The sequence below is a fragment of the Hemicordylus capensis genome, chromosome 4 (genome assembly GCF_027244095.1).
Source record: "Hemicordylus capensis ecotype Gifberg chromosome 4, rHemCap1.1.pri, whole genome shotgun sequence".
Lineage (NCBI taxonomy): Eukaryota > Metazoa > Chordata > Lepidosauria > Squamata > Cordylidae > Hemicordylus > Hemicordylus capensis.
In genome coordinates, this window is record NC_069660.1 from 178,339,705 (window position 1) to 178,400,652 (window position 60,948).

The following is a 60,948-nucleotide window of genomic DNA, read 5'->3' on the forward strand; positions in this document are numbered from 1 at the left end:
ATTCAGACCCCATCAGCATATATGTGAAGTTGGGGTTTTTTGCCCCAATATGCATTATTTTACACTTGCGAACACTGAACCGTATTTGTCATTTTGTTGCCCCCTCCCCTGTTGTGGATTTCACAGAATAAAAACAATAAAAACAATTCCACAGTGTAACGCAATTAAACAGTTTAAAATTAGTTTTAATAAAACGACTGAGAAAACAGGTGTGTCTTAAGGGTCTTTTACAAAGCAATTAATTCTCTTGGGCCTTAATGTGCTGCCACCATTATATTTAAAGAGACCACATAAAGTAGCACTTGTCATTGGATGGTCAAGACAGCACCTCATCCAGTTTACATCACATCTTAAATTACACACTGTTTACTTGCCCAAAATAACATACACAAAAGGCCATAGCAGCCAGGATTGCAAACCAACAGTGTGGGTGATAAAAACAACTCTAGAACAGAGCAAGAGGTTTTTATTTTCCTGCCTCCAGTCTGGTCTGTTCTAGTTATCTACTCTCCTCCTCCTCCTCCCTTGGGAGACACAACAGTCTTTTGTAAATCTGCTGCAGCTTTACCTAATGAAAAACTCCCACAAAAAGGAGGCTCAAAGTCCCAAACCACTGCATTCACTTGAGACCAATAGAGCCAGTTTAACAAAGGCTAAATTTGTCCCACCTTTTGTTCTTACCTTTTATCACCCTTTCTTTGACCTGTAAACAGAGAAGTTTAGCAGCTGATACTCTCAATAGAGATGATGGGAATTCAGCTTGATCTGCTTAATTTCTAGGGGATGGGGCCGCTCTAGAAAGAGCACCTGCATGCTTGGATGCAGAAGGTTCCAAGTTCCCTCCCTGGCATCTCCAAGACAGGGTTGAGAGAAACTCCTGCCTGCCATCTTGGAGAAGCTGCTGCCAGTTTGTGTAGACAATACTGAGCTAGGTGGATCAATGGTCTGACTCGGTAGAAGGCAGCTCCCTATGTTCCTGTGCCCTCTCTATCAATCCTTGCAGGTCCTCTGTCATTTTCCTACCTCTCCTTGATCTTCCTCCTTAGAAGGAGCTCTCCTCTCTTGCAGCCTCACCCGATTTCACCAACAGGTTATAATCCCAGTGCAGTCTTTATCAGGGTTTCCAGTCTAAAACTCAATTCATTACCCACGTTAACTTCCAGCATATGGTTTTTCACCACCAAGATTGCCAAGAGATAGAAGAGCTCCCCTTGTGTCAACAGTCAGTCACAAATGAGGACCCACAACAAAACATTGCAGCATCTGCAGCTCCTAATACTGTTCCAAGTAGGTTCAGGCCAGCTTGGAATAGTAGACTTGCAGCACTGCTTGGAGCTGGGGGAGGGGAGAGCTTTCAGGAGGAAGAAAGGGAAAGGTTTTGTTTTCTTTCCCACCCTTCTGAAACCATGGCACTTTCCAGATTACATGCTACAACGGGAGTAAAAAGTTTCAGCTTGGCAGGATTGTATTGAAAATGACCCCCAGAATCTCAGTGTTCCCTCTCACAGGGATTTCCAGATGTTGTAGACTACAACTCCCATAATCCCCAAGAAAAAGCCTTTGCAGCTGGGGATTCTGGGAGTTGTAATCAACAACATTTGGGAATCCCTGTTAGAGGAAACACTGGTCTCAAACTCCTACAACTGGAAAATACAGCTACTGTTTTGTAATGTACAGGCAACATTGTATCACTATAACACAAAGATAAAATCCAAAAGAAGGCATCGGAAATATGAAGGGCACCTTGCTGTCTTCGCAGGGACTGCGGTGTCACAACAAAGGAATTATGGAAGCACACTTAGCAGATCTGAGTGACCCTGTTGTAGGGTTTAATCTGGAAAGCGCCCTTCTCTTGCTGCCAGCCTCAAACCAGTAGTCTATGCAGGGGGGAGGGAATTTCTGGAGAGTGAGTAGGAGAAAAGGTTCCTTTCCCCTTTCCTGCCTCATAACTGTATATTTTCCTGTATAGTGCTGTGAGAGTGGTTGCTTTTCCTATCCTCATTTCCCATGCCTTACCCACAGGATACATACTATAAGCTGTTGAAGGCTTGCAAAAACCAATTTCCTCTATCTCCCCCAAACCCAACCTTTTTATTGTTATTAACTGACAACACTCAACATTCGACGGTCCTGGATGGAAACTCAAAGATCCTTGTAAGTACATTTTGGGTTTGTGAAAGTTCCTCTCTCGTTTAATTTATAAATTAATATACTGTTGCCTGTTTAGGGAGTCCACCTGAGTGTGCACCATGATCTTTGTTTTGGGTGGGCTCATTTTGCTTCAGAACAAATTGGTCTGGAATCAACTGCTCAGTATTGGAAGAAGTGATGGCTGACAATGGCTGTTGGTTTTTACCAGAAGTTCAGATTGTGTGCAACTCTAGTCTTTTTCTATCTCTATAGGTTCTTCTGCTTCTCTTTACCTGTTTTGGCTACTTTTTCCACATTGTTCCCAGCCTTTTGCTTCTACACTGGTATTCTAATGCTGCAGAGGCATTGTATTCCTGTAGTCAGTTAGCAGTGGAATTAAGCAGTGGAGATTTCACACAACACTTGCTATAGTGTTGTGCCACATTCTTTTTCTCTGTGACCAATATGTTTTCATAACGTTTACTCAGGGGTGTATCTAGGGTGGGGCAGGCAGGGCACGTGCCCCGGGGCACCACTTTTTAAAATTAAAAAAATAATTAGAAATTGTCACCAAAAACAAAATGGCCACCACACATGCTCAAATGGCCTCTGTGAGGCCCTAGGCCATGCCAGGCCTCACACAGGCAATTTGAGCATGCGTGGTGGCCATTTTGTTTTCAGCAGCCATTTAAAAAATTATTTTTTAAAAATGGCCACCACACATGCTCAAATGGTCCCTGCGAGGCTCTAGAGGCCAGCAGGGGGAGGGGGAACTTTTACCGACCCCCCCCCCCCACAGCCTTTAGGAAGCCCCCCAAAGGGGCTACAGGTATTTTTTAAAAAATTAATATAATATGTCACTGTACACATGTTTAGCTTGGCATGATGTACAGAGAATCAGGGTTTGTGAATACTGAGCTGAACCTTATGAGCTAGGATTGTATTCATTTGCTTCTTGTGATAAGTGAGTTAAATGTGATGTCTTAATAACATGGCTGTTAATGGTGAGTTTGTCTTTGAATCAGTGTGAAATCCATAGTATTAAGGCCCACTGGGAGTTTCTTGCTCTCTTTCTCTCATTTTAACTGTCTTTCTGAAATACTAGAATACTAGTGGGCCCGGGCACAGAGCATCTGTGCCTCTAGTGTGGCCGGGCCCGCCGCCTTACCTCCGCGGCGGCCGGGCCCGAGGGTGCCGCCGCCGCGGCCGCCGGGCCCGAGGGTGCCGCCGCCGCGGCCGCCGGGCCCGAGGGTGCCGCCGCCGCGGCCGCCGGGCCCGAGGGTGCCGCCGCCGCCGGGCCCGAGGGTGCCGCCGCCGCCGGGCCCGAGGGTGCTGCTGCCGCCGCCGGGCCCGAGGGTGCTGCTGCCGCCACCGGGCCCATCGCCGTGGCCGGGCCCAGGAGTGCCGCCGCCACCGGGCCCAGCCAGGCCCGCCGCCTCGACTCCGCGGCCATGGCCGCCGCCGTTCTCCTGGGTGCGCCAGGACCAATCAGGTGCCCCCGCAGCCCAGCCAATCAGCTGGGCTGCCGGGACGCATTTCTCCTGGCCACACCCAGGAGAAATATATATATAGATATTCCAAGCAGTGACACAGTTTACTCTGCATATCCTTTAATTATTTACAGAGTATCTGGGAAAAGTCAAAATCTCCATTTATTTTTAAAACTTATGCAATAGTGATGATACAATGCATAATAGAGAATTAGACAGGCACTTCTGTTTAGTTTTCCAAGTACACCTCCACATAGTATTTGGGTATTTCATGAGCCCCAGAATACTGAAATTTGTAGTTTTCCAGCATTTTTTGGTCTGGCTACGTCCACTGCTAAATAGTTTTTGAAATATTGAAAGATTAGTATGCTTGACTTGTATTTTTCATCTGATATTATGGTAAAGTTATCTGAAAGATGGGTGTCAGATGTTTGGACAGGGGGCGCAATTTCAGTGCTTGCCCTAGGCGCTATTTTCCCTAGATACGCCTCTGCGTTTACCCATGTTCTGCCCGATAACAATTTCTTCTCCTGATTTGGCTGTTTCTATAATTCCAGTTTCTCATCCAGAAAAGGCAAGGAATCAGTGTTGACTCCTGGCGACCACAGAGTCATGTGGTTTTCTTGGCAGAATACAGGAGTGGTTTACCATTGCCTTCTCCTGTGCAGTATGAGATGATGAGGCTCTTCTCACAATCAGAGGAGGGTTAGCCTCGGGAGGGTTAGTGGGGAGAGCGGGCTTAGCCCGCTCTTCCCGCACACGAGCAGGCAGTCTGCTCTTGGAGACCAAAGCGGCCACCCTCACGACTGCCAGCTCTGTTACGGAGCCGGTGAGGGCTGGGAGGATCGGGGGCCACGTGGCCCCCGGAAGCTCCAGCATGCCCTGCACGAGCGCGCAGGGCATACTGGAGAGACTCCCGAGCTGGGAGGCTGCTTTCCAGCCTCCTGGTCGGGGGTCTACTTGTGAATTGCCTTAGCGCAGAGCCACGCCACAGCAACTCACAATCGGAAAGCCCGGGTTAGTGGAGCACTTGTTCCGCTAACCTGGGCTTAGGGGAGGACTACTTAAGTGGGTGACCTGCTTTGACTCAACAGGGCTCAGCTGCAAGCACCCTTAGCTCTCTTTTCACTGATCGTAAGAATAGCTTGGATGCCTTTCAGCACCTTCCTAGATCGCTGCTGCCTGACATAGGAGTTTCCCATATTCTGGTAAACACACCAGCGGGGATTTGAACCAACAGCCTCCTGCTCTCTAGGCAGTTTGCTTCCCCGCTTTGCCATTAGGTGGTGGCCTCATCTAGAAGGAAGGCACATATTCCACAGAATAAGAACACCTGGGCACACAAGGTGTGCTGGGATTTCTGCAAGGCCCCTGCCCCTAGCCTTCCTCTCAAAAGCCCAACCTCCAATGGTTGGAATTTTCCTTTAAAAACACACCACCAAAGCCTCATCAAGAACAAATCATTCAGCTACACCTTATATATTGTTTGACTTGCAACCTCATCTACATTACAGGGTGGTTGTGAGATAACATGGGACAACTCCACACTATCCTGAGATCCTTGGACGATGGGTGGGATACAAATGTGTTATACATTCAGTGAGAACAGCCCTGCTGGATCAGGCCCAAGGCCTATCTAGTCCAGCATCCTGTTTCCCACAGTGGCCCACCAGATGCCTCCAAGAAGCACACAGGCAAGAGGTGAATTCGAATAGAGAAAAGGGACACACTGGAAGTGTATGAGCTACACAGAATTAAACTGAATTACAAGAACATGGTTGAAAATGTTGTCTGGCAATCTACTAATAACCAACCCTCAAATTTCTAGCTCTGAGTAATCAAAGCCAAGACTGAGCCCTTTAATGTAATAGGATATTGAGGTTGTTTTTTTTAAGGGAGGTTTTTATTTGCTAGGCACTTTCCAGACTAGCTGCTCAAGAGCAACAAAATGCCTCCATTCAAGCAAGTCGCATTGAAAATGTAAAGCAGGGAGAGCAGTCTCTCAGCAACTAACAACCGAAAAAACAGCAACTTCCTTACGCCGGATATACGACGTCCTAGCTCTTTATCGCAGCAATTGAATTCGAGACAAGGCATTGGCAATGTGAACAGCACCCTGCTGTCTGCGTAGGGACTGCGGATGCAACTCAGGAAGTATGGAAGCACACTTCCAAGATACGATGTGACCCCATTGCAAGATTTAATCTGGAAAGCACCCTAGTGAAACCTGAGAGCAAAAACAAAAACAAAAAGCCCCTTGCCCAAGTCTCAGAAGCAGCTTATGCAGTTTTTCATGCTGTGTATGAAAGGTCCATTGCAGGAGGAGAAATGAGAAAGCTTTGTTGAATCCAAGCCTATGAACCCAGTCCAATGGTACACAGGAAGAGCTGTAGGCTGTTGCATGTACTCCCCACTAGCCGGAGGTCCCATCCCTAAGTATATATACACTAAGTTTACAGTGTTGGCTGGATTAGGACACACATTCAGGGTCAGAGGCTGAGTAAAGCCCCTTCTTTCCCCTTGAACTCTGAAAAACCAAATGATTGGTACTATTACATAGGGCTATGTACCCACTGCTGCTAGATGGGGTTTTTGAGTAGCTGGAACCATGTGCATTGTACCTATTTGTGTGTGTGGCTCCAAATCTGCATGGACATTTGTGTCTATAGCTCTAGCGGGACACACACCCACATACCTTCAAGTTCATGTCTGTAATCACAATAAGTAATTTTTTTAAAAGCTCAAATTCCAACTATTTCAGCAGCCTACATGCTACAACCACCACCACCTCAGGGTTGTACGTTGCTCACATCTGTGGTAGGATAAAAACAACAATGAAATGTACCAGAACACGGCCTGGGTATCTGAAAGACAGCAAAAATGGTGCCGACACTTGATAGGCCATTTTGATAGTCTATTCAAAATTGAATTTGCTTGGTATACTGTATGCAAATAGATTGAAAAACTGGTTGCTGTTGTGAGATTTATAGCCATGACTGAGTGGCTGCAACATCATGGAATGTTCACAAACATTCCAATAAGGATGGTTGTTGGAATGTTGAGAAATAGTGCAGCATCTGTAACATAAATGAAAAGAATTAGCTGAAAGAAAAACTGCCTCAAGGCCAAAGAGGAGATATTGAGGCTATTCACACGATGGGACCGCTAGCCCAATTTTGCTCCATCGTGTGAACCAGCGGGCTCGGCTGCGAGCCCGGTGGTTCCTGGGTGGGTATCCTGCCTAAGTACCCCTCCCCTAAAACCAGGTTTGCCGAGCAAGCACTCCGCAAACCTGTTTTTAAAGATCGTGAGTAGCCACGGCGCGGCTCCGCGCCGTGGTTACTCATGGGGGTCTCCCCAGTATGCCCTGTGCACCCGCACAGGGCATACTGGAGCTTCTGGGGGCCACGCAGCCCCCGAGCTCCCCAGCCCCCGCCCCCTCATGTGGGCGGCCCATCCAGCCGCCCAGGGCTCCCTCCCGCTCACCCTTCTAAACCGGGTCTCACTGATTGTGAGACCCAGCTCAAAATTTATTTGATATGATGCTGGGGAAGAGAAAGCAAACATGTCCTGATTCTGAGGAAGGTAGGAGAGGTCAGGAAGAAACAGAGATGCATTTCATATTAGTTTGAAATAATAAACTAAATCTCCAATTGCATGTCTGTAGCTGAAGCATATTTCAATTTCCATCACTCTCAGGGAAAAAAGAAAAGAAAGAGGAAAAGCGGCTTTTGGTTGGAGAAGATTCCTGTCAGCACCATGCTGTTTTATTCACAAGGGTATCTCATAAAAAAGAATAATCATCACTGCATGCTAACATAATTAGGATCCTGAGCACCCGAATTGCATTTGCGTAGTTAAGGGACTTGGAGACCTACAAGTAGGAAGCAATATTTTCTGGCCTGGAAATCTGAAATGTTATCATTAGAAGCACTTCTGAAAGAAGCATCAGGCTTTGTGCTCTCATTGGAAAAACATTAATCACAAACCACTAAGGTAGTTATTCTAAATAAAATGAGAGAGAGAGGACTCTGTGACTTTTTCCTGTAAAAGACAGGAAAGTGGAGGAAACTCCTGCTACTAACAGTGGCTTGAAGATAATAAGAGAGGTCATCCACACAGTCAAAAACTGCGTTCTACTGGGGTTTGGGAGCTGTGTGCGCTCCCAATTTTCGGTAGTGTGGAAGCAAGGTAAGAAGAAAACCTGGGTAGAAGTGATTGTGTGGTCGGAGGAAAACCTAGGTAGCCTTTTCTCCTATCTTGCTTCCACACAACCACTCCTACCCAGATTTCCCTCTTACCTTGCTTCCACACAACCAAAAATTGGGAGTGCACACAGCTCCCAAACCCAGGTAGAACACAGGTTTTGATTGCGCGAATGACTCCAGAGGCTAAGCTCTCTTCTTCCCCCACAAAGTGACCACCACTGAGGGGAGAAACTTGGGCTCAGAGAGTCTAACTCCTTCCCCCTGCGATTGTTTCAGAGGAGAAGGGAGCATTATTAGTAACCCTGAAGCAAGGGATTTGTGGTGCTCGCTTCCCTCTGTCAATACAATTAAGCTACCATCCCTGCTCAGGGCTAGTACTTTCGTGCGTGCTCCCCTGTGGCAGCCATGGCTGAAGCAGATTGTTCAGTGGCAGGAGAAGATGGGGGTTATAATCTTCCAATCTTTTCCTGCAAGGACAGGAAGTCTTTATGGTACAGAGTCCTTCCTACCCTGCCCTCCAGTCCCATTTAGGCTCCCAGCACATTGGCATGCGAGGGACCCACGTTACTACAAATATATAAATGATCTGCACACATACACAAAAAGATTTGATTCAAAAAAGTAAATATCTAACTCAAATTGCCAGGAAAGCAGAATGGTTCCTTTCCTTTCTGAAAGGAAAGGAAACCTAATGCAAGAGTGCCCCCTCTCTGCAGCATGGCAGCTCAACAGGAACAAAACACAAGACAACTAGATGCTTCAAAATATAGTAGTATATAAAAGGTAAAGTGTGCCGTCGAGTCGGGGTTGACTCCTGGTGACCACAGAGCCATGTGGTTGTCTTCGGCAGAATACAGGAGGGGTTCACCATTGCCATCTCCTGCGCAGTATGTGCTGATGCCTTTCAGCATCTTCCTATATCATTGCTGCCCAATATAGGGGTTTCCCATAGTCTGGGAAGCATACCAGTGGGGATTCAAACCGGCAACCTCTGGCTTGCTAGTCAAGCAATTTCCCGGCTGTGCCATTAGGGGGACACATATATCAAAACAAAAGACTACCTACACACACAACCAGCATAATTCAGAATTTTGCAGTCAAGGCAGAACATAAGCTTTTTGTTTGTTTAAAGAATTGCCATATTCTATAAAGGAAAATGAAATCACTTCCATGATACCTCATTATTTTGATTGTAAATAGCACAAGGAAGATCTCTTTTATATGTAGCACAATCACAGTGCAATTAAGGCCTATATATTTCTTTTAGGATAAAAAAAGTATTTGGTTTAAAGAAGAGAGTGAAGACACTTATGAATATACTCATACACCAAAATTGCTTAAGGTACCCATTTTAGCTTCTATACCATTCACACGTTATGTTCAGTTCTCGTACAAGTGTACAGTGAACCCCAGGTACAGATCTGCAAACAAGTACAGCAATTAGGAACATAGGAAGCTGCCATATACTGAGTCAGACCATTGGTCTATCTAGCTCAGTATTGTCTTCACAGACTGGCAGCAGCTTCTCCAAGGTTGCAAGCAGGAATCTCTCTCAGCCCTATCTTGAAGAAGCCAGAGAGGAAACTTGAAACCTTCTGCTCTTCCCAGAGCGGCTCCATCCCCTGAAGGGAATATCTTACAGTGCTTACACATCAAGTTTCCCATTCATATGCAACCAGGGCAGACCCTGCTTAGCTAAGGGGACAAGTCATGCTTGCTACCACAAGACTAGCTCTCCTCCATTCACAGGTTATGTTGAACACAGGTACAGAAGTACACTTCCTATCTGTACCATGCAATTGAAGAACCTGTATCCAGGTTCGCTTTTAAAATGAGCACAGGTACAGTCATTCACACAAACATGTGTATGAGTGTATATACATTTGTACGTTCATATAGCATACTGTCTGAATCAGGCTATTATGTGAACAGAAACACATTCTGGCATCTTACATATAGCACCCCCTTCACAACTGCGTCCCCATGCATCTACACACTCCTGTGGTCTTTCAGCTTGAGTCATCTTCCTTTATAAGGTGGAGGTAACACTGAAACTCAGCAGTGCACTGATATGCTGCTTTCCCTATGCACTTTCATTTGGGTTTGGTAGAATGTCATAAAGTAGTACTGACCAGCTGAGGGATGTGAACAAGTTTTGATAGATGATGTAGAGAGGTGCACAAGACTTGGAGTAGATGGACATTGGCCAAGTAATCTGTATTTTCATGAACACACTAGCCCCAAGGGAAAAGAAGATAAAAGCCTTGGATTTTTAAACATGTGTAGGATTGGGCTTCACCACAGATTGGCTCCATTTACAACAAATTAGTTCAGAATTTACAAGGAGAGCAGAGGACACCTGATGTGCCAATCATGCTTCACTTTCGGTTTAACAATCATAGAGGTGTGTGCTGCAGCTTAAGATAAATCTTTGTATTGTAATTTGTATTGCTTGATATTTTCGAATACTATTGTTGTATCTCTCCTTTATCTACTTTTTATTTTGAAAATTAAAATTCTATTTAAAAAAAAGATAAATCTTTGTAAGAAGCTGTTTATGAAAATTAAAAATTTAGATTTTAAAAGTATGTTTTAAACTTTATGCACACCACTGATTCTTCTCTAGTGTTACCCCTAATGTGCAGACCAAATGAAAGTGTGGGTGCACACAGGTTAAGATGTAAGTGAACACAATATGTAAGACTGTAGAATGCGTTTTTCCTTGTCATGTAAGTAGTAAAGACAGACACATGCCTTAAATAATCATTACCAATTTTAGAGGGGTATAGTTTAAGCATCTTAACTCTTCTCTTATACTTTAGGATTCTAAAATAACCAATTTAATTTCATTCTTTCTTGAAAAGAAAATTCACTGAACTGCATGATCCCTTTCTCTGAATGGGGTAGTGTGCAAAAAATTAATTTGGCAGTTCTGTGGTGGTCTGGTGCTGGAGAAGACTTTTGAGGATACCATGGTCAGCCAGGAAAACAAATACATGGATCATAGAAAAATCAATCCAGAATTTTCACTTGAGGCACAAATGACCAGGCTCAAACTATCATACTTTGGACACATTACGTGAAGACCCAGCTCCTTTGAGAAATCCAAAATTCTGGGGAAAGTTGAAGGAAAGAGAAGAGGATGACCAGCAGCAAGGTGGATGGACTTGACTATGACAGCAGTGAATGCAGTGTACCACTGGGAGACCTTAAAGGCCAAGATGAAGACAGATCATCCTGGAGAGAATCTATCTATGTGGTCGCTAAGAGTCGACACTGACTTGACAGCACTTGATCAATCGATCAGTCAACCAATGGTGTTTTATACAGGTAGTGTGGTTTAAAGCACTGAATGCGCCTCACATATTTTACTTCAGCAATCCTTACATCATCCTTTGTTATCCCTACTTTCATTGTTATCTCGGTATATTCAATGGTTAAAGACATGTACTAGGGAAACAATGTCCATTTTTGTCCCCATATTGTCCTGGCTGATACTATATCTAAAAGAGAATGACTCACAACTTTGCAATGTCTCCACTATTGACTGCAAATCAAATATTATACAGATATAAAAACTAAAAGCAGAAACAATCACTCAAGAAAGTGAAGCCAAGCCAGAAAGCCCCATACCCACCCCACCTTCCTCCTCCTCACACAGACACTCTCCTCCTTCCTGTCCAGGGGCTTAGCTGCAATTGAACAAGGGTGGGTGGGGGTTACAAGTGACCCTAGGTGTTGGAGGTTGTTAATTTTTACCCCCAGCAGAGAATCAGCAGAGCATTAAGGAAGGCACCCACTCCAGTTACAGAGTACTTGCAGAGTTTAGGTGTTGCAGCTATTTAGAGAAGACACATGGAGATTCTTGTAGAATAAATACTAAGTATTTATTGGAGAAGTACACATTTGGACAGGAAGGACCTAACCCTAATCTAAAGAAATACATAATAAATAGGCAGGGAGAGAGAGAGAGATGTTTCCATCTGCTCTCTAAGAGGAAAGGAAAGGATTCTGACTCAGCACAGGAAATACCTGTAGAGTCGTGTCAGGGGTCATAGAGTAGAAACTGGTAGAACAGTTAGGGAGACCCTTACTCACTATCTCTATACCCAATGCCCCTAGTGGTCATTAGGATAGTTGGTGCAAATCGTTGATGCACTGGAAGTCCATCTCCAGCACTAGGCCCCTGAGGGGCCCCTGAGGGAGGCCCGCCCTCCAGCAACTGGGTGACAGACACTCTGCTCTCCCCACTCACGTCTCTGAAGAAGGGAGTGAGCAGGATCCCATCTTCATGTTTTGTCACAGGGCCCACTCCAACCTTGCTGCTCCTGCCCTCCCAATGACAATTTCTTTTCCTTACCTTCTGTAAGGCTGCTTGGTCTTTAGCAGCTGTTTTACTCTGGGGATAAAGTTCCAACCTGGAAAATTCTATCTGCCAGACATATGTTGCCTTCCTTCTTCCTTTCCTCAAAAACTCTGACATTAATACTTGCCAGTAGTTCACTTCCCATTTTAAAAAAATTGGGATTTGAAACCTCAGCTTTGGGAATGAAAAATAGTACACTGGCTTTAGGAGGGAAATGCACACTCTGATTAAAAGTACAAAAAACCTTATGCATCAAGGAATGCTATAAAGCTCAAAATGAAGATAAGAAAGTATTCCTAATATTATCAAAAGTTCAATGGGGCTTATGCCCAGGTCAGTATGCAGACCTAGGATTTAAGCCCCATAAAATTCAGTGAGAATTGCTTCAGAAAATATTAGGAATACCTCTCTATCTTAAATTGAGTTTCATTAGGTGCAAAATTCAACTCTTTTTTTTAGCTTGGCTGTTTTTATCAGGGTGGGTAAATATCAATGACTTTTTAAAAAGTTTTAAAAATCTGTTTTATTTAAATTGGATGTTGGATTAAAAAATACAATTTGTAATAAAATGAACCTAAGTCAAATATATCATAATGGATAGTAACTTCTAATTATATTATATAAAGATGCATGTTAGCAGCAATATATGGAGATGAGAAATAACAGACCTGATCAGTCCTACTCTGCAGGTGGTGTGCACACATATTCAAGCCCTTACCACTCTCTCTCAAGTGCAAAAACAAAAGGCCCACTCACACATTATGTTCAACACTGGTCCGAGTGTACAGGTACAGAGCTGTACACATGTACAGTCATTCAGATGTTATACTGAACACAGGTGCAGTACACTTTCTATCTGTACCAATGAGCAGAGCTACAGTCATTCACACAAATATGTGTATGAGTGTACCTACATCTGCACACTAGTACAGAATAATGTTTGAATTGGGCTAAAGGAGGTTAATGAATAGAAGAATTAAGTAGATCTGAGGAAGAGTTTGGATATAAACGCAAGGGAGAGGAATAGAAGGCCCATTCACACATTAAGGGGCTGGCCTTGGGTAGCTGGGCCTTCAGTAGTGGGACTGAGGGCAGTAACATTCTTTTGAAAGACTTGTGGCTGGTTTTGGGGGCTGCCTCTCTGTTAGTTTGGCTGAAGGATATGTCTTCGCTTATTAGGGAGTTGAGAGGTGGGGTGTGTGATTCCTCAGCAGGGGGTGGCTATTCCAGTGGTGGTAGCACACAGAAGAAAGCGCATTGGCGGGTCAGCAAGCCATATAGAGGAAAGGAAAACAGGAACTTAATAGCTGTCTCCATTTCCAGCTCCCCTGTCAGCTCTTTGACCTTGAGGAACAGTGCCAACTACCGACAGAGCCTCACCTTGCTCATTTGCAAGGCCAGGTACTATCCATGATTTGACTGTGGATGAGGGAGCTGATCTGGCGTGCATTACAGAGACCTGGTTGGGAGAGGCTTGTGGCCCGGTTTGGTTCCAGCTTCTCCCTACAGGACACTGTGCTGCAGAGCAGGTGAGAAGACATGGGCAGGGAGGTGGAGTGGCTGTGGTTTATAAGACCAACATATCCCTTACCAGGATCCCTGCAAGTCTTGGGACCAGGGATAGATTGGGACTTCTGTTGGTGTACTGATCACCCCTCTACCCAACAGATTCCCTAACGGAGCTGTCAGATTTGGTTGCAGGGTTGGCACTGGAGACGCCCAGGTTGATGGTGGAGGGTGACTTCAATGTTCACTTTGAGACTGAATTGTCAGGAGCAGCTCAGGAATTCATAGCGGCCATGTCAACTATGGGCCTTTCCCAAGTGGTTTCAGGTCTGACACGTGTTGCTGGCCACACACTTGATTTGGGTTTTTGCTCTGATCAGGGTGGTGTTGCGTGGGTGAGGACTCCTATGATTTCCCCATTGTCATGGATGGACCACCACCTGGTGAAGCTTCAATTTGCCACAGCTAGTCACCTCTGCAAGGGTGAAGGGCCTACTAGGATGGTCCGCCTGAGGAGACTATTGGATCCATAGGATTCCAAGCAACTTTGGAGAGTTTTGATGTTGGTTCTGCCCAGATTTTATTGACACCCTGGTGGAAAACTGGAATAATGAGCTCACTAGAGTGATAGACTCAATAGCTCCTAAGCATCCTCTCCAAACCACTTCTAACTTAGCTCCATGGTATACAGAAGAATGATGGAAGCTGAAGCAGCTAGACAGACGACTAGAGAGCAAAAGATGTTACTTGGAGACTGCTGTTCCATGAAGCAAGAGCTTTTGTATGGTGTCTCTCAGGGCTCCATCTTGTCTCCAATTTACTTTTTAACATCTACATGAAACCTCTGGGGAAATCATCAGGGGATTTGGTGCAGGGTGTTATCAGTATGCTGACGACACCCAAAGCTATTTCTCCATGTCAGCTTTATCAGGCAGTTTGGGTGCCCTTGGGAACCAACCCTCTCTCTGATACTTCAGGTGAAGGTGGTAGCCAGGATGCTTTCCTTCAGCTTTGGCTGATTCGCCAACTGCAGCCTTTCCTGGAAGTGAGTGACCTTAAGATAATGGTACACATGCTGATAACCTCCAAGCTTGACTACTGCAATGCACTCTACTTGGGACTGCCTTTATATGTAGTCCAGAAACTGCAATCGATGCAGATTGCTGCTGCTAGAATGGTCTCTGGGACGTCCCAGAGACCATATCACTCCTGTTTTAAAAGAACTACACTGGCTACCAATACATTTCTGGGCTTAATACAAAGTGCTGCTTATTACTTATAAAGCCCTTAATGGCTTGGGCTCATGGTATTTAAGGCCTTCTTCGATATGAACCCTGCTGGCTATTAAGATCTTTAGGGGAAGTTTGTCTTAGGGTGCTGCAAGCTCATTTGGAGATGACTCAAAGGAGAGCCTTCTCTGTAGTGGCCCAAGAGCTGTGGAATGGATTTCCTGCTGAGATTAGAGCTGCTCCAGCCCTGTTGGCTTTTAGGAAATAAAATAACTAAAGACATCTCTTCAGCCAAGCTTTTTAATTTGACATTTTTATGTTTTGTTAATTTCTTGGTTTGTTTTATTGCTGTAAACTGCCTAGAGACTTTGGTAGCAGGTAGTATGCAATATGTTAAATAAATAATGTTCAACACTCGTACAAATTCACATTATGCTGAATGCAGGTACAGAAGTATACTTCCTATCTGTACCATGCATTAAATAATAAATTTAATGCATAAGTAATTTCAGCCAAGTCAAGAAACTTAAAATATTAATTGGTACAATTCAGTCATCTTCTCCTTTGTCTCATTTGTTTGTAATCTGGAAAAGAGAGACACAGGCTTTCCTGCATTTTCAGTTTGCAAATTATTTCTCAATTCAGAATGAATTAGTCCTAAAGTAGAAAAATATTTCTACAACTGCAGAAGAGGCAACTGCTGTTAAAAGCTGGATTATTGCATCCAAATGTTAAGTGACTTGAAGCTCACTGGTGTGACTTCCTTTAAAACTTCAGCAAACACATTGTTGAACTGGCCATCCTTAGCCCTGAAATTTACACGGAGAATAAGTTTCCTCAGGATTGCATATGTTCTGCTCACTTTTGTTTCACTTTCCAGCCCAATTCAGACACTATGCTTACGAATGTACAGATGTCTATACATTGGTATGTTTGAGGGAATGACTGTAGCGGAGTTAATTTTAAAAGCAAACCTGGATACAGGCCCTTGGATACATTTTCTCGACTTGGCTGAAATTGCTTATTTAATGTTTATTTTTTTAAAAAACTACACTTATAACTAAAATAGTTCACAATTCAAAAATACATGCTTGTTTTGTTAAAATATTTTAGTTTGTTGACAAATAGTAACAAGAATAAACCAGCTTACTGGTGGGAGCCAGCGTGGTATAGTGGTTAGAGTGCTGGACTAACACCGGGGAGACCCGAGTTCAAATCCCCATTCAGCCATACTTGCTGGGTGACTCTCAGCTTAACCTACTTCACAGGGTTGTTGTGAGGAGAAACTTGAGCATGTAGTACACCACCCTGGGCTCCTTGGAGGAAGAGTGGGATATAAAATAATAATAATAGTACAATTTAAACACCTGTTTGGTGGTGATGGTTGTTTTCCTAGCACATGACAAAAATATCCTTCCAGTATTGATCATTTACAGTTGGAGCTGGTTCACCTCCTAATGGACTTCACAAGTATTTATCTGCTTTGTTACTACAACCTAAAATAACCAAATAGTCATCTAATTTTCTTATTAAAATCAATCTGAAAAAATTCAGAATAATTGTTTCATAATGTAGTGTGTACCCACCTTCTAAAAATGAAACCTACATCTATCTCTGAGTAGTGATGAATATGTATTAAGGCTATATATCAGACAAGAATGCTCTTTTACTAGAAAATGATTAAATAGAATCCTCCTGAATAGTGATTTAAATAGTGATTTAAATTTTTAAATTGACTCTTCCTGAGTGATTTAAATCAAATCCATCCTGATTTTTACTCCTACAATAATCATGAATGACAATTTACAAAACTGGAGGGATTTTTTGTTGTTGTTGTTGGGCACAATAATGGATAGAAATAAGGAATCCCTACTGTTCCCTACTATATTAATTGCTATAACTCATATACTCTGAGAACAGATTTTTCCTGAAATTTGAACAGATTAGATTTCTCAGCAGGTAGATTCTCTGTGCCAAATACTGATTCAATAGGCAAACCATTTTGATTTTATAACTAATAGAATGTTCAGGCTACAGAAATAGAACATCAAAAAATCCTTGACAACCCAGCAACTATTGTGGGAAATCTAACATCAGAAAAAGTGTGTCTGCAGAAGTCAATTCACTATTCAGGTATAGTCCACAGCACAGCTTAATAGGTCCGGGGGTAGGGAGAAATTTAGCATGCACTCCAAAGCATCTTCCCAGTGGTAAGATCTCATGCCACTGTGGTGTCTGAATCCAAGAACCATGTGAGCAAGTCCAATTGCATGGAGGAAGAGTAACCCAACCGTTACCCTCCCTCCTAAGCAACACAGTTTCCCCCCCCATAACATTACATTAGTTAAGGGTAGCCGCTAGTTCCTGTTTAAAAAAAAAGACAAAATTTGTTCCCTAACCTTTTAATGATCTCTTGCTGGCTGTTTTCAGTAACTATCTCAAAGTGGATGCTCAGATAGTATAGTACAGAGAGTTCCTGAGAACTATAGTATAGAAAGTTCTTGATAACTCTGCTGTTTCATCTGGATCTCTCAGCGGCGTTCAATTCCATTGACCATGGTATCCTTCTGGACCGCCTGGGGGAGTTGGGGATAGGGGGCACTGCCTTGCAGTGCTTCCGCTCCTATCTCTCGGGTAGATTCCAGATGGTGGAGCTTGGTGACAGTTGTTCCTCAAAACGGGAGCTCTTATATGGAGTCCCTCAGGGCTCCATTCTGTCACCCATTCTTTTTAACATCTACATGAAACCTCTGGGTGAGGTCATCAGGAGGTTTGGTGCTGGATGTTATCAGTATGCTGATGACACCCAAATCTACTTCTCCTTTTCATCTTCAGGAAATGGCACTCATTCTCTAAATGCCTGCCTACAGGCAGTAATGGGCTGGATGAGGGAGAACAAATTGAAGCTGAATCCAAGCAAGACAGAGGTGCTCATTGTGGGGGCTCAGAATCCGAGGGATGAGTTAGATCTTCCTGTGCTGGATGGGGTTACCACCACCCCACCCCACCCAGAAGGAGCAGGTGTGCAGCTTGGGAGTACTCCTGGACCCAGGCCTCACTCTGGTATCTCAGATGGAGGCCATGGCCAGGAGTGCTTTCTATCAGCTTCAGCTGATTCGACAGCTGCACCCATTCCTTGAAGAGGATGACCTCAAAACAGTGGTGCACCAGCTGGTAACCTCCCGGCTTGACTATTGCAATGCGCTCTACATGGGGCTGCCTTTGTACGTAGTCCAGAAACTTCAGTTAGTTCAGAACGTGGCAGCCCTGGTTTTCAGGGCTTTAATTGTTCTTATTGTTTAATTGTTTAAGATGTTTTAAATGTTAATTGGTGTTTATATTTATATTTCTGTTTTAATTGTTGTTGGTTTTAATGGTTTCTGTTTTAACTGTAAACCACCCTGAGCCTTTTCGGAAGGGCAGTATAAAAATCGAATGAATAAATAAACTAATAATATTGATACAGCTACTTAATTCTCATCTAGAAATGTTTCTCCCACACCAATAATGAATCTGAGGGCTGACGAAAGAAATCACGTCTTCACAAAGCACACCATTAACATAGAATTTGCTTCCAAACTTGAAGAATTCTGAAGAATAGAATAGCATTTACTTCCAAAAATTGTTGTAACAACTACAATTCCCTCTGAGAAGCCCACAACAAGGGGAGAGGCCATGCCCTCTCTCCTGCTGTTGCTCCCCTACAACTGGTATTTAGAGGCCTCTTGCCTCTGAGGCTAGAGGTGGCCTATAATCATCAGACTAGCATTTTATTTTATTACATTTATATCTCACTCTTCCTCCAAGGAGCCCAGAGTGGTGTACATGGTTATATTTATCCTCACAACAACCCTGTGAGGTAGGTTAGGCTGAGAGATATGTGACTGGCCCTGAGTCACCCAGTGAGTTTCATGGCTGAATGGGGATTTGAACATGGGATTTCTTGGTCCTAGTCCAACACTCTAACCACTACACCACACTGGTAACCATTGATAGATCTGTCCTCCATGAATTTGTCTAAGCCCTTCTAAAGCCATCTAAGCTAGTGGCCATCACCACATCCTGTGGCAGAATAAGAGCCACCTACTAGTATTCACACATCTTTGAATCTGATGCCAAGAACAGAGAATGGCCGTCACCTTTAGATGCTGTTTTGAGCTTTCCAGAGTCATCTGGCTGGCCACTCTTGGAAACAAAGTTAGACTATACAGGCCTTTTGTCTGAACCAGTAAGGCAGTTAAGTTCTTGGGCACTTTTCATTTTTATAAACTAGAACTGTGATAATGCAATCGAGGTGGAAGATCACAATGGATTAACTACACACACAACTGGTCTTGAAAGTTTATTAAAAATCAAACAATACAAAACTTCACATAAAAATATGTATTTTAGCTTCCCACATTGTTATACACACAAAAAGAATCTGAACATGATATTTTAATCAGCTAACCACTGTGGCACAGAACATAACCAGAGTGGTAGCCAGTGCAATTTATTGGTTCACCATGACTGAAGTGGAACATGATATCTGCTTCTCTTAAGCTTATCTTGTTTTTAAAACGGAGACTATTTAGGACACTGAGGTTTCCATAATGTAGGTTCATATGGAATATTGCTAGCATGTGAGAGTAAGTACAGGTCTTTATCAGCCCTTGAATACTGGTTTATTCAAGTTTAGATCCCTTATTGTACCAACATCTATTAAAAACCTCCACAAGGTTAAAAAATGGTCAAAGCAAAGATAAAGATTCAATAGCAAGTACGGCCGAGTTTCTAGCCATTCAAAATCCAACCGCCTTTTACTTGCTTATCAATTGTAAAACTTGTCATTCACTTAGGAAAAAAAAGTGTTGCATCTACCAGGACCAGAATCCAAAGACGGGAGCAGCACAGTACCGATTTTCCTTTTTAATCACAGCTGCACACAGTGCATTAGGTGCTGCTATAAACAGCCCTCCAAATTTCAGGCAAAGTTTTTTTTTGGGGGGGGGGGGGCATAAGGAGCGCAGTGGGAAGGGAGGACAAAAAAGCCCTTATGTGGTGGGGGACAGTACATAAAACCTTCTGGATCCTAGCCCTGTTGTACAAGCATTATTCTAAGAATGTCTTACAGCTTATGACTAGGAAGAGTACTGAATGTATATTTGTTTATCTATGACTATAGACTGCCCCACTGTCACATTGTGCATTTTGCAAAGCCTCTGTCATACATATTTGCCTGATGCAGGGGTTTTATACTTGCAAGTCTATCACATCTTTCCCAAGGTACAATAAGTCACACACTTCATACCTGTCTTTCTGCAATATCAAAATAGCAGCTTACATCCAGTACTAATATTCATTCATAATAGGTAAATTATTTTAAAAGTTTTATTTATGGTTAAACTCTGGATCAAGGTTAATTGCAGACAAAATGTGCTACTCTACTTTGGAATGTTGCTCTCTCTCTTCTCTCACTCACCACCCAAAGGCCTTACATTAATTTTGACATATCTCTTTAATAAATGCCACACCAAGTTTCAAGGCATACCTGCAGATATTAAAGCTTACAGTTAGTAGAATTATCCCCTCTTGAAACAAAACAGTTTTAAGAACATTTGTTTCTGTATATCGTTAAGATGTCTTGGTAGCAGGATTCTTTCAAAGTTCCTTCTTCATGCAGAACGATTAACAGTGCTCTGGAGATGTAAGAACTGTTATATTAAAAAACATGAAAAGATGCAGTGGTCTGCTTCGAAAACCTAGGCTTAGGCATTAATTTTTTTTAACAGATTGCCATGGTGACACACACTTGCATAGTACACCTGTATGCATCTTAAAAGCAACATGTGGGGTGGGGTGCACATTGGGCTGTGCTCTTTCATAAGACAAGAGATACTTAAAAAGCACAGAGAAGCCAAAAGGTACATTTCAGGTATTTGCTCTTAACAGAACTAATGCACACTGTTATACAGATTCCTTAATGGAATCAATACAATTCCTTTCTCCACATTCCTTAAGTTGGATATGTTATTCAGCAACAATGCTTAGACCCAACCAAGCAGAAGGTAAATAATTAAAACTGATTAATCAGCATTTATAATTTAAAGTTTGAGACTTATCCATCTTTACTCTAACACAGGGCTGTACAACTTTGGCCCTCTAGCTGGTTTTTTGGACTACAACTCTCATCTCAAGCCACAGTGGCCAACAGCAAGGGATTATGGAGTTGCAGACCAACATCTGCAGGAGGGCTAAAGTTGTGAAGTCCTGCTCTAAGAGATCTAAATAAATACACTGAGGGTCCAAATCCAGTGGGGTGGTCTCCTGAGCAATCCCCTGGTGAAACAAATGGAAGCTTTTCAAGAGCACTGGATTATGCCCTAACCCACTGGGTAGAGCAAGGTTGCAAAGCTGCCAGACTAGTGAGCCAAACAGAAGGGTCAAAATGATTTGGAGTGCAATACTACTTATAAAAAAGTAAACCAAATTAGCAGTTCCATTGCAAATTAAGAAGCCTCCAATATTATCAACATGATGAGTTGAATGCTTTGCTCAAACAACTCACCAGCAGCATGAAACCAACTTAGAAAATGCAACTTGGGAAAGGATCTGTAAAAATAAGACACACCCCTCTTCCCTTAAATATAACGTACATGACAATAATGATTAAATTAGAACATTCTGAGCTATTGCACAAAAGTTATGTTGGATATGAGTAAGGCAAAAAAAGTTGAACCAAGAAATGGGAAAGCAGTGAGCAAAGTCACAAAGATTTGCTATTATAAAAAGTAAAGTCAATACCATCTATTACTTTTCTGGCAAAACAAAAAACAAAAACAACCCACAAAGAACAAATGCAGCTACAGCAGAAATGCCACAGCGTTTATGGTCCTCACAGTACTCCCTCCAGAGCTGCTTCGGCACTATAGTGATCATGGATAGGCAGAAGACAAACTTCCACATTTAATAAGGCTTCACAGATAAGCACAATTATTTCTTTTAAGATGGACTCCACCACCACACAAAGAAACATGCAAAGATTGGATGCAGATATTTGGCAACATCCACAAACTGATGCACTCAGTGCTGGTCTCAAGTTCCCTCAAACTAGTGTCACACACTCTCCATTAGTGTAAGACAGACAGCCCAAAGTTGGCCATTATCTGCTAAGGCTAATAGGCAAACTGTCTCTATGCTTCTTTCTTCTCCAGATATTACGGTTATATTGGTGATGCCCTCTGTTGCCAACCGGCTGCCTCATGGCTCCATTAGTGGCAGAATTGTATCCGTTGCCTTGATTATGATTGTGAGCTCCTTTCAGAGTATATTTCATTCCATTGTGCGGCTGGAAATATAGCAAGTGTTCCAGGTTACTGTCAGCAAAACTATACATTTACCAAAGCCTTTCACTACTTTTACTTCCTAACAATTCATCAAGGGCAGATTCATATAGTGACTTTCCAAAGCATGTACTCAGAGCGAAAGAGAGACACTCTGCATTCACATATTGATATACAGTTACAAATTGCTTCAAGATAATTCACTTCAAAATGATTTTCTAATTCAGTGTAGTATACACATAATCCGAGTGGTCAACTGCACGACAGTGATCACTATCCAGTTATTGGACGACTTCCATCATATAACACATACCTGATTATTAGTTGCCATAATCAAGGTTCTTGCAGGCACAGACTGAGTTTTACCACTTTGTATAGGCAACGCTGGTGGTAAACCAGCCGTAAGCTGAGATGGTGCTTGCAGATTGAAGTGGTACACATTAGGAGTCGTGCAAGGTGGAGTATCCGAATCCTTGTGACACAGAAAAGGGGGAATGGAAGGGTTGTTTTTTTTTAAAAGGAAGGAAACAGGCTCGTGCCTCATTTCATGCACGCGTACGTACACACACAAACACCCCATGAATGCTAACATCACTGTAGCTCTGGAAAATCAACTATACCATTGTTGGGTGTCTGCCTCTTAAGATATCCCTGTGTTAATATCTCAAGATCTGAAGTCTTGAGATCAAGGTAGCTTTTGTAATACAGGCAAATGTTCCCTGAAGCAGCCCCCAAATTAATCAAGTAGACAAATAATGTGTCTTTCCTCCAGGACATGACACCATATGTCGCCCTGCAGGGACTACATACATATTCTGCAGACAATTCTTAGTAGCTGGTAAGACTGCAGAAGAAACTTACAATTTGTGGTGCATAGTGTTTTTCAACAGTTTTTGTATATTATGACCATGCTTATTCTGAATTTGAGTGATGCCATCTTGTTTTTACCACATCTGCTCAGACCCATGGGTGTACCCAATGTACTTGGCAACTGTACTTGAAGCTGTGGGGCGTAGATTACTCAGGATGCTAGGGGCATCCTCTCTTCTGCAACCAACTCTACTGGTTGAAGAAATAGGCCACTATCAGCCTAGTAGAGTGAGTTGCAAATTACAAGGAGAGATCCAAAGAGTCTAATTTGCAGTGTCCAAGGAGACAGCGGGGTACAGGATTAGCACCAAGTTCTAGGGGCCAGATGCATATCCACAATTAAGTTCCCAAAGTCAAGATGAGAGTGAATGTCCCTTTTATTTTATTTTTTTAAGGGAGAAGCACAATGCAAAAACTGAATCTTTAGCAGCAACTTTAATAATGGGAGTGAAGGCATTTGCCAGGGTGAAGGGGCAAAGGGGCAAAGGGAAGCTAGTAGTTTATGAGCCTCAAGGCTGGCTGAAAAAATGAAAGTGTAAAGCAGGCCTGTTCAACTTAGTCCCTCCAGCTGTTTTTGAACTACAACTCCCATAATCCCCACTCACAGTGGCCAATAGCCAGGGATTATGGAAACGGTAGGCCAACATCTGCACGAGGGTCACTGTTGAGCAGACCTGGAGTGAAGTCTCATAGAGGGTAGGGAAAACAGAAAGATCATGTTAAAAACAACTTGATACCTTTCCCAATACCTGATGTCTTGAGAATGATACCAAGGAGGCAGATTTCATAGGAGAGATCCAAAGAGTCTAATTTGCCATGTCCAAGGAGACAGGATTAGCACCAAGTTCTAGGGGCCAGATGCATATCCACAATTAAGTTCCCAAAGTCAAGGTGAGAGAGGCACCAGCACAATGCTTATAGCTGTTTGGGCTGATGCAAACTTGAACAAGCCAGGTTCCAACAGTAGGAAGAAAGCACAAGCACAGTGCTCCAAACACCAGGTGATTTGGCTTAGAGCAAAATCCAAGGCAGTGCAGGGTGCCCACAAGGAAGCCCACCTAAGGAGACACTCAGGACAGTGATTCAGGCTAGGAAGAAGGTAGTGGGTTCTCTCAGGAGAAAGGATGCAACCTTTGGCTTTACATGAACCTTGAGGGGGTAGGGGCTGAGTGTAATTCTAGGCATTCAGCTGGGCAGAACTGTGGGGCCGTAAAAGGCAGCCTTGCCACCAGGAACTCACATCTGGAATCACACATATGTAACAGCAGAAACTATTTATAGGTTTTTCCTTATGGAGTTGCATGGGCAAGGTTGCCATTTAGGTGGAGATGTCAGCACAAAAGGGTCCCAGTGTGCCAAATCTAATTAAGTAACTCTTAAGTTCCTTTGATGTTAGAAAGAAAGTAGGTGTTGGCAAATACACACAATTGATGGTAAAAAACAAGTAATTAAATACAATTACTATAGTTCAGGGGGAACTGAACTGTGCCAGCTAGCCCTATCCCATGTGCTGCCTATTCATTCCCCCAGGTTTAGACATGGGAAACTTGCTCCATGTGAATTTGAATCCTGGAATGCTCAGGATTCAAAATCACATGGAGGAAGCATCTCCAGATTCTGTGCTCAGACAAGCGCTGAACTTGGAAATGCCTGGAGGCATGGCTAGCTAGTGTAGTCCTTTTCCTACTAACCTACTTTACAGGGTAGTTCTGAGGAGAAACTGAAGTATGTAGTACACCGCTCTGGGCTCCTTGGAGGAAGAGCGGGTTATAAAATGTAAATAAATAAATAAATAATTTTTCATTCTCTACCTAGGTACACTATTATCCAGTTTCAGAATGTTAGAACAAGACTAGAGACCAGAGAAACAATGGTTTCATAATTGTAGTTATACAGAAGCAATGGTTGTCCTGTTGGAGAAATTTGCGCAAAAATCTACTAACGTAGACAAGTTTATTACTTGTCTTTTTCATGAATAGCACAATTGTTCCACTTTTTACTGTAGCAGTTTGTCTTGCAACAGTCTGCCAGCACAAAATGGTGGCTTAGGGAGGCAGAATCAGTCACAAAATGGCAGTTTGTACCAAAATTTACACCAACAGACTAAGGGACTTGAACATCACTACTCCTAAATTATGGGAGAATTTTCCTGTAGGACAGAAGATAGGCTGCTTTGTGGGAGAGGAAACTGGAAAGAAATGAACGGGAGGGAAAGTAAAAATCGCCATTTAAAAAAGAGAGAGAGAGAGAGAGAGAGAGAGAGAGAGAGAGAGAGAGATTACAAAATGGCACTGAAAAGCCCCCCACTCAACCAGCCAATCAGATTTGCTGTACTGGCTGGTAGGGAAGGAGGACCAAAAAAAGCCCAAAGCCTGGAGACCTACTTCAGATAAGCCCAGGAGCTACCAATGGCTGCTGGGGTACCTAATGCCCATCCCTGATTTAATGAATGCCCCCTTAATGGTTTTTTTTTGGGGGGGGTGACATTGAGGGTAAATATTTCAATTCTGGTGCAGGACATATTTTTTTATTCCTTTTAGCCATTATACCTTACTCAGATATATCATTCTTTATTTAACTTACACAGCATGCAGACACAAATTCAGTAGATTCGTCAAATCATCAATTATATCTGACATACTGGCATTAATCTCTTCATTGCTGGAAAGTCTCAGACCTTTAATTAGAAAAGGCCTTTATTTTGAGAACTGCCAATAATTCAGTACTTCTGGAGGAATACAGTGGAATCACAACCTAGCAAAGCTTGCATCTGTAGAAGGTATGGTGTGACGGCTTCATTTTTCATTGTTGATGTTCCAATATAAGTAACCACACTAGTTGCATTAATGTCTCCCATCAAAAGAGTCAAGTTGCAACTCAAATAAAATGTCAGCAGAAGGAAAGTGTCGGTATAATTGCAAGTAACATTGATTAAGGCAATATCCTCTCTATCACCAACTTATGACAACTGCTGGACATAATTACATCTGCTTCTTCATAAGTAATCTTGAGATGTTCCCTTTACAAGAGGATTGCCATGCCAACCTTTTTCATGATCAAATTCTGCTAATATAATTTTGTGTAGTGGGCACTACTACTTTGCAATCAATCCGAAGTTGTTTGCAAATGCATCATATAAGCTGGCTTTTGTTTTCAAGACTAAAATGGATTAAATACAACTTTCTGTAAACACAAGTTCAGTTAGTACAACTTTCTGAGAAATTAGAAAGGTTTTCACTGCTAGCATTTACTGGCTTTTATCTGCTGAGTGATTTCTCCTGATGACACTCTTAATACTGTACTTGCAGTATATGCCAAATACTTAACTTTCAGACAGGATTCTAAGTTACAAATCCACAATGTAATTTATATCACACCTTTTGATGGCCTACAGATGGTCCTATGAGCTTCATATCCATCAATGATCGTAACTTTGCAAGTTTGGTAGTTTGAGCTGAATTTTCAACTGTAAGTTCTTTTAAAATTACAACTTTATCTTTGCAATTCTCATAACACCATCATCAAATAATGATGTTAGTATCAGTGCCAACTTATGCTTTAAAATGTTCTTGAGCATAACATTAAAAATGTTACTCTTAAAAATGTTCCATTTCACACATTGCTAGAGAACTTAATCCTGAACTACATTATCTGGGAATTAAAGTACATTACAATCCCAGTTTTAACACATTTCTAACCCCTGCTAACTTGGCAAAGAGGTACCTCTTAACGTGGTGATTCTCTTTATTTAGCAGGGAGAGAGTAACTAGCCCTATCCACCCCCAGTGCAGTACCTCCAGTGACTGTTGCTGGTGTCTATCTTATATTTCTTTTTAGATTGTGAGCCCTTTGAGGACAGGGTTCCATCTTATTTGTTTGTTATTTCTCTGTGTAAACCGCCCTGAGCCATTTTTGGAAGGGCAGCACAGAAATCGAATAAATAATAAATTGTGACTCTTCTAGTTAGAAACTCATTGCAGTCTCCATGTTTGCCGATTTAATCATCTTGCATTTGTTTTGCAAAAATTCCAGTGCAAATATTTATCTTGTGTGTTACATTTTAGGCCATTTTTCGACCAAGCCCCAAAGCAGAATAGAACAGCATATAACAGAACAGCAACCACAGCAAAGTGATTATCCTGAAAACTCTTAGCTTCGTATGCCCAGCAGAACACACACATCTTAATAAAACAATTAGTCCATTTGTCCTGTTTTGGCAGGCACAGTCTTGAATATATCAGTTTCTTCAAGGCTGACAAGGTGGCATCATTCACATCTGAACTTAGCATAGCTGAAATATATTAAAGTCATTCCAATCATTATGCACCACACTTTGCTAGGGTAGAACCAAAATCTGATTTTGGCTACTGGGCTATCCTTAGAAATAGGAAATGAATCACAAGAATGCTCCAGGGAACACATTTTTTTCCAGTACTGAGTTTTGGGAAACTGACAAGAGGAATGACACATGAAGCAGCAGAGTATTTGTCCTCATTACTTATAAACAATTATTTTACTTTTCTAGGAAATTAGGGTTTTAAAGCCTTAAACATTTTAGAAATCATCAATATAAATGAAAAAAGTTCAGTTTTAATTAGTTTCAATTACATCAGTGTTACAGAAATATTACAGTTTTGTAATCTTTACTTTAAGAACAAAGCTAGAGACAAATGAGTAGAAAGTAGCTTGGAAGGGGGGGAAAGGACTTACAATATCACTTCCAGAAAGAGAAGACACAGAAGACGCAGATGAACCCGATGACAACTGCTGCGTACCAGTAAACGTCAAAGCCAGAGACTGGTTATATAGTGATTCACCATCTCTGTTCTGGGTTACACTGCATGCAGATATTGGTTCTCTCTCTTTCATTTGCATATCTGTTAGTATAAACATTTAGCAGTTAGCTTTGTGTGCAAATACACCAATTTTCAAACCCCTTGCTAAAAGGCCAAATAGGGGAATAGTATAGGTATAGGAATGGTATAGGCACTTGAGGAAGAGTTGGCCCAAGAGCAATGGGAATGGCTTTGGGGGTTAGAGTTTGGATGGATTGATGCATCAGGGTTCGTCGTATTATGTTTTGCTGTTCGTGTTTGGATCAATATTGTTTAGTGCTGTAAATTTGTTTTAATAAAGAAAAAAGAAAAAGTGGGGGAAGTCTTTGGAGAAATAACAGAGAGCTGGTCTTGTGGTAGCAAGCATGAATTGTTCCCTTTGCTAATCAGGGTGTACCCTGGTTTGCATTTGAATGGGAGACTACATGTGAGCACTGGAAAATATTTCCCTAAGGGGATGGGGCTGCTCTAGAAAGAGCACCTGTATGCTTGCATGCAGAAGATTGCAAGTTCCCTCCCTGGCATCTCCAAGATACGGCTGAGAGAGACTCCTGACTATAACCCTGGATAAGCCGCTGCCAGTCTGTGTAGGCAATACTAAGCTAGATAGACCAATGGTCCAACTCAGTCAGCTTCCTATGTTCCTAACAGGTTGATGAATATATCATTGAGGGAGAGCTTCTTAAAGGTCCAGTTTCATTTGATTCCAATTAGATTAAAACATATTTAAAATTTGAATCAAATCAATGCTTGGTGTACATTAGAAGGCACAGATATATACCATATGATGTGGAAATGCCCATTAATAAAAGGTGTTTGGAGTGAGGTCCAACAGAAAATAACAGAAATAACTGGATATATACTCCCAAAGATCCAGGAATAATATATTACTTGGTTATACAAAATAAGTTCTTACAGTGGATTTATAACCGATACTGGCTTTACTGGCATTGGCTATAGTGTATATAGCCACAAAATAGAAATCACACAGGGCCCCATACTTCCAGAACTGGTTTGTGAAGGTCTGGCATACTGCCTTGATGATAAAATTAAATTATTAAAAAGCATTGGAAGAAAGGGGGCAAGACAGATTTCTGGCAAGATGGAGCCTACTTAGAGACTACTGGAATAGTATTATACAGGATGATGATTCCACGCTTGTGAGTTTCTCCTTTCTTTAGAGAGTATTATAAAAAAAGATATTAAAAGTACAAATTTTAAATAATGTCCTAATGTTAATAATGTAATAATTGTGATTGGTAACATTTGTGTGTTTTTTCTTTGTAACTTGTAATTTTGTTTTGAGTACCAACGTGATATTTTCTAATTTAAAAACCTAGTTTTCCTCAGTTCTAAGTGAACACTACACATTTCCCATATTTCTACTATTTGACTTAATCGAATCATGTGTCACATCTCAATTCAGAGATCACATCAAACCATGTTTAAGGTAGCTTAACTATGGTTTAATGTCTGAACCAACAAAACCAGAGTTTGGAACTACCTGGCAAATCAAAAACAGATACCATAGCTCAATATAATGTCTGAACTGACAAACCATAGTTATCACTGCTAAGCCTTTGGATACCATTGCACTCAGATGTTTGTTCTGAGCAGAGGGGAAAAGACATACAAGCAGTTCTTGATCATGGTTCAGTGCAATTTCTGAAGAGAGACAGTGTTTAAAAAAAGAATTCATTGTAATAAAAATGTGTTCGAAATCATCAGCTCCTTTACTCACCAAGATCAAGTGACAAATTAGCTTTGTTCCCCCATTTCTTTTTAATCCAAGCTCTGTAGTCAATCACTTCCTGTGTCACTTTGATTATTCTTCCTAAAGTACTGGAATAAATGTTGACTTATGTAAGAAATCTAAGCACAAACACTGAAGTAATTCCCCCCCAGATCAACCTACAGTGATTTATAGAAAGGAGACTACAATTCAAAGAGTCTTTAGGTAAGCAGAAAGGCCTGTACATGCTCAAAAATCCTTTTCAACAGCTACTACCTGTTCCCCTCCACTATGCTACATTACAAGCTCCACAGGGATTGATTGCTGTTTTTTGTAACATGGAATGGAGAAGCTGCTCTACAAACAATGGGATGGGGACAAAAATGACAGCTTCATCGGAAACATTAAGCTAGTAATGTAGTTCTTACAGATAACATACTACACTTTGACAACATCAGTTATGAGATCAATCAAGATGACTGTAGCGGATTTAAGCCTTTGTCTCAGAGCAAGCTCACGTGAAGGAAAGAAATGCTGAATCATCCCTGCTGAGCTGCACGACTAGGCTTCTCTTAAAACTCTTCTGTAATTTTGGTAGGTTCAAAAATGGCTGTCGCCGCCACCCCTCTTTATTACAGAGCTTGAACCGGCTTGGGGTGGCACTCCCAGGGAAAACTCTCTTTCTTTTGCTAACGGAAAAATACAAAAATCTTCCATGTGTATGCCTGCATGTGGTAAGAAAACTGATAGCTGTGGGCCACCTGAGATGTGTTTGCACCAGAGTAAAAACTTCTTTCAGCCCCACCTTTCTCCTGAGTTAAAAACCCACTCAGAGAGGCTCATAAAAGAACAGAACAAAAAAGAAAAACAGTTTTATTCAAATGCTACAGACTGCTTCCATCTGATGCTTTTTCAGCTTTTAGTTACAGGTAAAAATATTCAGTAGGTTACAAGAATACTTCAAAAAGCACCCTGAATGATGTTGGGGCGGCACACTTTAAAAGTCATGGTTACCCAACTGCAAAGAACAAGAATGTAGGAAAATGCAAAAGCACACTTAAAAGCTTACAGCACAGTTAAGCAATCATAGAACAGTATCAGAGATATACAAAGCACACATACACAAAGAAACCAAAAGTCTAATGCAAAATCTGACTAAGCCAACTGTTCCCTAGACTAATTTCCCGAAACCAAAGACCTGGCTTCCTTTTCTTGATCTCACCAAACTCTGGTTGAGGATTCAAGCTTCCTGCCCTCTTGACTTCCCAGGACCTTCCCAGAGGCATTTTCCCACAACCAATCTTCATGGCCACGTCATCCTCTGCACCCCAGCCAGCTTCTATCTAACAAAGAACTCTTTCTTCCTGCCAATGGCTCTCTAGGCCTCACCAACCCTGGTGTGCTGACTGGCTGAGCCCTGGAGTTCATCAGCATGTCTGTCAGGACAGGGTTCACTTCCAGTTAACTCTTTTGGGTAGGGGTGGCTGATCACAACAATGATCAACAGAGCAAAAAAGTTGGGTTTCCCTCCTAAATTTTCTATGCAATTAACAGACATATTAATAGGTTACCTTTCAGAATCTCTATTAGGATATGATCTTGCAAGTGGTGACACTGCATGGCTCAGAACAATGTAGGCATAATCAAAAACTTGCTTTACTTGCATGGCACCGTAACAACTTCTTCCAACATCATTTCCTGTAATAGTAAAATTTAAATAAAATATTCATCTGCACCCATTTATCACTTTGGCCAAATGTTGACAATACATTCAACATGTTGCCTTTACATTTAACTCTTAGTCCCTGAAGCATGTGACACTTATTTCAGGAGATACTTAATCCTTGCACACAAGCCACTGTGCACAATCCACTCCACAACACATTTACCCATGTTTCCCTGAAAATAAGACAGTGTCTTATAGTAATTTTAGCCCCCCAAAATGCACTAGGGCATATCAGCGGTACATCAGAAATTACTGCTAGGTCTTACTTTCGGGGTGGGTCTTACTTTCGGGGAAACAGGGTATGTTTGACAGACTATGCTGGAGACCAACACAGACACACTAACCTTAACTGCACATTATGTTCACCACACACATAAACTGTATACACATACATATCTGTACCCATAGACAGTTATTTACACATCATGTCCAATACACTGCAATACACTTATCTGTACCCTGCAATTGAGGCTGTACCCAGATTCATTTTTAAAATGAATACACTTTCACTCACACAAACATGTACATGTGTACAGGCAGCTTTATGAATGAGCAATATAATATCTGATTAAAGGTAGGGTAAAGGTAAAGTGTGCAGTCAAGTCAATTTTGATTCCTGGCAACCACAGATCCCTGTGGTTTTCTTTGGTAGAATACAGGAGGAGTTTACCATTGCCTCCTCCAGCACAGTATGAGATAATGCCTTTAAGCATCTTCCTATATCGCTGTTGCCCGATATAGTATCAGTGGGGATTCAAACTGGCAACCTTCTGCTTGTTAGTCAAGCATTTCCCTGCTGCGCCACTTAAGGTTAAGGGTAGTGTTGCATCTTAAAGAAGGGATCTTGAACACATGCATTATTTTCTGTTTTCCAGACCTTTCTTTTTTCCATTCATCTGCTTGACTTTGTACCTAAAAACAGTTCCCAACCACATAGCTTTTGGTTCTGTCTTCCTCAAGTGATCACAGAAACTCAGTGGCTAGTATACAGGTTAGTAATGCTCTACATCTCTCATTTCCACTTGAATCAATCAACACATGATGACCATTAGTTCAGGATGCAGACTGAGAACAAGGCTTCACTCTCTGTATGCAGTTACAATTAACTATATTCCTTTATGTAAAACTGCATTTAAGTTGTGCCTTGGCTCCTGGAAATTTGGAGCTTCTTTCTTGTCTACAAGATTTAACATTCTGCTGCTCTCGTGGACAGGGCACCAGTTTTGTCCAGAGCATGGATCACAAACTGATCCTAAGCTGAAATCAATGCATTGCTTCTTGCCTCATCTACCTGGGATCCTGTGGAAACTGGTTACTTGAGAAACCCCCTCTTCATTCTTGTGAAGTGCTTCTAGACCCCAAACATGTTATGCTTAGGTCTGAAGGTCTACAAACAATAGAGTTAGGCAATAGGGCATAAAATTGATTAACTCAGACTATTTATGAATATTCATATGGCCAAATACAAAGGTAAACATAGGATTTCTAGTCCCAGACATTTTTGTAGTGTATTTTTGTCCCACTAATGTATATTTAGCAGTCCAGCTTAACACACAGCACTGCATAGCATCCTATTAATTCCTAGGTGTTACATGATGCCCACAGAAGATACAGGGGAGAAGAGACTACCACATAAAAATCTTGATTATATAAAGACAGCATAAACTGAGGGAAGTTAAGTGGCTATGTCTGGATAACTATATAAAAAATTGTTTCAAGCCCTTTGACATGCTTCACTACATACTTTTGAGTTCCACATTAAACCTATGTTCTTAGCAGAAAAATAATAAGTTACTTGTGTTATCTCACCAGGCAAGAGAGGATCTTCAATACACAACATAGATGGTCGATATCCATTAGTCATGGCTTTCATGATTTCCTCTTTGGCAATATAGGCACCTCCGTTCTTTATTCTTATACCAGTTTTTAAGTAATTAAAATTTCTTCCATAGAGTTCAAAAAATTCTATTAGAAGCATTCCAAGGTTTTCATCTGATCTTCTAGCATCAATTCTTGGGTGTAACTGCAAAAACAAACACACAAAAAACCAAGGTCTTCTTTTGGGGACAAAATTTATATTCTATCAGCTTCCTAATGAACTGTTAAAAATAGAACTGGGCCAAAATCACCATCAATTAAAAAAAAACTTCATCTTAATGCCTTTTAAAGACCACTTCTTACATTATGAAAATGGCAGCAGCCACTATAATGCAGTGTAGAATGCTTTCATGTACCTTTTATAAAAAATTATGTTTCACTGCTTAAATTTGACCCGGGCTCCATTTCCCATTCCTTTAAGAAAGAAAAACCTTCTAGCATGGAGGGAGAAAAGATGGGGCAAATAGATATATTATGCTGTGTTTACATGGTAGAATTTCTGAAATCAAGACAGACAGCATTCACCCTCCACTGTCAGAGAAGAATTTATAAAAATATAACTTGTTTAAATTAGAGGTTTAACTGTCAATGTATGTCATGACTAGGAGACTAGTCAGTGCAAAAGTACCTTGGCCCTTAGCACACCTGACATAGTGGCTATATCACCATGGCCACTTTTCCATATGGCCTTTTGTTTATATATACAACAGGGCTCTTGCAGGAGTAGACAATAAATAGGAGAACTGTATCCAATACAAAAGCTTTGAAGCAAAAGAATCATGCATGGGTAAAATGAACAGGAGTAGTTTCTCAGTTCTCAGTTTTTGCAAAGAATTCTCCATAGTTAACACGGATAAGTGACTTACCTGTAGGAAGCTAATTGCCATTAAAATAAGACTGTAAGAGCTAATTCCACCAGTAAAAACTTCATTCAAATCCCTTTGAAGGAGGAACTGTTTTAACACTAAAATCAAGTAAGGCAGCAACGAGTATTTCTGCAAATAAAAAGAGTTTGTTTCCCATAAGACCATTCCTGGAAGTAAGACATCCTGCTCAAGATTATTTACAATGAAGTACAAAGAATTTTATACCAAAATAGAAGTTAGAGGAATTAACCTTTACACATATTCTTGAACACACAATATCTATCAGGATACTGGTTGTATAAATGAGGAATAATCTTCTACATATTTATTACCTATGCGCATGTGGAGGAATTTCACATGTGGAAATATAATGAATGGCTATTAATACCAAAAATACAATCATTCACAGATACAGATACTAGGGAAAAAAAGTTACACCAGTTAAAGTTATGTAAAGCAATAGACTTTGGATGTTTATCATTTATTCCATCTTAATAATGGAGGGTCAAAAAGTCATGGAAGACCATTGTGATTGTGCTCACAGCAAGAATAATCTTTTCCTAATGCTGCCATTTTGTGGGACAAGCTGCTATGAGTCTATACAAGTTTATTCAATCCAAGTTTCCTGGGCCCAGTCAAATGCCTGGAGTGAACAGATGTGGGCCTTACTGGAGAATTTCTTTGAAGTCTAGATGTACTGGAATCTTCAGCTGAACCACCAATAGTTGTTTTTTGTCATTTGTGTATATCAAGATGTTGCCCTCTTGTGGCTGAAACAACAGAATACACAATACTACTTGTATTCAATTCAGCGCTTTCTTAAGAGGGGAGAGGAGAGATAGTCTTGTGTTAGCAGGCATGACTTTTTGCCTTAGCTAAGCAGGGTCTGCCCTGGTTGGATATGAATGGGAGACTTGCTGTGTAAGCACTGTAAGATATTCCTCTCAGGGGATGGAGCTGCTCTGGGAAGAGCATCTAGGTTCTAAGTTCCCTCCCTGACATCTCCAAGATAGGGCTGAGAGAGATTCCTGCCTGCAACCTTGGAGAAGCCGCTGCCAGTCTGTGTAGACAATACTGATCAATGGTCTGACTCAGTATATGGCAGCTTCCTATGTTCCGATTTAAATCACAGAACCAGGGACATATTTAATCAGGTTGAAACTGATTAAATCAGCAATAATGATATGATATCATCCAAACAATCCAAACATAAGGTAATAAGGACAGAAAGGTACTGACTTATCTATAGTATGGCATGAATAAAGGATCAACATGCCATAGAAACTGTAAAAGCAGAAATATATGACATTTGCATAATGGTCTCCTACTAAGTGTGGGAAAGCCACTTCTTTCTACTAAGTAGGGCATCTAAGCCAATTAACCCATGTCACTAGATATTGACGCATTTACTAGATGCATCAACATCTGTGAAATAGTTATTAAGCTACTGATGGTCTTATACCCAACTCATGAACTAGCACTGATAATGTTAGCTTGAAGATAACTGTTCTATCTACAGTGTCATGTCCTAAAAAGTGTTGTGCTTCTGACGGTTTCAACAAAATTAAAAAACCCAAAACCACTATCATGAAGTTCCCCAGAGAGTCTTTGATAAGTCATAGCCTAACCTGCCTCAGGGTTCTATGAGAACATTGACTAATCCATGTAATGCTGCCCTGAACGTCTTGGGGAAATAAGATGGACTACATGCATTCCCGTCTGATGAGGAAAGAGGAAGTTTTCCGTTTGGGTGGGATTAAAACCAAACACCCAAGGATAGAAGGATCTGCATGGCAAAGGCTAATCCTTGGAAAGTTGAATGGAAGAAAAAGGCAGCAGACACTCCTGAGCCAGGATAGCTAAACGAAAGGTGCAGAGTAGGCAGAAGTGAGGGAATGTGAAGGAAGGGATAGGTCAGGAAGGTAGGCCTGGAGAAGTGCTAGAAAAATGTAAGAAGCCCACAGAAGTGAGACTAGAGCAAGATACAAAGGACCTAAGCACAGGAAAGGCTGACAAAGAGGCAGCCGTGAGGGTGGTTCCGAGGCTGAAAAGCTGAGCTAGAGCTCCACAGGGGTAGAATTATTGAATTTACAGTTAGGTTCCCTTCTGGTCAGAAGGCAAGGAAGGGTCAACTTCTCCAGCAAAAGAATAGGGCCAAAAACAGAGATAATCCCAACATATGTTTCAGAGAGGATGACCTGTATATGTTTACTCTCCCATAGGTATGGACAGCAGTTCTCAGTGGCATTCTCCTGCTCAGGTGGTCCAGATCCACCCACCAGTGCAAAGCTATACATAGTCCTATGAGGCTCAAGATAAAAGATCTGTTTGAGAAAGATTTGAATTAGTACAGAAGGAAACCCACCAAAGTGGTTGAGAATGAAATTTGGCCAAAGAAACTAAGCTGATATAGGCTATCATTGTATCCTGCAACTGGGCTAGGCACATGAGAAGTCCAGACTTTCTGGAAGGATCTCCTATATCAAAGAAGTATCCCGCTTCTTCTCTCAAGTGAAAAGAAAATTGTCTTTGTGGCAGTGTCTAGCATGACCCCCCAGTATTAGGGCCAATGGAATGGATAAAGAGAGCTTTTGCTTCAATTGATAATGAAACCACAATGCTCTAAACAAATCATATCCCTCTTGTGTATAGCTGCAAACATGGACTTCATGAGTAGGTTTGTCTAGGCAGGGAGAGCTATGTATGCCCTTTGCTTTGAAACGTGCTATCATCTCAGTCATATGCCTCTCAGATTAAAGCCAAAGTTTTGTTTTTCCTACAAATATGAGTAGTTGAAATAGGCTGAATAGCAATGAACTCGTCTATAGCTTCAAATCAGAAGAAATTGTTTTATACAAGGTGGAGTATAATTTATCAATATCTACTACCTAGTGCTCAAAATGACATTGAACATGCACCTATGTTTAGCTATAATGGTATCTTCTGCCAGCTACATTCTACTATTGCAAGTCTACAAGGTCATAATCAAAAACTGTGTTCTACCCAGGTTTGGGAGCTGTGTGCGCTCCCAGTTTTCGGTTGTGCGGAAGCAAGGTGGGAAGAAAAGCTACCCGGGTTTTCCTCCTACCTTGCTTCCACACAATCATTCCTACCCAGGTTTTCCTCTTACCTTGCTTCTGCACAACTGAAAACTGGGAGCACACACCGCTCCCAAACCTGGTTAGAACACAGTTTTTGATTGTGTGGAAAACCTCTACATTTGCAAAACATTGGAAAGTTCAGGCTACATCAATTTTTTAAATTATGCAACAGTACCTTCATGTAGTCTTTGATAAGACGAGCTGCCTTCACACCAGTTTCCACATTAAAACTAATGTCAACTTTCACTTCTGTTTCCTGGTCAGTTAGCTTTATTATTGGTACCTGCAAAAATAATCAAACCAGTCACTCAAACTACCCAACAAATCAGACATTTTTCAGTAGTTGATCAATCAGCTCATCCAGTCACTAATTCACCCATTTGCTTCCGATACTAAAGATATCCAAGCACAACTCATTAGGGCAATTTAAACATTGCATGTACGCACAAATGATATATAGTGAGCAAATTTCACATTGATCTAGAGGTACCTTATAAGTAACCGTTTGGAGATGGCTGTCCATTCCCTGCTCCATTCATATTGTATTGCTCATTCCTTCCCTTTTCATGCCAATGCTGCTGCCCTCATTTCTTCCTAGCTCAACTGCCTATTTTGTCAAACTGATAGCAATTATACACACATTTGCAGCCTCTTAACACTATGCTGTACTGATCATAGCACAAGAATATGACAGTTGCGTATGCAACCCAAAATGTCATTCTTTTGACCGCTGGTAGCACTATCAAAGTAGAAAATGAGAGTCACAAGTAGCCTCAGTCTCTGTTGCACAGTTTTGAAGATAGCCCAGTGCTATCCTCAGTGCACAGGCAAGTTCAGCACATCCTGTAACACTGATCTCTGCGCCCCCCATTCTCTCTAATTTCCACGTGCTCACACTCCTCGTGCTCCACATCTTGGAATAAGTCTCTGCCTCTGGGCCAAAGATCAAAGTCTTCCTCCTCGAGATCAGCCTTGGGGTAGAGATCTGGCTCTAGGAGCTCATAATCAAAAGGGATTCCCAATGCTGATTCCTGCGACAGCTCCAGTTCGGGAGACGGGTGTTTAGGAGTTCCCGCGGCCTTTAGGAACTGCTGATTATTCTTTTTGGCAGGCTCTGTGCCCAATGCATCAGGAGAAGCCTTACTCTTGGGCTGAGTAACTGTGGGATTAGCCGCAGTCGCAGTGGAAGCGAAAGCAATGCTATGCAGTAATGGCAGCTGGCACAGTTCCATCCTGGAGATCAAAGAGGGAGCCAATTGGGGAATCTCATAGAATGGTTTCAGAGGCTGCTGAGGCCGAGGGCATTGGCTGGAATGGCAAGTCTGATGCCATTTCAAGGGAAGCTGTAATGACTACCCAGTATTGGTTATCCCCACAGGTGCACAGGGTTGAGCAAGCAGTACTCTTTCCCAAAGTAAACATCAGAGGTGCGAAGCCTAATTACTACGGACTTGGCAAGTAAAGCCTTGACACATGAAGCAGCCTCTACTCTATGTCCTTTTCCCAAACATGATAGGCACTTAAGAGTGTCTGTCTGAGGTGGGTACTTTGGCTGTGCAAGAAAAGCAGAATTTAAACTAGACCTCACCACTGTTCCCTCTAAGGCATGCATATGTGCGCGAGCTCCCAAGTTTTTGGATGTCCGCTTAGTTCATTCTAGATCCCACTCAGGTTGAATCAGGAAGGCCCCATTCTGAATGCACATGCACACACACTGCCTTGATACTGCCGCCCAGAACAAAACTCATTCTGCACAGAGATGAAAAAAATTTGAGGGCCCACTGGACCTCACTTGCCATAAACCATTGGGAGAATAGAGGGTCAGGGGCAGGCTATCAAGAAAAACCCTAAGCAAGAGGCAGAATACAAGAAGACGATAAAGGTAGAACAAAGAGTAAATAAACATGAGTACTTTCCTGGGACAAACAATGAAAACCAAGAATTTCTCCTCTCCCCCGCCCCCCACTCCGCCTTTCCTCCAGAGGCTCGAAGCAACGCAAACTCTGCAGCAGTTGGTGAAAACTGAAGGGACTGAGTGGGACAGTCTCAATACAGATACAAAACGGGGCAGGGATACCACCAAAAACCTCTCTCCTCAGGCTTTTGAAGGGACTGATCTCTGCACAGGCACAACAGAGACCATGACAAAGGAAACACATTTGCTTCCTGCATGCTAAAAGCATAATGCCTTGATCCTAGCCTTTTGCCTCTCTCTCTAATACTGGGCAAAGTTTGGGGGAAGAGTGAAAAAATGAGGAGCCTGTCAATCTCTCCTATCTATGTGATGGTTGGACAAAACTATTTCCTCTCCTACCTAAGCCATGGAAAAAGGGAGGTTGATCAGCTCAACAAAGCAAACATCATCTTTTCCATTCCGATTCTCATGTTCCCCCACCATTTGCTGTTTCTCAGTTGGTGATGGGTGGTTTTATTACCGATTTCATATTACCGATTTCCTGGAGAGCAGAGTTCAAGAAATCCACTAGTCTGCATGTCTATGACAAGTGAAAAATGATGTATGACAAACGAAAAAAATCTTCCATAAGTGGAGCAATCAGGGCCAATAACTAATTTTTTTTCCTTTTAAGGCAAAAATATGGCCAATTCCCTTCCCTGCCTGGCACACAGAGAAAAGAAAAGGGGCAGAAAAGGGAACAACAGAACTAGCCTGTGAGAAGCATAAACAGAACAAGTTGAAGGAGAGAACTCTTTCCAAATGCTGCCAGTCTGGAGCAAGACAAGACCAGAACTAGGGCTTGATTGACAGCTACTTGGACTACAGGAACCAGCCTGCTCAAATTTGATTGGCCCTCTCTTGGAGCATGCAGTGACTGACAACCCAGTGTTAAAAGGATGACATTTTAATCACCTTATCAGTGATTAAACAAGTTTCATTTTAATGGTTATGCAGACTAGAAGACAGCTTTTCCCCCAAGTTTACTTTTGGTCTAAAGTGTCTGGGTAGGGGTTTATCTACCATGGGCTGATTTTCTGCTTCTTCTTGCCCCTTTGAGACACTATCTGCCAGTCTCCATCTTTAGGAATGGGGTAAAGAAACAGACTGTCTTGGAAAAAAATAAAAAACTGTTTACCTAACATCTCCAAACAGCAAATGACAATGCCTAGTGTTCTTGCATTTTCTATGTCCATGGCTTTGGAACCATGTTTTGAACTTTTTCTTTATTACTTTTAATGCCATGTAAACTCAAATCTCCTTTAAAATTCTAATCCTGTGCCCTAATCTTTTCCACTCAGCCCACCAAATAAGGCGGCTGATTTTCCAGCAACGCTGGGGTTCCTTTTGTAGTTTTGTTGTAAGTTTTGATAAAGTTATCACCTATGTGTATTCTGGTGAGATGGCAACCGATTAACATTTTTATGTGAAAATACAACTATTTTAGTAGCAACTTTAGAGAAAATTGCCACATAAAATGCAATGGATGTACTGTGACTTTGTGAGCATTTAGTTGCTGATAGACAGACACGTACTCCACAACTCCAGGAACTACTTTGGTGGTGGAGCTATGGCACTTAAATTAATGGTTGTGTCTATTCTAGAAGAAGCTGACTTGTAATGTGTATACATTCTGCAAACTGAACACCTGTACTCTGTATTTGCTTTATTGCATAACATATTCTGTTTCTGTTACTAAGGGTGGGAGGAGAAAGAAAGGGCCTGAGGTTTCACAAGGCTCTTCTCTGGCAGCTAATATAATAAGATAATAATGTACTTTTTAAACACTCTCCAGAATACAGGATCTCATTAATCGCGGGTCCAGCACTCGTGGTTTCGAGTATCCATGGCTGGGTAATAGGCACCTTACACACAAACCGGGCGGGGGGATCTGCATATCTATGGGTGGCCAGAAATGACCTCATAAGTCATTTTCAGTCACCATTTTGAGACTGCCAGAGATCAGGAGTCATTTTATGGCTCATTTTTTAAAAACCCTGCCAAACTCCCAACAATTTCTGGACAATTCTTTCTCTGGGGAGCATTGCTGGAACATGGAGGACCTGTGGAGCACAGCAGGGCACTTTATTTTGCTCCCCCCCCCTTGTTTTTAGCCCATTTTCCCAGCCCTATGGAACTTAACCCCAGATTCCCATTGCCCCAATGCCTCGGTATTAGCAGTTCCAGTATCCACAACACTAGCCAAGAATGGAACCCCCGTGAATACCGAGGTTTTCCTATATATATAGCAGGACCAGAGTTTCAACAACAGTTGGAAGTAGCAAAAATGTAGCCAGGTTTCTTAATATAAGATCCTAGATTTGAGGTCTTGCACATATAAGCCATCATTATCATCAAGAATATGATACGAGTCCGTTCATGGCATTTACTTCCAACTAAATGTGTTTAAGATTAGGGTATCAAACACCATCTCCTCAATTACAGCAATGCTCTAGTCTAAAAACAGCATATGTATCTGTTTACTGAGAGTTCAAGTGACTGACTGAACCTTTGAACTCTTCAGAGCTAGTGATAATACAAGGGATTTAAAATAAAAGTGCAATGTGTCATTTAGAATTTAGGTGGAAAGATTAGGGTAAGAAAGCAAGTACTAAAGCCCCACAAGGGTATTACCAAAACAATGGCAGCCTGCTAACTAGATGCTGTAAAGAAATGTCAGTCTAGTACAAGTTCTCATCAGGGGCTATGACTCATATGCTAAAGGCAGTCTAACATGTGCCAAGAGGAATTTTCAAATGCCAGCACCAGAAAAGCTGGAGACAGCAGACACAAAGGACACCACTCCTCAATGAATTTGTCAGATCCAGAACTCAGAAAAAACAAACTTAAAAAAAACCCCCTACAATGTTTATAGTAAGACTGAAGATCTAACTTCAAGAAATTTAACCTCAGGTTCTTGAGTAGACATAAAGCAAACCGTAAAGCAAGCTACTGATTATGACAAAGTGCAGCTACTCAGAAAACAGTTTGAATACTGTACTAAGGAAAATGTTACATGAATATGATGCACACATTCTGTATCATTATAGATCAGTGTTCTAAGTGGTTTGGATCATAATGAGATGGCTTATACAATTGCTCCAGATTTTGAACCTGATGCTAACAGAAAGTGAGAACATATTAATGAACACAGAAATTTATTAACCAAGAATAAATTGCAACGTTGGCAATTGATAGTTTGTGCAGCAGGGGGTGGGGGTGGGTGTTTCTAAAAAGACAGGCATTTTTAAAAGGGATATTAATGAAATAACTGCAAGCTATTTTGAGGCAAGGTTACAAGAGAATGGCCTAAAAGAAAAATGACTATTTGGAGGTGATGCAAATCAAGACAGACCATATTAAGAATAGCAACTGAACAGTGGATTTGAAGCAAATGGATAGTAGCAGTGCAGTTGGAGAGGTTTAGAAGAATTTTCAGAACTTTAATGGATAGATACACTGACTTTCCTACTTTTTGATACAAAGTTCAGATATAAGTTGTGAGGTAACAAAACAGGCTTAACAATGTAGAATAAATGTTGGATGCAGAACTGCAGAAAATGGAACAAATGGATTGCAATTGTTATAACTATTTTAATTCCAAGAAATGGTTGACTACCCAGTATTTAATTAAAGTATTTCTCAGGCATGCACAGTTACAACAAAAGAAAAACTTTGAGAGCTTGTAGCGGATCCTTTGTCTCAGAGCAAGCTCACGTGAGGGAAAGAAATGCTGAATCATCCCTGCTTGAGCTGCGTGGCTAGGCTCCTCCTAAAACTACCCTGTATTATCGGTAGATTCAAAATGCTGCCACCACCACCCCTCTTACTGACAGAGCTTGAACCTCACTGGGCTTGGGATGGAATCCCAGGGACAAAACTTGCTTTATTTTGCTATTGGATAAGTACAAAAATCTTCCACGTGCAAGCCTAAATGTGGGGAGAAAACTGATAGTTGCTGATCATTTGAGGATGTGTTTGCACAAGAGAACTCCCCACTTTGACCCCACCCCTTTTCCTGAGTTAAAAACCTTGCAAGGCTTGTAAAAAGAAAGGAACTAAAAAAAAGGTTTTCTTCCATTACTAGACTGTTTCTGTCTGAGGCTTTCTCAGCTTTTATATACAGTTAAAAATACTTAATAAGTTAATAACATAAGAACAGCCCTGCTGAATCAGGCAAAAGCCCCATCTAGTCCAGCATCCTGTTTCACACATTGGCACACCAGATGCCTCTGGGGAGCCCACAGGCAAGATGTATGTGCATGCCCTCTCTCCTGTTGTTGCTCCCCTGCAACTGGTATTGAGAGGCATCGTGCCTCTGAGGCTGGAGATGGCTCACAGCCATCAGACTAGTAGCCACTGATAGACCTGTCCTCCATGAATCTGTCTAAACCCCTTGTAAAGCCATCCAAGCTGGTGGCCATCATCACGTCCCATGGTAAGGAATTCCATAGATTTATTATGCGTGGTGGGAAAAAGTATTTTTGCTTGTCGGTCCTAAATTTCTCAACCTTCAGTTTCATGGGGTGACCCCTGGTTCTAACGTTGTGAGAGAGGGAGAAAGATTTCTCTCTGTCTACCCTCTCCACTCCATGCATAATTGTATACACTTCGGTCATTTCTCCCCTTAGTTGGCTCTTTTCCAAAGTAAAGAGCCCCAGATGCTGTTGCCTAGTCTCATAAAGAAGGAACTCCAGGCCCCAGATCATTCTGGTTGCCCTCTTTGGCACCTTTTCCAGTTCTACAATATCCTTTTAAGATACAGTAACCAAAGCTGTATGCAGTTACAAAAATAGGTTGTCTTTATTCACGCTTAAACGTTTATAGAGTCTTTTGCAATGTTGTAGGTAGGATGGACGTAGGCTAGTGTTTCTTATTTTAATTACGTTACAGGTAAACAATAATAGAACAGTATCAGGAATATGCAATAGTGCACACCACAAAAAAAAAAAAAATAACTTCCCAGACACAAAGGCTGACTAAACAAATTTTCCCCTAAATTAATCTTCCCAAAGCCAAAATCCAGGCTTCCTTTCCTTGAACTCACCAAACTCTGGATGAGAATTCAAGCTTCCTGCCCTCTCATCTTTCAAGGATCTGCAGAGTTATTCTCCCGCAGCCAAACTCATGGCAACATGTCCTTCTCTGAGCACCTCCAGCCTAGCTTCTTTTCTGACAAAGGAACTTCCTTCTTCCTCGCAACAGCTCTCTAGGTCCCACCCCACTGGTGTGCTGATTGGCTGAACCCTGGAGTTCACCAGCATATCAATCAGGACAGGGTTCACTTCCGGTCAACTCTTTAGGGGGAGGGGAGTCTGATCACTACAGAACTATACTGAAATTTCCTGGCATTTTTGAGAATGGAAAGCAGTATATCAGAAAGGACATTTACTCTCTAAATAATATGGAATATTAAACTAAATAAATAGTAAGGTAAAGTGTGCCATCAAGTCACTTTCGACTCCTGGCACCCACAGAGCCCTGTGGTTTTCTTTTAGTAGAATACAGGAGGGGTTTACCATTGCTTCCTTCTGCACAGTGTGAGATGATGCCTTTCAGCATCTTCCTATATTGCTGCTGCCTGATATAGTACACCAGGGATTCGAACTGGCAACTTTCTGCTTGTTAGTCAAGCATTTCCACACTGCGCCACTTAAGGTGACATAAATAAATAGCACCAGACACTAAATCAAAATATAGATTCTACGTGTAAAGCTTTTTAGAGAAATGCTACTGCTACAATTGATATAAAGCAATCAACTCAACCCTTAGGATCTCTGAGTTCTCGGAAGCCTCAACATTAAGATTCCACAGTGCACACAAATATAGCTACATTTTAAAATTGTTTATACTGGCTGAGATACTGCACAAAATACTGTCAGCCTAGTAACACTGCACTTGCGCAATTTGCGCAAAAGCAAATTTTGCACAAATTGTGTTGCACAAGAGTAAGTCCATTGGAAATAATGGATTTACAATTGTGTGATGCAACTTGTGTAACTTGCACAAATTCAATATTACTAGGCTGATCAACTCTTGTGCAGTGTGTCATTAAATAGAATTTCCATTAAATAAATTTATCCTCCTTGGTTTTAGTCAAGTAGGATTTGTTTCTGTTGCTTACCGTAGCTTTGTCAAGCACTTTGATTGAATATGGCTCAGCCACGTTGTGTTTCCTCAGTGCTTGTTCCAGCAGCTGTAGAGGGGGGCTCTCCCATTTTCCAAAAACTACTAAATCAATATCACTGACAAAAAACCCAAAACATTTAGACATTATATTCCCTTGGATGTGGGGGCATATCTTGTACATATTTAGCATTACTAGTTTGAAAATTTAAGTTCAGTATACCAATGCTGGCAGTTTAGTCCAGTCCATTTTAAAGGGCTCCGACAAACAGTGTGATGTACCCAAGATAATGCACTGCACAACTATCAGATCAAAGTCTCAACACAGAGGACTGCATGTTGGTATTTGTAAGCTTGTGTGCAGAGCTTGGCTCATAATACTGATAATTTGTTAATCACTTCTTATAAAGATTTTTTAAAAAGAATTTTAGATCTCAACTGATGTAACAGTTCATATTCTTTCTGTATTTATAAACATACCAAAGGCTTGGGATAACAATGGTTAAGGTAAATTATTTTGATTAGTCATTTTAATGTATATTAGTACTGCTGTATTATCATTTGCAATTCTACAGAGTCAGAAAAGCATTCCTAGTAGTGTAGTCTGCCAACATGCTGAATGCTTCACAAAGACAAGCAGTTCAAAATACACATTTATCTTTGTTTAAGAAATGTCTTAGAATTTTTCAATATTGTTGTGAGCTGCCCCAAGCAGTTGGCGGGGCATAATATTTTAAATAAATAAATAAATATGGACTTATTTACATGTTAACTTAAAGAGTCAGTATTCCACATAACTCCTATTAAACAAGACATAGCTGATCAGATCTCTGTACTGTCAAGCAGCTTCCTATACAATTCAGAGGATTGGACTAAATGATATCCAAGATCGCTTCCAACTTTAAAATTTTACGGTTCTCAGTTTTGAGGGAGCCTGAAGGAATGCTAACATTTTCTTTTTGTAATATAGCACTAATATAGGACAAGAGACATAAGTGTTAGCTAAAACGTTAAGACTTACCTAGTTGGCAGATAAAGTCCTGTACTAAAACTGCCAAATATCTGAACCTGGAAAAGAGAAGTAAAGTTAGCACTGAACTCACTGCTGTGATTCCTGAACTGAAAAATCTCTCCAAAAAATCCACACTGTGTTGATCTGCAGAAATATATACAAGGCATTTACTGATATCTGTTTAATCAAAATGAATCTGTCTTACTTTCACTATAGGACTCCTGCTCCCCAAGAACCCATGCTTTGGGGATCAGCTGTGCCCTACGGCCTCACACTCCACTCCCTCCCTTTCCCCTCTTGTACATCAAGTACCCCCTCCTCTCTTCTGGTTTGCTCTAAGCACACTTCACTGTGGCATCCAAGTTTAGCAAGTGCAAACTAGCACTTCAAAAATGGTTTCAAACCATGCTTTGGAAGCATTCTTTGCCAGCACTAACCATATCCAGACTGATTCCAATATCACTGCAAAGAAGCAAAAAGAGAGGAGATAGGGAAAGTGGAGGCGCTGCAGCATGTTCCTGCTCCTCCAAATCAGCTCAAGGACTGAATTGTCAAGGAGAAACAAGCATGTAAGTTTTGGAATATTTAATTCCAGATTTGGGAATATTTAATTCCAATTCCAATTCCAAAAAATCTCATGTATGAATTATTCTGGCATGATCTCCGACAGAGATCATAGCCAAAACTTTTTTCTGAAAAAGGGACATATAGCTTTACTGTTTCTAAATAGGATAATTTTAAGAAGAAACTTATGGCCAACTAGATAAGCATAAGTTATAAGTCTGAATTACACTCTCTTTTCAACATATGCACAACTTGTGTACTGCATACACATTAACACACCATGTGTATGGATTTGTTCAACTCACATACAGCGCTACACTTTGTATCTTTTACTTGCATTTCAGGGGGTCAGTACTCAGGTTCACCTTTTAAATGAACACATGTGCAGTCATTTACACAAAAACCATGTGCATGTATGCAGACAAATGTGCGCATGTACAACATAATGTCTGAATGAGGCTATAGTTCGTGGAAATATAATTGTTTGTTTTAATATTGCTAAGCAGTTATGAGAACAAGCAACCCTGAACAATGCAGACACTGTTCCCCCTAAGGTACATTTGTGTGCACCAACTCCCAGGCTCCTGCACAGCAGTTCCTGGCTGGTGCGCAATCTCTGCTGCGCCCGCCACTGCTGCCCAACTACCTGGCACCCCATCTCACCCCTGCCTAGGCTGGGAAGCATTGCCACACTCCCTGCCCCGTCACCACTGTGCCTCCTCCTCCCCACCCCTGCTGGGCCTTCTCCAGTTCCGGCTGCAGATCTTGCAGCCAGGAGAATGAAGAGAGGAGGAGGATGAAGGGAGGCAGTGGCAGAAGCTCCCTCCCGCAGCAGCTGCAGACAGAGCAGACAGAGGTGGAAAGGAGGGAGGCGGATGGGAAGTGATGGTTCCCTCCCTCCAGCAGCCTCCCCCCCCCCCCGGGAAGCCCAGACAGAGCCCATAGAGACCAGAGCTGGGGCGGGGGAGGACAGGAGGCAGTAGCCGTTTCTCCCCTCCAGTGGTTCTCCCCCTCTCCAATGGGGGGGGGGGAGGGAGGTGAAAAAAATTACATGCATGGAATTGCAAAGAGTTTTGCCTTCTGAATTAATTTAGTTCTGGAGTTAATGACATAGTCCACGCTCTTTTCCCTCAGAAGAGTCCCAAGAGCAAAAAGTGCATGCCTTTCCCTAGACTGCTTGCTGGACTCCTGATTGATACTAAAGCACCCAACTGGAAGCACAGGAAAACACAGTCTGGATAAGACCTAGCACAACCAGGGATTTATTTAAATGATGGATCAAGGCTCTCATTGCAAATGTAACGCTTCCTCCAAGATCATTTAGGTGCAAACGAAACAGAATATCCTTTCTTGTGTCAGCGATGTCAGAGTTTGTTCCGTCTCTTTGGTGAGTTCTGAAAAATTGAAGCACGTATACTGGGAACTGTAGGTTGCCATTTTAATCATATGGGTCAATAGAGGCAGATAGTCATCTTGGTTTCCCTTTACTGCATTGTTCACCTCTTCGGAATGTGTTTGCAGATGCAGAATAGCAAGCCAGAAGCTAGTAGAGCTCTACAAGAAGAACCCAGTACTTTAAATCCAAATTGCTTCTAGACAGGAACCAGTGGAATTTGCCTATCATAGTGATACGTTTGCCTTGCAAATATTGTGCTAGTTGAAAGCTAAGAAATGAAATGTTTTGCCCTGCCAAACAGGCATCTGATCCTCTAGGTGTGTGCGTGTGTATGTGTCATCCAGTAGTGCAAAAAGTGCTGACCCAAACATCATTACAATGGCATCCCATATTCAGTAACTTGCATTTTGCCCCATTTTTCAGGCAAATATTGTTTCCCAAAGTGACACATATTAATAAAACATGAGAAGTGGGCCCTATTCTCAGGCTTGCAAAAAGAAAAAAAAAGAAAAAAGGCAAGACATAAGGGAAGGGCAGTGGATGAGCGAAATTAGTTTGACAATGGCAGAATGAACTGGAGCACTTCCAGACAACAAGCTTTACCACAGGTTTACTGTGAGTTTGCCCCAAAAAACTGACACCAAAAGTGGATTTTTAAAAAACCTGGACATAAATCAGGCTACGCTCTAACGTGCAATGAAAAACCTGAATCGTGTCTTGATCGTGTCCATTAGCTTGCAGGGACTTTGGAGTAGACCTGGCTGATATGTAAATCCACACCTTCCGCTCCAGAGGAGAAGCGAACTAAAAGTTCAGGCGGGGAGGTGTGTGCGGGGAGGGGTGTGTGAAAATGTTTTGTACATTGCGCTTTGCACAGTGCAATAGTTATTAGTGAGTGTGTGAGAGAGAGATAGTTAGTTAGGGAGCCAGATCGGTTGCGGTGGGGGAGGGGGAGAGGAGACAGGGCAAACTAGGGGCGCAGATGCTCTGTGCTGGGTCAACTAGTTTGCTTTAATTACTATTTTATGTTATTGTGTAATGTATTTTAATCTGTGATTTTTAAATATTTTAAATATGTACAATGCCTAGAAATATACATATCAGGCAATAGAAAAAGATGATAGATAGGTAGGCAGACAGGTAGAGTGAGCAATTCAGACTGGGAAACGACAGGGCAGGGTTGCATTTCTCTAGAAAGTAAACACAATGGCTGACATCCTGACTAATGAAGCATGCATTAGCAAGTTCTACAGGGACCTGCCAGGAGCCTTCGTTCAACTCCCCCAGTCCTCTTGTGCACATACTGTTGAAGGTACTGCTCACACCCAAAAGCGCTCAGTCATATCAACTCTCGTCTCAAACAGTATGCAGAGAGGGCTGTGGGAGTTGCATGAAAGCTCCCAGCGCATCCTCACAGACCCTCCTAAGGCACATACTTTGTTAGTCAAGATGTCAGTCAGTGACATGCTAAGACTGTGCTGCCTCTGCTCCTCCTGCCCCGAGCTTTATGGTAAGGGATCATGAAGACTGCCATTTGCCACAACACCTGAATGGGGCAAACTATCTTCAGTGCCAACTAGGATTACCTAGCAACTATAGTTGGCAAATCCACTTCAAACCATGATTTGGAGGCAAGTCTAGTAAGCATTAACCATAGTTCACCTGACTCGAGGATCACAGCAAGGTATGGTTAGGTGAAATGAGGAGTGAGAGGATTGAACCCCTAGACCTTCTCACCCTCAACTAAAGGCCAGGAAACATAGAAAAAGTTACCAGAACTGCATCATTGTGTGCTGCTGTCCTTTCAATGTCATTCATTCATATCTGCCTATATGTTAGTTTTCCAGGCTTGATTTGGTGGTTTGCTTGAACGATCACCTCCTCCTACATCCATCTGCTTACCTGCAAGATCTTTCAGAGAGGCCCTCTTGCATCTTACAGTCACGTAAGAGAGGGCCTCCTTTGTAGTAGCCCCTAAGTTGTGAAACTCCCAAACTGATGCTTGCACGGCCCCTGCAGCACATGCCTTCCATTGGAAGCCAAAAATTTATTTTTTTTTAAACTGGCCTTTTAAGCTGCTATATTGAATTTTTAATGCTGATTGTGCCTCTCTGTCCATTGCCGCATTTTATTCTCTCACCCTGCTGTGCATGATCTCTCAGAGTTCTGTATTTTAACACAGATAGTGTTTTATTATTTAATTATAGAGCTGTAAAACTTTCCGTAATCTCCTGAGAAAGACAGGATAAAAATATGTATGTAAAATAGAAACATTTTTAAAAAATAATTACGTTAAAAGTGTATGGTACTTTGAGACTCCTGAACAGGAGAAAAGAGCAGGTTGTAAGCCATTTCAAATAAATAAATCCAGAAGGGACCTAGGAACTAACAGGAGCTGCCATCTTGGTGCAGTGCTGACCCAGTTCCATGTATGCCTTGTGATTTAAGGCTAGAAGGTGTTACTTAACTGCTTTGCTGCAAGGATAGTGTGGAGTTAAGGGGGAGCAGAGCAGGGGGTACTTTAATCAGAACAGTAGTTTGAGATGAACACTCACATCAGCTGTAGGCCAAAGGTCTTTGATAACAGTTTCTATTCTTTTCACTACTTCTCTTCTCATAACGGCTTCTTCAGGACAAGGGGACATGAAGTCATAAAAGTCAATTATTTCTTCATGGAGCCTACAAAGAAGAATAAAATGTCAAAACACATTTTGCTTTAGGCTGAAAAACAAAAGTAATTTTAATTCACAAGCCAATTTTTTCTTTTGTGGCCCTTACCATAGGACTACAAAACATATCCAGCCTATGAGACTCCCATTTAGCTTCATATATGTGATATTTTCTCGAGTATGAGAACACAGATGTAACAATACCAATGCCCGTATCTTGTAGCTATTCCTCACAATGCAAACTATGCACAAAGTAGGGGAAAAAATGAAGCTGACTTATAGTAAGTAAGATTCCTGGTTTGTCCAAGTCCAGTTTTGTCTATAGTGCTGGGCAGCAACTCTTCAATGTTTTAGGTAAATGCCTTTCCCAGCCCTACGACTAAAGTTCATTTTACATGAGATGCCAATGACGGAATTTGGACCTCCATCTGGCGATGCACAGAGGCAGGTACTCCCAGTGCAGTCAGCTCCAAGCAATATCTGTCATTTCCAGCAGAGAGAGAGAGAGAGAGAGAGTGTGTGTGTGTGTGTGTGTGTGTGTGTGTGTGTGTGTGTGTGTGTGTGCACGCGCGCGCACATATGCTTTTCTACACAACCAGAAGCCACAGAGATGGCAGTAGATGCAGGGATGATGCTTGGGGAAAGCAGTGCAAAGAACTAGTTTCCAGACATTCCCCTCATGCTTCCCCGGTGTCCCCATGGCCTCCAGTTCCATAGAAAAGGTGCGCACATGCGCGCGCGCACACACACACAACCCAGCACTGGAAATGGCAGGTTTGATTACGCTACCTCACCAGGTCAATGAGGCTGTGCACACGAGCAGCCCTACCTGGGTAGGGCTGCTCGTGTGAAGCACCAAGATTGATCCCGATTCCGGAAATGCCTCCAACGCAAGCCCAAATTTTATACCTGGGCTTTTACCTGGGTTAAAGGATGTGAGCGCACCCTTTACCTCAGATATGGGGTCATGCATATATTCAGGCTGCACGTAGCCTGAGCATACACAGAGACAAGAGCCTAGAGCACTCATCCCACAGGGGTATCCCCCAATGCACTACACTCGTTGTGTGGGATTCCTGGCCTCCAGAGATCCACGCTGCTCCATGCAACAGCGTGCTGACGGGGAGAGAACAAAGACTGTCAGGGCGGGTGGGGGAGGTAGGTTTCACCCTGCCTTCCACCACCACCACCACCCCACCCACCACAATGGGTAAACAGCCTTTATATGTAGTACACATGTGTATACCTTTGTTATAAGGCTGAAGTAATGCCAAGGTATCAGAATCATGCTAAGAGTTTCTAAAAATCTACTTTCATGAATCTGACAAAAACATTAACTTAGAAGAAAGAGTCAAGGGAAAGTGTTAAAATATTTTCATGCACTGCACTGTATTATTTATTTATTTATTACATCTATATACTGCCCCATCCAAATGGCTCTGGGCTGTACACAGCAACAAAAATAAAACCCGTGAATCAGTCCTTTAAAAACAATCATTACAGCATATTTTTAACACAATATAAAACCATTAACAATTAATAACAGTTTAACACCCTGGAAGGTCAGGCCAAACAGATAAGTTTTAAGGGCTCTCCTGAAGGCCAACAATGAACTCAAGCAACAGATTTCTGCCAGGAGTGCATTCCGCAGACCAGGAGCAGCTACAGAGAAGGCCCACCTCTGAGTCGCCACCAGATGTACCGGAATCAACAGTATGTTCTTGCAAATCTTTGTCCTCACAGCAATTATATCCAACAGTACTTTGGAGAAGACTGCTGTTTTAATCACATTTCACATCACATCAGTAACAAAGTCAGCATTCTTCATATCATCTTGAAAGTCTCATATTACATATAGATTGTTAGTGTGCAAATGTGTACATATTCATACAAGTAGTTTCAGAGAAGTGCAATAGAAACTCTTTTGTATATTATTCAATAGATTAAGATAAGGATACAGTTTGTGTAGATTTTATTGTGCAGCATGCAGTCTCATAATTTCCTTATAAGATCAAGCAAAACATATTTGTAGGATATGCAATTATATTATATGGCAAGCGCACACCCTGATACACTCACAGAAAATGTGTAACCAAAGCTGCAATTCTAAATGCATTTATTTACTCCCCGTCTAGTTCCCGGCGTAGGTCATCCACTAGAGTGACCAAGGCAGTCTCAGTCCCATACCCGGGGCGGAAGCCAGATTGAAAAGGGTCCAGATAATCTGTATCATCCAAGACCCCCTGCAGCTGGGACGCCACCACACGCTCCATCACCTTGCCCAGAAAGGGAAGGTTAGACACAGGTCTATAGTTATCCAGGTTGGAGGGATCAAGGGAGGGCTTTTTTAATAGTGGTCTTACCACTTTAATAGTGGTCTTACCACCGCCTCCTTGAGGCACATTGAAATCCTGCCCTCCCTTAATGAAGAATTAACGATCACCTCCAGCCATCTGCCTGTCCCCTCCCTGGCAGCTTTTATTAGCCATGAAGGGCAAGGGTCAAGAGCGCACGAAGTCGCCCGCACGCTGCCCAGGATCTTGTCCACATCCTCAGGCCGAACCAACTGAAAAGAATCCAACACAACGGGACCAGATGGTACCAGAGGCACGTCTGCCGGAACTGCCAAAACTCTGGAGTCCAGGTCAGCACGGATGCAAGCGACTTTATCTGCAAAGCGACAGGCAAACCGATCACAAAGAGCTGTAGATGACTCCTCCCCCATTATCTGGGGGGATGTGTGGAGCAAGGTTTTTACCACACGAAAAAAGCTCTGTTTGTCTGCACTGAGCAGACGCAATGGAGACAGAGAAAAAGCATTTCTTCGCCACCCCCACCGCCACAGAGTAGTCCCTAAAATGGGCTCTAGCCCGTGTTCGGTCGGATTTGTGACAACTCTTCCTCTAGCGTCATTCCAGCCGTCATCCGAGTTGCTTCACCGCCCTTAGCTCTGAGGAAAACCAAGGAGCAGATCGGGCTCCACCAAGCCGGAGAGGGCGTTTAGGAGCAACCATGTCAACAGCCCGGGCCATCTTCCCATTCCAGAGATCAACCAGAGCCTCGACAGGGTCACCAGCTCTGGACACTGGAAACTCCCCGAGAGCAGTCTGGAATCCAAGCGGATCCATAAGCCTCCGGGGGCAGACCATCTTAATTGGCCCACCACACCCGCAGAGGGCAGACGGAGCAGTCAAACTAAACCCCACCAGATGATGATCTGTCCATGACAAAGGAGTGGTCTTAAATTCCCCCACCTCCAGATCATTTATTTCCCAGTCTGCAAAAACCAGATCCAGAGTGTGTCCCGCCACGTGGGTAGTGCCCAATACCAACTGAGACAGGCCCATGGTTGCCATAGAGGCCATGAAATCCTGAGCCGCACCCACTAGGGGGGCCTCAGCGTGGACACTGAAATCCCCCAAAACAATAAGCCTGGGGGAACCCAAAGCCACCTCCGAGACCACCCCCACCAGCTCAGGTAGGGAGACTGAAGTGCAGCGGGGTGGTCAGTACACCAGCAGAATCCCCAGCCTATCTCGGAGGCCCACCCTCAAGGACAAACACTCAGAATTCTGAGATTGCCTGACCGGGCACCTGGAAACGGGGAGAGTCTCTCGAAAGATGACTGCAACGCCTCCTCCCTGACCCTTGAGGCGGGGCTGTTGCATGATCTGGAAACCTGGAGGGCAGAGCTGAGAGAGACCAACCCCGCCCAGCGCATCTAACCAGGTCTCCGTCACACATACCAGGTCAGCACGCTCATCCACAATCAAATCGTGGATGAGGGAGGTTTTTGCATTAACTGACCTGGCATTCAGCAGCAGCACCCTAATCCTCGAGGGAGTGTTCTCAGAGCTTAAGGATTAAGACCCTCTAAATTCAGTGACATTTACTTTTATGTAAACATGTGTATGACCACATTGCACATACATGAAAGTGCATTTGCTTATATTAGTTTCTATCACTTTTCTTGCCTCGCCCACTTTCAAAAATTGGATTGTAAAATCCTTGGATCAGAAGTTACTTGCTTTTATTATTCTGTCAAGCACCACATAGGCTGATGGCACAACGTAAATAATAATAAAAACAGGCAGCATGAATCCATCCATTAGCATTTTAAAAAGCCTGAAAAACAACAATGAAAACTGCAGCCTAAGGGGTTCCATTAAATGCCTAACTGCATATTTTCTAACTATGGCAGTTATGTTATTGGGTGTGTATGTGTGTGTCATTTTTTTCTATTCCATAATTTCCACTCCTAGAAAACAGTTTGTCTACAGGCAGAAAAATATACAAATTACATAGAATTTAACCACTTTTAGAATTTAGCAATTACAATGAGTAAACAGATTTTGACAAATGATAATTGCTTGTATCCAAAGAACTATGGGGACAAGGAAGCTTGTGGAAGGTAACTTCCCCAGCTGCTACTGCCCACAGCAGCCCTTTGTGCTCCCCACAAAGCATCTCTTGAGGATTGGAAGACATTCCAGGAGATGGAATTGAACATGGAGAAGGACTGGGGGGAATTTTTGAAGATCTCAGACTCACAGAAGATGCCTCTGCAAGATTTTCAGAAATTCCACAATGCGGCGCTACCACTGAAAATGCCCTGAATCTAGTACCCAAACAAATCTGGATTGATATTGGGCCAGAGAGCGGGGCCTGTGATACTGGACTTAGGGCTCAGGTAGATCAATATGGGTGAAGGTAGTCCTTAAGGTCTCAAGTTGTTTGGAGTTTTAAAGGCCAACAGTAGCACTTTAAATTGATCTGGAAACAAACCAGTGTGACTGATATTAAAATTATATATCTATGGACCAATTAGCCCCTACTAAATCCTAGTGGTCACAATTAAAACCAGTTCAAGTTTCAGAACCATCTGTAAAAGCAACTCCACACTGATCACATTACAATAGTCCAGCCTGGATGTAACCAGTGTGTGAGTAACAAAGATGACCTGCTTTCTTTAAGAAGGGCCATAGCTGGAGCAATAAGTCAAAGCTACTAAAAGGCATGGCTTACCACCAATGACACCAGCATACTGAGTAGTAACATCCAATCCAGCACTAACCAAAGCTGCACACCTAGCTCCTTAGTAGGACTGCAATCCCATCCAGAACAGAGTGTACACTTCCTCCTAAATTGGTAGAACTTTTCTGTCAACATCACCACCTTTGTATCTGGATTGAGTTTGAAATTATTTGCCTTCATCCAGCCCAGAACTGGCTTCCAAACACTGGTCCAGGGTTTCCACTTCCTTCCTGGGATTGGATGCTGGTGGAAATGGGAGGTAAAGCTGAGTGTCATCCACATACTGGTGACACCTCAGTCCAAACTTCCAGATAACGCCACTCAGCAGTTTAATGTAGGATGTTAAACACAGGTACAAGAGGTAATCCCTCCACAATGGGTAAAATACCCCTTTTAAAGTGGTGACTCATGTTCAGCACAGGGAAAAGCAACTGTTCCTATTTAGTCCAGTACAGTGGCTCTCCAACTGGCTATGCTGGTAGCATGTCGGTGAAAGTGCACGAGCCCTTTGGGGAGAAGGATCCGTCTTCTGTTTTTATTTTGCTATGCAAACTGCCTTAAGAACTTTTTTTTGGTTGAAAAGTATTATATACAGATAGACTGTGTTATCCGCGGGGGTTCTGTTCTCAGCTGAAGCTGTGGATAACAAAATCCCGGATAACAAGGCATTGAGGCTGTCCAGCAATGCCCCCCAAAAGCTGAAATTCTTCCATTATTCCATGGAAAACCATGGGGTGGAGATTCCCCCCTCCCTCCAAAGGGCCACAAAATAGGAAAAAAATAGGTAAGGAATAAATTGACAGTTCTCACAATGGAAGCAAGCAAGCAGTGGGGTCCCCCCAGGATCTGTGCTGCAACTAGTGCTCTTTAACTTGTTCATAAATTATCTAGAAGTTGGGGTTACCAGCAGAATGGCCCAATTTGCAGATGACACTGAACTATTTAGGGCAGGGGTGAGGAACCTTGGCCCTCCAGCTGTTTTTGAACTACAACTCCCATCATCCCCAGCCACATTGTGGCTGGGGATGGTGGGAGTTGTAGTTCAAAAACAGCTGGAGGGCCAAGGTTCCCCACCCCTGATTTAGGGTAATGAAAGCCAAGGCTGGGACATTTAGGACCAATAGAAGGAAGTACTTTTTTACATAATACATAATTAACCTATGGAATTCTCTGCTATGGGATGAGGTGATGGTGATCCATTAGCTTGGATGGCTTTAAGAGGGGCTTAGACAAATGCATGGAGGACAGGTCTATCAATGGCTATTAGTCTGGTGGCTATAGGCCACCTCCAGCCTCAGAGGCAAGATGCCTCTAAATACCAGTTGCAGGGGAGCAACAGCAGGAGAGAGGGCATGCACTCACCCCTTGCCTGTGGGTTTCTCAGAGGCATCTGATGCTGGACTAGGCAGACCTTGGGCCTGATCCAGCAGGGCTGTTCTTATGTTCTTAAAATGGTGGCTGGAGATTACCTCGGAGGTCAGTTCTGCCCACCTAGGAACTGCGAACATGAGGGTTCTAACCCTTTTTAAACTGTGTATACCAATATCATGAGGTGCAACAGTAGTCTCTCAGCAGGACCTTCTGGGTACAGCCCTCCAAAAGGGAATAGAACCACCATAACACCATACCCCCCCCCAGCCCCATACTTGTAAAACAACTCAGAAGGATAGCCTGGTTGCTTATATTGAAAACTCATGATAGGTCTAGGAAAATCAACAGGATTCCACTCTCATCTATTTCCCTGCACAGGCCCATCCACCAGGATGACCAATGTAATTTCAGCCCAAAATCCAAGTCAGGAACCAGACTGGACTAGATAACTAGTATCATCCCGAACTATCTTGAGTTGAGGCCCCCACAGCCTCCCACTTCTGCAACCAGAGTGGGGGGAGGGGGCATGAAACTGCAGGTCCATTGGAACCATGGTTCCATGTTAGGTCCGAAGGCGGCCAGTAAGTCTGTTCAACGCTTGGAAAAGCTCAGTGGGCAACACTGCACAGATGCAATGGTGCTGATGAAGTATGCTTTCTTCGCCATCATTGCCACAGAACAAGCCTCAATACAGACCTATTCTGTATCCACTCAGATTTGTCATGAGTCTTCCATCATTGGTGCTCTAGCTATCAGTCAGCTTACAGAGCATATAGAGATGCAATCTACAAATACATGTACTTCATCGAGCCAAATTATTAGGAAAGGTAAAAAGTAAGATAACTCCCTCATATTTAGCCATGACAACAGAAAACTCCATAGCACTTTAATTATGAATTGACTTATTGTCACATCAGCGTTCATCTCCAAAAATGTAGCTATCTTCTCAGGCAACACATTTATAACTGCAATAAATATCAACTTCTCAGGTTCCATCTCCAGGTCATTCTATAAATGACATGCCAAGGTGTAAACTTGACAGGGAGCTGCAGCCAAACATGATTCCTTACTAAATGTTCGTATGATTTGTCACATTCATGCTTCACATTTTTAGGTGCATACTTAATACATCACACACTTCTATAAAGCATTTTTAAAAGAATGTGTAAAGTTTAATGCTTCAAATACAACATATCTATAATCCACATAACTTTGTTATCCCCATATCGCAGACTGTAGTTGGGGAGGGGGTCCGAGGCAGAGACAGTGGCTTGCCTAAGATCACCTAGGCAAATTCCTCACAGTGACATCATCTAAACTGGACGGTTCTTAATTCATAACTGACTTTTTAAAAAAATCCACAGAGAGCCACAAAGTGAGTAAGGATGTGCATAGAAAGTGATTTAGATCAAGCTGCAAAGTGAGCATGCATGTTCTGAGCCTGTGTTAAACCTCCTCTGGCTTCATTTCCCCTATTTAAATCCTCCCAGGTGCTGTTTCTCCATGGGGTAAACAGCAACTGTAGGGGGTGCAATTTAAGTCAGGAAAATAGAGAAATAGGTTAATCCTTCTCCCCCAGCCCTGTGATCCTGATCCAAACAGTCTCCATAGCCGCGTTTAAATTTTAACACAGAACAAGAACAAGAACAGCCTGTTCATGGATCTCCCGTGTCACATGTAGTCTGGCGTTCAGTCATGGCCTCCCATCCGCAAGATGGGTACGATGATATCGTACGTACATACGCACCTTTTATAGCATTGTTTAAATTTAAATGAGAAGACGATAAAGCACTTTGCATTAAAGGGGTACGTGAGCACCCTTCAGAATCAGGACTCACCCTTGTATGCCTGGACTGTACTGCTTGCTTTTCCAAGGCGTGCCAAGGGCGAGGTTGCGCAGGGGCTGTGCTTGAGAGCAGAGGCTGCCGTCGCCCGTCAGGGAGATCTCTGTATGGCCGCCGCCGCCGCCAGAGAGCAGATAGTTCATCCCATAGGTGCTGGCCTTGTTTTCATGTTTCCTGCGGCTCGGGTGGTACTGATGGCGATAGTGATAATGGGGAGGAGAGGCGGCTGCGGGGGGCTTCTGTTGGCTCTGCCTTTCTCCCTCGCCTCCGCAGCCTCGCTTCACTTGGCTCTCTTCGGCCAAGCCCCCCGAGGCCTTGCAAGAGGCTGGAGAAGGAAGAGGAGGCGGTTCAGGTCCAGCCCGGCCGCAAGACGAAGAGGAGAAGGAGGAGGAGGAGGAGGAAGAGCCGCCGCCTCCGGGACTATCGGCGCCGGACTCCGCTGAGGAAGACGACACCGAGGGAGATTTTTGCAGCAGCAGCACACGCGGCGTCCGCCTCTCAGCAACCTGGGCCGGGAGGATGAGGACCGGAGGAGCAGGCGGCAGCGGTGGGGAGGCGACCGGTTGAGGCGAGGGCGACGACGAAGAGCCGGCAGTGGCGGCCTCGGAGCGAGGCGGCGGTGTCGAGCTAAAGAGGCAAAGGGAATAACGGGCCGGGGTTGTTGGCGGGAAAGAAGCAGCAGCCGCCGACGAGGAGGGCGCGCTGCCGCCGCCAGCTCGGCCCTGCGAGGTCTCCCAGATCTGCATCCAGAGCGCATTGGCGGGGCCTTTCTGCTCGGGCTGGATCCAGGCCACGCGGGCATCCATCCATCCGCCCGTCCCTCCTCAGCCGGCTCCAGCGGCCTGTCAGACACGCGCGGCGAGGAGGAGGAGGAGGAGCAGGCAGCGGCGGGGCGGCGGCGGCGGCAGAAGCATCTGAGGCGGAGCGCTGGCGGGTGGAAGGGGGAGGAGAAAGGAGGCGGCGCCAGCGACAAGACGAGGGGACGACCACCTCAGGCCAAACCCCGCCCCTTCAAACTTGCGCCTGCGCAACGACAACCCATTGCTACTGAAGCTGCTAGGAAGGGCCTGTGTAGCAGCTTTCTCTCGAGCAAAGAAGGAAGAGAGGGGTAGGGTCACTGCGGCTGCGTGTGAAGGTTTGAACGGCGATGTGTGGCTAAGGGGTGGTGCCGAAAGGAAAGTGCCTCCGAGCCTCTCTCTGCTCCTATGAAGAAGAGTTTGCAAAGAACGCTGTTCGAAGTGGCACTTTAAAGACTAAGCCGAAGAAACCTGTTAACATTGAAGCACACAAGAAGAGTCCCGTATTCATTCTCTTTGGTAACCCGCCACCTGATGCCTCTAAGGCAGCCCCCAAGCAGCACAGAGGCAGCTAACCACCACCGTTCAAACACATTGCAAGGCTTGTTTTTGTTGCAACAAAATACTAAAGCAATTCCTCTGGAAAAGACAGTATAAGTAGCAGACTTCTTTATAACCAGCTATTGGCTAAACACACCTTAATGAGCCAAATCCACCAAGCTCTCTCTGGATAGTTTCGAGTGTAATTTTCTTCACTTCCCGATTAACTACTTGACACTGAAGAATCACCCACTCTATAATGCTCATGAGAACTGAAGCTGGGTTGACACGTGATATATAATTTGATTTCTCTACACATGATTAGTGTACACTTAATATCTGACAGGTAGGCGGTAAAGTGACTCCACAGAAAAGCACTGTT

At 42.7% G+C, this 60,948-nt stretch overlaps 1 protein-coding gene across 2 annotated transcripts; it reads right to left on the reverse strand.

Annotated features, from left to right (window-relative positions):
* Positions 1 to 19,258: 19,258 nt before the first annotated feature.
* Positions 19,259 to 60,270, reverse strand: TENT4A (terminal nucleotidyltransferase 4A). Of its 2 annotated transcripts, XM_053249032.1 has the most exons (12): positions 59,224 to 60,269; positions 50,867 to 50,990; positions 46,361 to 46,407; positions 45,338 to 45,458; positions 37,435 to 37,542; positions 34,159 to 34,287; positions 33,224 to 33,437; positions 31,260 to 31,386; positions 29,698 to 29,798; positions 27,832 to 27,998; positions 22,565 to 22,723; positions 19,259 to 22,256 (listed from the first exon to the last, which is right to left on the reverse strand). In XM_053249032.1, the coding sequence occupies exons 1-12, from the start codon at positions 60,033 to 60,035 to the stop codon at positions 22,071 to 22,073; spliced, it is 2,295 nt and encodes a 764-aa protein (XP_053105007.1). In that variant the 5' UTR covers positions 60,036 to 60,269; the 3' UTR covers positions 19,259 to 22,070. The 2 variants fall into 2 exon arrangements, with proteins under 2 accessions (XP_053105007.1, XP_053105008.1); XM_053249033.1 differs by lacking the exon at positions 22,565 to 22,723 and having other exon boundaries at positions 59,224 to 60,270.
* Positions 60,271 to 60,948: the final 678 nt, after the last annotated feature.

Excerpts from the sequence above, each read along its gene's own strand:
- TENT4A (XM_053249032.1), bottom strand. The coding sequence starts at position 60,035 with ATGGATGCCCGCGTGGCCTGGATCCAGCCCGAGCAGAAAGGCCCCGCC. Across the intron at positions 31,387-33,223 it reads TGAAGATCCTCTCTTGCCTG|GAAATGATGTTGGAAGAAGT; the intron begins GTGAGATAACAC and ends TTACTATTACAG. Across the intron at positions 29,799-31,259 it reads CCTAATAGAGATTCTGAAAG|TACTTTAGGAAGAATAATCA; the intron begins GTAACCTATTAA and ends CATTTATTCCAG.